Here is a 65408-nt window from a genome sequence, read left to right as displayed (position 1 = left end):
TTTATTTTTTTTATTGGCTTCAAAAATCTTATTTATCATTTATTTTTTCCATATAAATTTTTTAAAAATTCAAAATCCCCGAGTTTTTTAGAGCCATAGTTAATATACGGTATTTTAAAATTATACATTGCTTTCATTATTATTGCGTAGTATTTTTTTTATAAATAAAGTCCAACTGAGGAAAGGAAAATATTGCAGAAAAATATTACTATGTTTTTGAAAATATTTAGTGTTACTTACGGCACATCAATAAAGAGTAGGTGACGCTCTGATATAAGATAGTTATTTTTTCTAAATTTTAAAACACTTTTCAATTTAAAAAAAAACATAAATAACAAATGATTTTAAAAACCTCACTTTAATTACGAAAGTGGGGGGTTTTCTTTTCATTCTATAATTATTACTGACTTACTGTGCAATTTTTTTACACGCATTACGTTATACGTAAAAAAAGATTTTTCCTCAGTAAGATTGACGAGAATCGGCCATAACTTACCGAGGCGGGGCATCGATACATTGGTTAAGGCTTTTGTTGCCGTAGCAACAAGTGATGCGGTTCCCTCATAGCTTCCCCTTCACTGCAAAGTTAACCTGAAACGGACTATAGTTTCACAGACGGCTACTCATGTCCTTTCTTGGAGCGCATGCGCATTACAAAGATTATTTCTGTCTCTAATTAGCTTCTTTATACAGGGGTATCTGGGTGAAGTGCTCATGTGCGTAATGAAAGCGACTGAATGTTTGTTTAAAATGTCTTTTGCGATGAATTTTTAATCTTGCTTTCATTTTTTAATGACTTTTAATTTTTTTTTAATTCTCAATATTAATGTCGTATATTTTTATGAAAAATTTATCAAAGTAACATTTTAATTTTTTGTATATTTTAATAAATTTTAGGTAATTTTATAAATTATTATAAAATTACAGTATACTATAGGAAAGTATTATACATATACTGTAATTCCCTATAATATATTCAAAGCACAAGAAGGGACTCAGGAGCTGCCTCATCCTTTTCATGTGGAAGAAAAATACTTTTGCTATATGCACCATAACCCGCTACTTGAGCCTCTAATAAATTTTGCGAGAGGGCTGGTCTCCCTCCCCAATAATTAAAAACAATGCAACGCACCCCTTCCCCCTCCTGTAGAGAGTCCAGTATATACCCGACGACTGGCGACGACATTAAGAGGGGTGGCAGGCGTGGCACCCACCTGGAATCAGACCTCTTTGGCACTCGAATCGGGGATTATTCCGGTTTCGCCCTGCCAAGTATCATACTAGGCAGGACAACAGCGTCTCATTTACTAAAAAAACCTGTATACCTTCGGGTGGGTCAGGGTTGCACCAATGAGGTCATACAAATACAAATACAAAAACAACGCCAAAACCGGCAAAATGCCCAACGAGGTGGCTGAGAAAAAGATGCCCATAAAAATATGGATGTCATATATTTCAAAAATACAGCAACCCAATTAAAAATGCAATTAATAAAAATTATAAACAATATATACACGTGATAAAATATTATACAATGCCCATAAAGAATACTTATGGTTGTCTTATTCTAAGAATGGATAGCTTCTCGATTTACCCCAACATGTTTATCGTATTTCTTTTTAAACGTGTCAATTGTGTTACAATTTACTACCTCCGGGGGTAAGCTATTCCATTTATTAACAACGCTATTAGAGAAAAATTCCCTGCGACACCATAGCCTTGCATTGTCCCTCACCAATCGATACTGATGTCCCCTTGTAAAAGCAGTCGATTGGCGGTGTACTAAAAGTTCATGGTCCATCCTATCCATCCCATTCAAAATTTTGAACACTTCTATCATATCTCCTCGTCACCTGCGTTCATCCAATGTAAACATATTCAAAAAATGAAGTCTCTCTTCATAATTCAAGCCCTGTGTGCCAATAAGAACACGCGTAGCTCTTCTCTGCACCCCTTCAACCAAGTCTATGTCCCTCTGTAGCTATGGTCTCCAAAACCTTACAGGTTTTGTTGACTTTAAATTTTCTCCAAATTTTTATTTTGAAAGCAATATTTTTATTTGAAGGCACACAATATGTTGATATATCAGCATATATCTCTGATATATATCTTTGTCAAGTTCACGATATAGATCTGTGTATTTCAAACCATATTAAAATAATTTATTGTCATAAGTTGTTGTAGTTTAAAGTAAAGATTATTCACATGGAATCAAATACATATTCGACTGAAAAATTAAAGACTTGATCAATTAATATCAAAAATAATTTGCACCATATAGGCCAGATCGTTCTATGTATCATAGTTATGACTCTGACATTTCGATATGTAACGATATGGTCCAGATATTGTACTATGTCGTTGTGCTACTGGGGCAGTCACTCACAAATGGCTGGCTGCTCTCCGAAGGCAAAGCCGCCTGTTCTCCAAAGGCAAAGCCGCTTGAAAGTTAAAATGTTGTTACGCGCATGCACAATGCGCTCGAATATCCCTGTATAAAGAACCTAACTAGAAACAAATAATCTTTATAATGCGCATGTGCAGGAAAAAACAAAAGTTGTCGTCTGTGAAACTACACACTTGCGTTCTTACTCTTTTTCAGTTGCGACCCAAAATCACCAACGAGATCAACTTCACGACCATGGGATTGTTTGTTTTTCGAAGTTAATGAAACCAGTGACACAATAAGTGCATTTATAACAAGCATAGGCGGACGCAGTATTTTTTGGCGGGGGGTTTCAATTTTTTTTTTCTTCTGAAGAGGGGTTACGTTTTTTCCTGGAAAATAACACTATTATCCCGGCGCGAGGGCGGTTAGAACGCCAACCCCCCCCCCCCTCCCTTTGCGTACGCCAAGGATAACAAGAATGTAAGTGGATTTGTACGACTCATCTAAAAAACTCCTGCGCTTTTCGTCGTGTGACCTATAGCTCGAGAATTCCTAGCTGTAAGTGGATTTGTGTGACCCTTCTCAGAAGGCCCCTGACTGTAAGTGGCTTTCTTTTTTTTTTTCAAACCGAGCACAACTAGTGATCACTAGATACACACTTATCTAGTGAGTTGTGCCGGAAGTGTAACTGTGTGTGTACCTAACAAGTCTGAGTGCGTATGTAGTGTTGTGTTTGATTTTTCAGTGCTGCCATCTATATTTCAGAAGTGAAGTGAGTAATGTGTTATGATTGAATTACATTTGTACTGTTTGTAGGTCTGTAGCTAATGCTGGCGAGACTTTTTAAAGGGGGAGATCGGCTCGCATTCGCGATTTGGGGCCGTTCAAGTATGACGTCATCATCGATTGGGAGGGGAGGGAGGGGGTTTTCGATTTGCTGACTTTTGATAACAAGGGGGGAGGGGATTTAGATAATGCTTACGTCCTCAACCACCCTTTATTCAAATATGAAATATTTTTAATGGCATCTTATCCGGTGCGCCAAAAACGAGAAAAACCTTTCGAAAGTTTGTGGGCACTTGAAGTAACATCCCCTTTATTGATAAGTGCCCTATAAAATCACTTTGGTGATCTCTAAATGTTTCGCGGATCCAAGTGATCTGGAAATGTGTCCGTCTGCTTAAGTGTTCTGGAACTGTGCCACGCATCACTTAAATAATCTGAGAATGTGCCGCGGGTAATTTGAGTGATGTAGAGCCGCACTGGGGGCCACCTAAGTGCTCTAAAAGTACGTCACATGTCACTCGAAGGATCTCTAAATGTGTCACGGATAGCTTAAGTGTTCTGGAACTGTGTCCCGGGTCATTTAAATGATCTGAAAATAAGCCGCGGGCTGCTTAAATGTTCTGGAATTGTACCACGGAACACTTAAGTGATCTGTAAATGTGCCGCTTGGTTCATTTTTACAAAATTAGGTTTGAAGAGAGCAGGCCACATCAGGTAACCCCAGGTCCGTATTTGGTCCACGGGCCAAGGACCTTTATGTGATTTATCATTATATTGCTTAGAGGGTGGGTCGCAATGAATTTATTAAAGATAAATTTTGAGTTCATAGCCTTCAAATAACATTGAAATTAACAGAAATTGATAAAAATATTTTCTTAGATAATATATATGTTAAAGATATTTTAACATATAAAGATATTTTCTTCCGAAATTTCAATTAAAATTTTTTTTTCATTAAAAAAATAAATTTTTGATCGTGGGAAAGGGGCACGATCCCCCCCCCCCCCGTGTACGTCTCTGATCCCACCAATATGCGTTAGGTTTCAGAGGAGCAGAGCTGATGACGAAATTTTGCTGACAAGGGGGGGGGGAAGGGGGTCAGCATTTTGCTTACTTTTGCTGACAAGGAGAGGGGAGGGGGTCAAAAATGGGTAAAAATTTGCTTACCTAATACTTGAACGGCCCCTTTGAAGTTAGGAACCGCAGATGTAAGTGGCTGTAAAGTGAAATACTGGCTGCAAGTGAATTTTACTACCTATCTCGGAAGCTCCTGTGATCCAAGTTTAGATTGCGAACCTCACGGCTTCCATATCCTGCAGCAGGTTTCCTAGGATGGGGTTTTTGGAACAGCCCATGTCAGATTTTTCACGAGCCCCTGTATAGTAACTTTATAGGGTGAAAAAAAAAAAAGCATTGTTCAAGGCCCTGCGCTGGAACTGGAGCCTTGTCAGCCCCATTCTTGTGGGAAGGGCGAGCCATTACCTCCTAGAGATACAAGGCCAGTCAACGCGTATCTGTGACGTCACTATATTAGGTGGTTCTCGTAGGTGGTTCGTCAGTAGGAAAATCCCTGGAAGTTTTTTCCCCTTGTTTTCTTCATACAAGTGTTTGGGGAACATAGTTTCCTTTCCTTGTCAATTCGGATTCGTACTTGATACACTTGTCAGCGGATTATCACAACTGATTAGAATTTTTTAATTTATTTCATTACGAAATTTGGTCTGATTTTTTTACCTGGTAGCACTTCTATTTATGCGACTGCTGCTTTCACTGACAAGACAATTCCTCCAACTGCTTTTCTTGCTTCAACCCATTAAAGACGACTTTGATTTTTAAAAAGAAAAAGAACACTGAGTGTGGAACCACTCGCCCCATTTATTGGTAACGAAAAAAATTACAATTTGGAATGGCAAATTTTCTTGCCAACCGGCGTCAATGGGTTAATTTTTTCAGACTTCATTTTGATAGCATTCACCCAACCTTTATATTTTATCATGCGAGAATGATTCAGGTTCCAATCCCTCAAAAATCAAAAAAGATCTAAAACAAAAAAGTGAGAGTGAGTGCGAGAATGATCCAGGTTCGAATCCCTCAAAAATTAAAAAAGATCTAAAACAAAAACAAAAAAGTGAGAGCTGAGGCTTTTTTACATCTATGTTTTGATTCCAACTTTTGTGTTTTTCTTTCCATATCGATGGCAAATTGTCTTTTTCTGCGCTTCTCTTTTCATATAAATGGCACATAATATTTGAATAAATGACTAATTTCAAATCGAATTTTTTAAACTTCAGTGTATCTCTGGGAAGTAATGGGCAAGCGCGACCCACAGAACCCCTGCTTTAGACTGATACTGAGGGCTCTTTGGATCACGTGATATTTTCTCTTTCTTTGAGGGACATACAACCCGTAGACATGGTAACCTTTCCGACTCATGAAAGACACAAATTTAAATTTAAAAAAATGAATCGTTTTTTTTCTTTTTGATGAGAGCTAGATATTTCGAAAATTTTCTTAAAGTTCAAGTTATCGATCTGCCTGTATTTGCTTCAAAAAAAAAATGCTTGATTAAAGCGCGGAATTTCTTCAATGTAATTTATGGGCCCATAATTAATTTCAAAACATCCTAAACTATATGGATTGAGATGTAGTTGGATATTATAAGACAAACGGAGACCTTAATTTTCATTTTTGGGCTTGAGAAGATATAAATAAAAAGTTGAAATCATTGTTATTGCATGAATATCTAACTCAATAACAGGTCCGGCTAATTATTTTATATTTAATTTTCTGGGCTTCGTATCTCTAAGAGAACTCAATATTTCGAAAACCCAGAATTCAATTCAATTTTTCAAATTATTGATGTGGCGTAAAAACCCCCATTATAAATTTCCACATTTCTCTCTCTCTAGGGCAGTGTTTCCCAAAATGGGCAATATCGCCCCCTGGTGGGCGATGAAATGGTCCAAGGGGGCGATAGAAGTTACGAGTATAAGATAGGATCCTATGTATTCGATTGAGCTGGGGGGCGATGAGAAGGGTAAAGAAATTGGAAAAGGGGGCGATGGAACAAAAAGTTTGGGAAACTATGCTCTAGGGTAAAATCGGCAATTTAAACATTGATTGCTATGGGGATTATCCTGTGCCTGCCCCTCAAAGTGATGCTGATGATGATTATGACGTCTAATCAAAAAGCCTCATTGGATTTGACAGCAGCGCCATCTTAAAGAGCTTTCATCTTCTAATAATTTTTCGTCTTAAACATCATCATCATCAGTATTCGACCTGTGTGTTTAGGCTGTCCTCTGTCGGTTTCAGTTTCTCTGACATACCTCCAATGTTACTCTAATATTAAAGATTAAAGGAGAACATGCCTTTAGGAAAAACTTTTCGAGTCTATCATTTAACGAGCGAAGAACACTCCTACAGCATTCTACTTGAACAGAGAGGCAAAAACAATGCACTCTTAATTGACAATGGTGTCACCTTGTTGTTGAGTAAGTTTTCTTAAGCATAACTAAAATTCAATATTTGTATGCAAATAAGAATACATTGATCAAGTTCTTATTCAGATACATAAAGTTCCCAACAAAGTGACCAATTGTTAACTTCATTTATTCAAAACTTGTGATACACATGTAAATGTAATTATCTCTCTGAACAGTTATGAAATGAGACAAAGAAATCTAAGTACATATGTTTTGATGGGTTCAAAATTGGGAAAACGACTTTCATATAAGAGGTCTTGATTTCATAATATCATTTCTTCTCTTTTTCAATGATTTACTACCACGTAGCATCCATACAGATGGTGTTACAGTATTTCGTGTAACAGGTGAGAGCTCGAACACAAATGAGTTCGTTAAAGTTAAATCTAATACAAAATAAAGTTTTGTCTGTAATTAGCCATTGAGTATATAAGTCATATGTTATGTAACAAATTCAAAAAGATTTTCACTTCAATTTTTAAAATGAAACTCTTGTTTAAACCTTCAAAGATAACATGTTTGATTCTTGATCATATTTTTTGTCTGTTTATGCTGATTTTAAATATTGAGACTTTTATTTCTTGTAAGGATTAAAATTATCATAGGTTTTGAATATAAGAAGTATATAATATATATAATGAAGTATATATAATGTCATATTATGGCCCTATATAGGCCTATTATAATATAGTAGAGCAGAGATGTCATTGACGCGTTACAACACGTCAAATACCTGGAATTTCGAAAAAGGAAGCATAAAAATTTTGCTCACGCGCCCTCCGGAATGTGTTCTTTCCTACTTCTAAGAAGAAAAAAACGGAGAGGAAAAACCTCTCCAATTTTTTTCCTTTCTTTTTTCACTATATATCATGATCACGCAACCATGAAAAACTGGTTTTACTACTTTGTACACTGTACTGTATTGATATGCATGCAGGTTGTTGAAGAATAAGATGAGGGATAAAAGGCCATGTACAGAAGTTTCAAATTTCAAATTTTTTTTATTCCCTTTGCGGATTTTCTCCCTTCCGGTTACATATGGGAAATTATGATACTTTTGCGGCTATCTGCCGATATTCAAAGACAGCGTCTATACGGCATAAATTCATCTTGTTCCTACAATATTGCGAAATGCTCACTTTTTTTTAAATCGTAAAGGATTGGAACGCCCGTTCAAATTGTAAAACTTTCCAGATATTGTGGAAAAAACTTCTGATTGCCATGGCGATCACACAGACCTGCAACACAAATATGCATACATTAAACTAATTCAAATGCACGCATTACCAGTTTGGAAGATAGATGCAGAGCTGCAACTGGGAGGGACAGAAAGATCAGACACACCTCCACGTTAATAAACAACTGGGACGGACAGGGACAGGTGGGTCTAGTGTCCTGGGCCATGGACTAGAGGGGAGCACCAAATTCACCCTCGCGTTTGAGAAAGTATCTAGTTACGGCGCGAGATAGATGGCACCACCTACTGAACACAAAACACGCCAAATGCTGAGCACACACACATAAGCACACTGTGAAGTTTCTCCAACACAAATCTGACATAGCTCCCATATTCAGGTGTTAAAATATGTGGCAGTTGAATGGCGACAGAACAGAATGGTGAACCATCAGGGAGGGAAAATAAAATCATTTTACCAGGAAAACCAAAGTATGAATAGGGAATCAGAAGATAAGTGTCTGAGAGAGGAGAGAGAGAGAATCTAATTTGCTTTAAATTTGATCAGAAGATATTGAAAGTACTAAGATTTTTTTAACGAAATGTAAAATCAATCAGAAGGGAATTTATAGATTGATTTATTAGTAAATATATAAATGTGTGTCTCCAACTGTTAACTAAATTGGATTCTGCTTATAACATTTTTCAAAAATTGTCATAAAAAACGTAAATAAGAAAACACTTTAAACAGGAAATCTTAATGAGAATTGCTTATTGTTAGGACCACGAACATAAGTTGTACTGAATGGAAAAATGTTTTAAATGGGAAATGTTTTTGCCAAGAACAAGTTTTGTCTCATTTTTCCCAGTAATGTAATTTCAGTTTGCCGGAAATTTTGATCCCTAGACCAATCTCTGTTGGATCCTCATACCAGAATTTTTCATACACCCTCCTGGTAAATTTATAGTGTAAAAAAAGTAATGATAATAACATTCCTATCAGGTCTCGGGCTGGAGCCCCCTGTCAGCCTCCCTTATGTAGAGTCCATGGATCTTGGCAGTTGTGTAATGAATAAAGCCATTGTACTTAGGGCAAAATAATAAAAAAGAGTAGATAACCTATCCTTACTCGAAAAGTCATTTTTTATTAGTTTTCAGGTAATCTGAGTTTTCAGTAATTTGAGCTGGTCTCAATCCTGTTCAGCTCAGATGACCAAGTACCATATAGCTCTAGGTGCCAGGAGACTGGGTTTCGATCCATGTCAACATGGTATGGATAGATTGAAATTATTTTTAGTGGTCTCCCAACTTCAAAGCATTAATGTGAGTAGGCTTCTCTATTGAAAATGTCACACTGCATCTAGTGGCAAACCCACAACTTTCAAAAAATACATCCTTGGTACAGGGCATCCTTGGTAAGAGCATCATGGGCCCTCCCCCCCTCCAGGCCAAGTGATTTTTCTGAGGCCCTTACAAGGCAAATTCTTAAAATTTTCAACCAGATATCATTTTTGTGAGGCCCCTCTTATCTTGAGGCCCCTGGGCCTTGCCCGGGTGGACCCATGCCTTAAGACGACCCTGCCTTGGCAACATTACATCATATTTTGCTAATTCGATCTTTGTTGTTACACCACAGTAATTTTCTGCACACAAGAGCTAGTTGGACCAGCACCTACAATTTTTTATTGATTCTGAACAGCAATGTTCAACATTTTACTTTTTGTACTCACCCAGAGGTTGGTGTGTTAACCCCTCGGTGCGAGACTCCCTACAGTAGCAATATTTTTCTGTGGTCATGTTTTTTATATCGCGCAAGTGACAAAGCCAGGTCATGCTCAGTCCATTCTGTTCTGTTTTATTGTCATGTTGTTACCGTTTCTGTTGTACCTCTGCATCAGGAAAGTTTCTGACAAGGATGAATCTGGTATCAAACTCACAACACCTCTAAACATCTTTTGGTAGTTTAGGCAAGCATCTTATTGACCTGAACTACCGTGCCCACATTAATCTAATATGAAAAAAGATGGCAGCATCTACCAATAAACATGTATGCATATAATCACATGTGCATTTCTAGGCACACCTGGTTCTAGGTAGCAACATGCTGATCTAATTCTCTTCTTTCTGAAATTAAAACAGTATCAAATTGCATTATAGCAATATACTGAGGTTTGTTGGGTCAACATACACCAGATGATATTTTTTCCCCATCAAAGTTGTTTAAAAATAGCTACTACAGAATCTCAATATTCTGAAAAAAATTGGATTGACCCCTCCTCTGATTACTAAAAATGTTGACTATCTGAAAAAATGAAACTATGTAAGATGTTTGTTTTACAGTATTACCTTTACCCTTAAGTTACAAGTTTAATTTGTTCCTAAAAGAGTAAGTTATCAGGATGATTACCAATTGGGGATGGAAAAACCAGCAAAGCCATATTTGTTATTACTTTAACAGTTGAGGAAAGGTTGCAATGAAATCACAAGCATGAATAGGAATGTGTAGCTACACTGCAAAAAGTTTTCTAATTTCACCAATTTGATAAAGTACACCAATGGTGATTGTTCTGAAAAAAACAGAATACTGTGTTCTGCTGCCCCATAAGGAATCTCATATAGAGTATATGTATAAAAAAGAAGGCCCAAAATTTATGAGATGGTAGAACACATTGAGAGACAGCTATTTTATGTCCCAAAAAAATTTGTGAGCAAAAATAATATAAGCTTGATACCCCTTGGTTTCACCCTACAGCTGACTCCAGCATCTTTGTGTTATTTTTTGGTCATGCATTCTATCCAATATGTCCCGCCTTTACAGGCATACAGCCAGGTGGGTTAGACACAGCTATGGTAATTGAACAGCTGATATAAACAAAACAACACTCCTGACAATACACTGACTTTTAAAAGAAGTTAACAACAAAAACATATAAAACTGCAAAGAGTAAAGATATAAATATGAAGTAAATTGACAAATAAAAACACAAAAGCATTTTTCAGAGCTTGACAAATCGATAAAAAAATCTAGGTACCAACTAAATATTTTAGGAGCCAGACATATTTCTTTTATCAAAACTAGTAATCACACTTACAAAATTTCATAGAAGTGGGTGTCATTGTTCAAATTTTTCGAAATTTTTTCTCTGTGACCATAACCGCAAGAGCTGGGGTTTCATTTTTTTAACATCCTTGATCGCATGCTTTGAAACAACTATTTTTGCTGCCACTAGGGGCTTGTATAATGGCAAAGTTATTTTATGACCACCCTGTACATGTCAATAGTGTGTGTATATATATATTTTTTTGCTGAAAGGAATCTTTTATCTGGGTTGACCCATAAAACTTAAAGAAATTTTGGTTGCTTAATTTATCTGTACTGCACGGGTATTGAGAGTGTCTGCTAATAGTGAGTTTGATGAAGCTTTGTCCCATGTAACTGTTACAAAAATAACCATCTGTTATAGGAGGTTCCTTTACGTTTTGTTTGCCTTATATTTAATAAATTATTATAAATTTATGAATTACTGCATCCTTCATGCATTCTTTATTTCAGCCACACAACAAACTGAGATGTGGAAGAAAAAATTGACGAGACTACCTGATGTATATGGATGTCTTGGAATTCTTCATTTGAAATTAGGTGAGAAAAATAACTTGTAAAATAAGCTAGTTTCCATAAATTATGAAAAGTCAGAAAAATAGCAATAACTTTTCAAAAATAAGCCAATCTATTCAAAAGTTCTGTACATTGTTCGAAAAATAGCAATATGCAAAATTTGTTACAATATGTTAAAGTTCTGAATAGCATAAAAATACATGTTTGATGAAAAGGCTAGTTTTGTGCTGTGATTGTGAGGTAAAATCTAGTACATTCAGTCAATTTGTGATAAATCAAATATCTATTTACTCCAAAGTCTTTACTTGGCACTAGAACGTTTTTCACATTTTGGTGTTAAAGTTTTCCCATAACTCGAAGCTTTCTTCCTTTGAGTTAAAGTTTTTGGGAATGAGGGGAATTTAAAAAATAGCATTCAGCCTCCTAGTGATAAATCACTAGTTCATAATGCAAACTATTGTCAGTTGTTTCAAAATATATGAATTCTTTGGTGATCAAAATGTACAAAGTATAGATCATTTGGGAGCATTGGACGATTCCACTATAGATGAGTAAAATGTAGAGCTATGTAGAGGCAAATGTAGATATGTTCCTCAACATCGATGATATGGTACTGATTTGTGATGACATGTCTGATGTGGACATTTTTAATTTGCTGCACGAGAAAGATGATAATACAACGAAGTGACTTGGTACAGTGCAACGTTTCATGGACATTTTTGACAATGTGGATACAGTGAAAAATCATTGCAGTTTTTGCAGAAAATTATCTTGCATACACTTTATTTATAATTTGTTTCATTTATGGGTAATTCTCACAAAGTTCGACAAAAAATTAAAAAAATTTTATAAAAAAAAATTCCAACAAAAATAATTCTTAGTGGCACTTCTTTACCTGCTAATAAACAAAATATAGCCAGCGATGAGGTTAGTTAAAAATTCATGGTGAAGAATTTAATTTAAATTTAACCATGCTAAAAGATAGGCAAATCCAACGAGGCATTTTGCCTGTTTCAGCACTTGATATTCATGCTTGACGATCGCATCATGTTTCATCTATTTTGGTAGCTCATTTTCAACTTGCACAGCCACTGATATTCTGAATAATTTTTTTGTCAATTCCATTTCTATTTCTTTTTTTGTTTCTTGCTTCCTTTTCATCAAGTTTATGTAGGTTTTTAATTTTTCTTTGTTTTGCTAGAGCATGAGATGCTCTCAAAGCAGTCTTTAGATGAAACATTACAGCAGCTTGATGTTGCAACCGAGAAATCTGAATTTTTTTTATCCCCCCAACTTATGATTGTATAATTGAACCTTTTTTATGGTTACCTAATGCCAGGAGAAAGACATTTTTACATGTTTTACAACACTGATAAAAATTAAGCATGTTGAAACCATGTGCTTTTCATAAATAATGCACGTCTCTGAACTGAAACATGTGGTAAAGTTAAAGTAATTTACGATTATATATTTCTTTCCAAAAAAAAAAAAAGCCAGGGGAAGGACATTTAATAAAAACACTCACCTCTTTTTTCCTGAATACAATTAATTTGTGAATTAATTTACGATTCTTGTTGATTTAAAAGGAGGTTCAGGCGATGGCTACATTCTTTTCAACCTTCTCAATACAAAATTTGATAGAAGGCAACTAATTTGTGAATTAATTTACGATTCTTGTTGATTTAAAACGAGGTTCAGGCGATGGCTACATTCTTTTCAACCTTCTCAATACAAAATTTGATAGAAGGCAACCTAGAAGGCTCTGTAGGACTTGAACCAATGTTTTTCAAATGATGTTGCGAATGGAAAAAAAAGCTGGGGAAAATTTTCATTTGGCTATAAAGTATTGATAAAAAATATTTAAAATTATAAAAAATATGAACATATAATGGTTCTAAAAGTATATATTATTGAAAAAAAATTATATATTTTGGTTTTAGGATGGAAAGTTATAAATTTAAAATGTGAAAAATGGACTGCTGACAGTCAGGACAAGGACATTTCCTTAACAAATGAAAAAATTTTCAAGCAAAGTTTAAAATTCTAATGATGAAAAAATTAGAATGGAGTGGTGACATTTCAGAAACTGGAATATAAATGGAAAGTGATAAAAAAAAGTTCTGGGGACACAATTTAGGCCAATTTCATGAGAATCACCCTTATATGAGTATGATGTATGTGTCCCTTTCTATAATACAGTATATATATCTAGTTTTTTTCTGAATATTGTCATTCAATAATTAAATATAATTGCGTTGACATAATAGCTTTGCAAATTTCTCATCTCCAGTAATTTGATATGTTTTACTAAAAAAATAAAATTTAAATAGAAAAATGGCTGTAAGTATGCACATCCAACCTACAAGTGGAATGATGCAGTCCTGTCCAAAAAAAAAATTTTTTTTTGAGTGTGCTAATAAGTTAATATTAAGTTACATTATGTATTTTATTGGTAACATATATTTACTTCTATGTTATTTTTCAGCTGATGGTGATGTTGGCTATTTGCTACTAGTTAGCAGCTGCCTCTCTGTGGGAAAAATTGCACATACAGAAATTTTTCGTATAACTGAAACAACGATAATATCACTACGTAATAATCAAGTAGATGTTGAAAGGATCCAAGAGGTGAAGAAAGTCCTTAACTCTGGAACTTTCTATTTTTCATGGTCATCAATGCCAGAAGCACCACTGAATCTTACATTATGTGAACAACGATCTTCATTTTCATCTGAGCTTGATAATAGATTTTTTTGGTGAGCATACTGTACTTTTTTATGTAAAATTTAATAACTTTATTCTCTAGAGTGCAGAATACTATTACTTGTGGTTTGTGGATGGCATATACTTTCCAGAGTTTTCAGAAAATATTGAAAAGAATAGGCAATTACCATGTAGTTTGCTGTTTGGCTTTGAAAGAAAACACCACACCTATATATGAGTGGTCACCATGGGTGCAAACTGGTAAATATGCCATGATATATTTGGCTTCTCAAAGCACTAAGATTTTGAATCAGATTTCACTTATAACATAAGACATAGATTTAGACTTCACCAGGGTTGTGGCCTGGTTAAAGGGTGAAAAAGTACTCATTTTGACTAACTAACCACATGATGGCTCTGTCCATATCCTACGGGTTTTCTAACCGTATACTGCTTTTGACTAAAGTAGTTAGTTAGTATAGTTAGTTTCAAATATCTAAATGAATATTGCACTTAAAAACATGGATTTGTTTTTTGTTGGCCTCAGGAGGGACAAAGCCACAACTTTCTAATTGGGTGTTTTAGGACAGGGTGATGAAATAAAAAGTTGGCATAAATTTTTTCATTTGAATTACTATTATAGCCATTTGCAAAATGAATGACGTATCTTAGGTCTACACATTATTCAGATACTTTTTCCAATCAGAAGTGTGCTTCTAGGACCAACAGTTTGCGAATTATTTCAGGATAAAGGGACTTTCTTGTGCATTCTGTATAAAGAGTTTTCATAATTTTTAAATAAAGGTGACAATCATTTTTTAAAAAGTAACCAGCTCTGAATTGGCACTTTTGAGTGGTTGAAAGATGTAAAAATCAAAGGGATACTGGTGATTAAGTCAGTTTTGATTTCCCAAGGTTTAATTACTTATATTTTACTCTTTCTATACATTGATGTATCTATTTTCTAACTATTCATAGGAATCGTAGTCTGCATCTAAGCTTTATCAGGGATGGTATAAAGTCAGATGATTGGCTTCTTAAAGTGATGTGTGGTGGAGTAGAAATACGTACTGTATATGTTGGGCATCTCCAAGCTAAAAGTTGCATAATTTCACGACTTAGTTCTGAACGAGCTGGCACCAGATTCAATGTTAGAGGAACAAATGATGATGGAAATGTTGCTAATTTTGTTGAAACAGAACAGGTGACACATGCATTTTATATGAATATAATTTAATGTACATATCATATATTATATCGCCACTAGTTTTTTGGAGAGAGTTATATCTCTTGAAACATTAGAAATAGCAACCTTTTCTGATAGCCACACCAATGCACGTTTTGACAAATGATTTACTGCTGGGAGACACTTTTGAAATTTTTATGTGAAAAAGTTCTTTGTAGATTAATTATTTTACACAATTTTTTTTCCCATTTGTAGGTTATTTACATTGACAACAAAATATGTTCATATGTTCAAATTAGAGGATCAATTCCATTATTCTGGGAGCAACCCGGCTTGCAGGTATAGGTGTTGTATAAATTGTATTTGTAATGAAACTTATATGCCAAAAAATAACTCATTATTTTCTTTTTAGGTTGGCTCTCACAAAGTGAAACTTTCTAGAGGAAGTGAAGCATCTGCACCAGCATTTGATAGGTGATAGAAATTTTTGACTATGTTCTTTATTATTAGCATACCTATGAAACCCTGAAAAAAATTATATAAATTTTTCCCAGTTGTACTTTAATTTTCTGTGATGAAATTCATCACAGAAAATTACACAATGTTTTGAAAGAGAATTTTTTCCCTCTAATGATTTATTAAAAATCACTTTTCAGTAAATTTTTTATTCTTCCATTTTTTTCCCCACTGGGATTGATTTGCTTTTTGCGCTTAGTAAAAAAACAGAAGAATGTTATTTAGTCGACCAATATCTCCTACTTGAATCCTCATAACTTTATTTCACTATAATGGTTTTGGGAATGAAATTTATATTGACATTTTGTTTGTATTTGCAGAAGACACTATGAGTTGGGGGAGGAGGCTGTTTAAATAGCCAGGCAGATGAATGAGAAGTGTATTGCCTGTTTTCAGGCAATACACATTATACACATGTCACATCATGTTTGTTATTATTCGTGCATAGTTTACTCCACATGTGTAAAAACACATTCTGTCATTAACTTTCAGTCATGTGTGTATATTGTATAATATGGATCATAGTTTCCCAAACTTTTTGTTCCATCTTCCCTTCTTCAGAAAATTTTTTCTCTCATTGCCCCCCCCCCCCCCAATTCAAGCATCCCCATAGGATCCTATGTTATAATCATAGTTTCTATCACGCACGTGGACCATTCTATCGCCCACCAGGGGAGAGCAATATTGTCCACTTTGGGAAATACAGATATAGATAAATAAATAATTTTAAATATATTTAATTTTAAACTGTTTTAATTATAAATGTTATATGTTAATATGTTATAATAATGATAAATAATGTTTTCCTATATAAAATTTTACTTTTGTGTGATATAAGATCAATGAAATGGTCTATGTTTGTTGATATTATTCTCCTCCTGCATTGTCAGACATCTAACTCAAATCACAGAGAGATATGGAGACCAGGTACTCATAAATTTACTTGGATCAAAAGAAAGTGAAGCAATGTTGAGCAGAATGTTTCAGGTAAGTTTTTTAAGCGAAGTTCATTTAGATAAAAACAAATATGATAATGTTCAAAAAAACGTAAAATTATATCGATAATGATATAGAAAATTATTTAATGATTAATGTGCGGATGATTTTTTTATATAAAAAAAATCGATTTTTTTTTTATATAAAAAAAATCTATCCAAACAAACTAACTATTGGAAGAAATAATATTAATTTCTCTATCTTTCATTGATGAGCACTTTCTTTATTATCAGTCATAATTTTTCATGTATTGAATTGATGAGATAAACAGGGTGTGTATAATTTAAGTTCCCCTGTTCTGAGTTGTCTAAACCCTTGATATACCAAAACACTATGAAACTTTAAAAGCGTCTTGGAAAAAAAGATGGGAAAGAAATTAACAGCAAAAAAAAAAAAAAAATCAGTTCTAACTTTCATCACTTGGAGAGTTCTTTGTGCAAATTTTAGTGCACTTGCTAATTATATTCAAACATGTGACCAAATTGCTCAAATTTCATGGCTGGTTATCAAAACATCTCTCAGCAGAACCATTTATATTCTTATTTCTTCACTAAAAATATGACATTGAGTTTACAAAAGGTGCTTTTCTGGTGAATCTCTTTTTTGATTCAGCACCAAAAGCTATGTTGAGGTTTTTAGTTTTTAACACCAGAACTACCAGAATTTTTCATCTTTGTAGTTCTAAGAGAGCAGTTAAAATTACAGCTATTGTAAAAATACATGATACACATGGATTTATTTTTGGATTAAAACAAGTGTCATAAGAACCAGGGATGCCTGTCTTGAAATATACAAATACAAATACAACGCCACAACAGGCAAATTGCCCAACGAGGTGGCTGACTTAAGAACATCATGGATTCCCGAGCCCCTACCTACTACTGCTACACCACACATGCACCCCTCCCCCCCGCGGAACCCCCCTCCCCCAACGAATCGGTACATGCGGGAATGTGCGTGTACGTGTAGTGCAACCTGATGTAAAGTTTGTCTCTGTGTAATGCTTGTTATGTGTAGTGCTGTCATCTGCCCCCAGTTTTACTAACTATGAGTGAAGTGTTATGGTTGAATGATTTATCGTTGTAGGACTGTTGCTCTCTGTGGCGAGACTTTTTAACGGGGAGATCGGCTCGCATTTGCGCCTTGAAGTTGGGAACCACAGAAAACCAACCTCAGCCGACCACCACTGTGGGGTTCGAACCCGGATCCTCGCATCACGAGTCCGGCACTATAACCACTCGACCACCACAGCGGCTGTATGGGGTTGTATGGGCTTTTTTTGGGGACAAACACTGGAGCCCAACCCCATGAAAAGACTTTTTGCGGTTTACATTTTACAAAGAGTTTACATTTTTAGAATTTATATTGTGCATTATTAATTGATTTCAAAATTTCCATGACAACCTAGTGACACCCCACCTTCTTACTCTGGAGTTCAAATAAGGCAAAACAATAAAGGTTACTAGGGATGCCAGACATCTGGCATATAAAGGTATTCAATGAAATATGCTGGGGAGGGTATGTGCATTGTTTTATATATTCATGAACTATAGAGGGTATGATTCATAGAAATTCTTGGGGTTCAAGTGGCCTGAATCTTTAAGGCTGTGCTACTTATGGTCCTCATCACTTCGCCCCCATTCCAGCTGGAGCAGTTTTATATTTCCAGCTGAAATATAAAATTTCATGTTTGAAGCTAATACTCAATTTACTAATAGAAAGACAGTGAAGTGTTGTAGTGCATTTTTTTATTACTTTTGTTTTCAAATTGTTGCAACAGGCAAACCATTTTGTCACTTACCATATAATTGTATAATGCGCCCAAATAATGGTTCTGTTCAATAATATGGTATCTAAGGTAACTGTGCAACTGTTACTTTCACTTAGTCAACCCTTTGACGTATCGAACTGGGTCTGCTGCTGCAAAATGCATGATCGAAAATAAAATGTCATTCACCTCCTTGGCTGTACTCAAGGGTACTCTTGCCTCTGTCCTCTGTGTCCTATTTTCCACCAAATATTAGTTATTTTAAGACAAAAGAAAAAAAAATTTAAATGCATTCTATCATCTTTTAGAAATTAGCTAATCATTTTTTTTATTTATATAAACTAAGCACAAAAACACAGACATAAATACAAACATACACATAGATCATACACACAAACATTATTTTTGAAAAAACTGGAAGTATACTTGTCAGTCTGTAATTCATAAAATCATTTGTATCTCCTGCTTTATATATGGGATGGACAAGAGAGTATTCTAATTCCTGATAAAAAATACCATTCTAAATAGAATGACCAATTAGTTTTTCTGTTGTATTTAGGTGGTATTTTGAAATTATTTTAATCATTTTAGGGGTTAGTCCATCATAGCCACTTACTTTATTTTCCTTTAGGTCCCTTATTACTTATTTCAATTCTTCTTGATCTATATCAGTACAATACATAGAGTTGGTTGAACTAGTTATTGTATTATTTTCTTCCATACAGTAGCTGTAAAACCTATTTTATTGGTTAGTGTCTAAATTCCTAGTAATGAAGCCATCATTGAAGTTATTGGCCAAGTCCATAGGATCCTGACATTTTGGCAGTGTCTTATGTCCAATGTTGTTGTTCAATATATTTTCATTAATGTATTTCCATTGTAGTTGTTTATTTTCCAGTTTTTTTAAAGTTATCTTTAATATACTCCTGTTTAATTTTTTTAATATATTCTTTTAAATTTGTATCATATTCTTTGTGTTCTGATTTGTATGAGATTATAAGAGGATTTTTTTTGTGTTTTCTGTAGAGTTTTTCTTTATAATTCTTTTTAATATGTCTTCATTGATACAGTTTTTTAATTCTTTTTTGGGTTATGTTTCAGAGTCTTAGTCCATAAGTTTGAGTTCTGTGTTAAAATATCCATTAAGTGTTTGTATTTGTTTTGGTCACAATTATCTTCTACAATATTTTTGAGATTCAATGTCGAGATAAAAGTTTCGAACTTTTTGTAATTAATAATTTACTTTCCTCTCCAATACTGTTCCTTTTTTTTACAGAAAGTCTATGTATCCTAATACCGGATAGTGATCAGTAATCTTGGTTTTGAAAACTGTAAATTCCTGTGCAGAGTTTTGTTTTGATCTATAAAAAACCATGATCAATACATGTTTGCATTGTGTTTGTTTCTCTTGTAATTTTTTCATGTAACGGAAGTGATAAATTTTTTGCCAATATATCACGATACTCTGATGTTGTACTATTTCTGGTATATCCTGTATGTTTGCTTATGCTTGAAATGTAACAAAACATTAACAATTCTGTACTCTAGTTTTAGAAGAGAAAATGCATTCATAGTATATTTAAAATCTGGTTATATATAAGCAACAAAATTTTCAACAGCGATCAAAATGACTGCTCGGTAGTTATAGGTAGAAGTAGTTTTTATATAAAAATCAATGAAATGACTTAAAATTTTGTTTTTGCTCCAAAAGGTCATTCTTCTTGCAAATGGTGATCAAAATCTGAAAAGTGGTCTAGTGTTAAAAGTTATTCAAAATTCTCCCCATTTACTCATTAAGATGTTCTTATAGTTTCATAATCTTCTGGCGAATAGTTTAAGCTGAACAGAGGAACTTCCTGTATTTTACTCTAATCAATGCTATCTAGATATTAATATTTTCTAATTGCATAAAAAAAAAAGCTTCAGTAAAAAAAAGGAAAAATAATAAAGCAAAACATGTTTTACTTTGAAAAAATTTGTTTTTTAATTTTGTTATTTATTAGCTTTTCATTCTTTAGAATCATCACAAGGTGTCAAGGTATAACAAACAGATTTCTTATATTGCATTTGATTACCATGCAATGTGTAGGGGCGGTCGGCAAGAGAACTTGAGTATTTTGAAAGACAAAATTATGAAACAGCTTGAAAGCTTTGGTTTTTTCCATTCAGAATCTGGGAAAGTGTTTCAGTAAGTTTTTTTTCATTTTTGTATTTTTATTATTTTATGCTTATCGCATATTGAACAAAAAATTAGTAGGACTAGAAAAAATCTCTTGCTATCATTAGATTTTTCTTAAAGTTTAAGAAGATAATATAGATAAATTTATGTGGTATTTTTCGCATCAAACTTTCTGAAAAACTTTATTGTGGTTTGGGAAAAAAAAATTTCTGAAAGTTACCTCTCTCTCTATTGAATAAAAAAGTACTGGAATAAAAAGTTTTCTGTAAAATAAGCACACAATTTTTTTTCATAAACTACACCTAATTTTCCATTTAGGATCTGAAACTGTATCTAACCTGAAATTAAATTAATTAGTCAATAACTTATAGTTGTGAGAGTGTTCAAAATCTTTTTGGCCCCAGGATTCCAACCATTAAAATGATTGTTATGGCACCTAGGCTAACTTAGCAAGTTTCAAGGAAGTGAAGTTCAACTGATTAGGTTACAAAGTACATTAACCTTTTATTATATATTATATTGTGCATGTCTAGAGAAAAGGAGAAAGTACAATCTAACTGACTCTTATTTAGGTTGTAATGTTGATTAGTTTTTAACAGCAGTTCTAATAAAAAGCACACAACACATTATAGCAAGGTATGATGCAACGAAAAGCTGCTGTAGTAGAGTTTCTTAAAAGTGTTGAATAAGCTTTTCCAATTAGATAAAATGTCAGTTTTCAATTAATGAATGTTTTAAGTTGCATTGGTTTTTTTTTTTTAAATCTATGAAAACCATTTTTCATCTGACTTATCCCTATTGCTGTTTTATGCATGGGCCACTCAGGCATGGCCAGGGGCTTCACAGAAGTGAGATCTGATTGAAAATTTTGAGAGTAAGCATGTAACTTTGCTGGGTAGAGCATCAGAAAAATCACTTGCCCGGGTTCCCATGATGCTCTTAAGCCAGCCCGGTCTGTCAGTAGTATCTCAAGTTATGAATTTAATTTGCTCTTGTATGTTATAATATTTGTACGTTTATCCCGAAAAGGAAGCTTTCCCATTTAAAATAATGGAAATCTCTTCAATTTATTCCACATCTCTACAGTATTGATGTTTATATCAAAATCAAATAGAATGATGCAGTGCAGTGTATTCTATGCAGAATAAAAGTATTTTTTGCTTAAAATATAGATACAGTATAAAACTAAAATTTCTTTAAGCTAAAATTTCTTTCATGTGCCAAATGAACTTTTTCTATGTACTTTTCAAGCTTGTGTGGCAAATTATTTGCTTGCAGGTTGAATCCTTTTATTGAATACATTTTGTTTATAACTTTTATTACAAACAAGTCCAGACACTTGTAATGTGAAGTGTCATTTTATATATTTAGACAAGCAATAAAATCTACTTTTTTCTTGCCAAATATTACAGATATCAGAAAGGCACATTCAGAACTAATTGCTTGGATTGTTTAGATAGGACAAATGCTGTGCAAACTTTTATTGGATTAGAAGTATGCAGTTTTCATATGATATTGTGATTTTTTTTTCTTTTTTCGTTTTGAATGAAAACATTTATTCAGTGATCTTGTTGCTATTTTGATTGAATAATTATATAGTATAACTCATCTCATAAATACTAAAAATTCATTTGGAAGAACCTCATTAAAATTTTAGGCCATGTTTCTGTGTTACACAAAGATGCAGATAAAACCTCAAACAATACTTCTGTTGGAGACACCAAAATGTTACTAATACATGTATTTTCTCTGAATATTATACAGTAGAACCTTGTAAGCCTCTTTAAGATAGAGCAGATGAACCCACTTCTATTTTAATAAAAAAACTAAAATCTATGTTAGAAGCAGCAGAGGAAGGAAATCATCAGCAAGCAGGTGAAATGTTTGAGCAAGCACCTGCAAGGATGTGTAAGGGAGACATGCCCGTCTCTGCTGTTGGATGTGATCCGTCATTAGCTTCTATATGCATTTCTTAAGACACAGTGGGTTGCCTGCTTCACTTTTTTCTATGATTTTTTGTGGGCATCATATCAATTTTTTGTGATACTATTGCTTTTTATTTTATTTATTTTTTGCTTTTAATCAATTTTTGACTGATTTTGTGTTTACACATTTTTTTGTTTAAAAAAAAAATTCAAGCAATTTTTGCTTGTGCAGTCAAATCTCAGTAAGTCGAATGTGTAGTTGCAGACAAAAACGTTGAGTTATCGTTAGTTCAACTTATTAGAAATTCTGATTTCAAAGTGGGATAAAGAAAGATTTATCGAAATAACAGTGCTATTTACATAGGGTGGTAGAGTTAAACAAGATATTCATAGTAAGTAATCAGCATAGATATGATTACAACAAAAAATATATGTATTTAATCATAGAAAAGATAAAAAGATATATGCTCAGTCACAACCACATCACAATATAATCATGTATGACATGAAAAAAGGTTGGAAAAACAATCTTGCAGAAAAAGAAAAAGTAATGTAAAATATATTTTTTTCTTTATTTCATGGTAATGATTTAAATCTTGTTTACTTATGCTACGTTTTATAACATGCTCCTGTATAATGTTATAATAATTTTACAGGTGCTTAAAAAGCAACTTGAAAGTCTTGGATATGGAGACAACTTACAGATTTCGTCAAGATTTGCTGAAGTGTTTAAACAAATGTGGATTCAGAATGGTGATCAAGTGAGCAAAATGTATGCTGGGACAGGAGCTCTTGAAGGAAAATCAAAGGTAATATTTCAGACTCTAATGTACTGGTGATCGAAGAGTAGTCTGCCATATTTTTAAAGATCACACTGATTGCAAGAGCAATGTTCTCTTGTATCCATGGCCTCCGCATTCTGCAGCAAGGTCTCCTAGGCTGGGATCTTATGTGGGCCCCCCAGACCAGATATTTCATAGGCCCCTCCATAGTGAATTTATAGTGTGAAAAAACAAAAAATGATAAGAATTGCCTGGGCCTCTGGACTAGAGCCCTGCCAGCTCCACGCTTGTGGGGGCCATGCTTTGTCTATTGGGTTGAACATAGACGATTCTTTAGATATATTGACCATACTAGACAGCATTAACCACTACTTTTCCTACTCTGTGCATGACCTCTTAGTGGTCATAGTAGTAGTATCAACATAGGTATGTTACCATCATTTGCATCAGTGAGCTTTTATATACAGTTGGAGCACCACTGAACATTTGCTGCCTGAGTTTGATCCACACTATTACACAGTAATGGTTGGCTGCAGGTGGTTTTCTGTGCTCTTCCAACTATGCTTCTCCTTTCTGTGCTCTTCTTGGAGATGCAAGTGGTTTTCAGTTTACAAAAGTCTTGCCAAGGTAAAAACAAGCCCACTACCAGGGTTCTTGCTGTCAATGGCCATAGGCAGTGCCATAAAGAACTGGATTGGGAGAGAAATTCAGGATGAAATAAGTTCTATGCCAGGGGTTTTGGGCATTAGACCCAATCACCATTGCACCAAATTCCAATGAAATGTTTCATTTGCCAAATAAATAGAGGATAAAATTTGAGAAAAATAATAACCATTTTCAAGTGCTTATAAGTGCTTGATTTTTTTTTGTGAATTTCTTCAATCAATTTTTTTTTCTTTTTTCTTTCCCACCCAACTAAATCCTCCCCTAAACCATATTCTACTGAGGCAAAAATGAGTGAAGCAACAACGATGGGTTAGGAGACAATGTTCAAAACAGGACATATACATGGTCACTTATTCCTCGATAAAAAGATGTTGCATAAAATCTGGCTGCAAAACACTGTGCTTGAGATATTGTTTAAAAATATTTTAAACTATTGAATTAATGAATGTCAGTTGCGTATAGGTAGGCTGACCATATTTCCTCGATAAAAATATGGCGAAATCGCTAATGGTCACCAAAAATGATGCCAAAGGTAAGCAAAGTTGCCAGTTATTGCTAAAATTCCCAAAAATCACCTAAGGCAGAAAATGAAGCACCAATGCATCGAAGCAGTATAGATTTAAATTAATTCTGTGGAAAAAAAAACTTTAACATGACAAATATGTGATATAAAAATACAAATTTAAAGTCATAATTATCATGATATAATTCATTGAGTTGGAAAACAGTTTCAATATTTAAATTTCAGTAAAGAATACAAATTCAAATTGCTATGTTGAAAATTCGGGGAAAAACAATACATTTTCATGAACAAGTCATTCTCAACTTGTTATTGGTAGGCTACGGCATTGCTTATCATTATTATCCATTATCATTAATCATTGTGAATGTGTTTTTTTTGTAATATCCTAAAACAGTTCATCTAATTAAAGGGTTTTTTTTTCAGCTAAAAGATGGTTCCCGTTCTGTTGTAAGGACCATCCAAAATAATCTTCTTGATAGCAGTAAACAAGGAGCTATTGATGTGTTATTGTTCCCAAATGTATTTAATACTGAAGTGACAGAAATCGGAAGAAATTTGCTCCCAACAAATATGTTAAATAGTAGGTCTAGCTATATATTTTTTGAACTATGATAATACATGTTTCTTTTTGGTATTTCAATTTGATTTTTAGGTCATTTCAAAAAAATTAAATCACTACCACTTTGGTGAATACAGTAGGACATACCTACAGCAAAGAAGAAAGGAAGAATAAAAATATTCATCATAGTGATACTTATGCTAACCTGAGTTGAGCAATGTCAGAGTTGCACGATTGTCTGTGAAAAACGCACATTTTTGAATTTTGCTCATGATCACAGGATTATTGCTAAAATGGTAGAGATTAGTAAGTGATAATTGAGTAAGAAACTGTTTTATTCTATCAGAATATCATATGTAATGAAACTACACTGATTTTTCAGGGGCTAAAGTATATAAAGATGAACATCTCACTGTCATTCAGCAATGGAGTCTCAAGGATTGTGTGATATCTGATATTATTGCCAAGAAGGTCACAATATCATGCCTGAAGTCCAACATTGTTGCCAGAAATTTGAAAAGGAACTTTTAGTTAGGTGCCCATTGATAACAATTCTTCTGGTCTGAAACTCTCAATTAATTCGAACCCATGGGAGAAAGTTGTTTTCTTGCCTCTGAATACAAGGAACTTATTTCTTTTGGTAGTGTTATCAAAGCATTCAACACATGACCTTCATTAGCATAGATTTTAGGGAATACAATTTAAAAAAAAAAAAAAACGAATAGCAGTTAAAAAGCAACTTAAACTTTATGAAGTCATAAAAAAGTGTCGTAGTTGAATCGTACACCCATACTAAAAAAGAAAATTCATGTGTTTGTCTTGAATTTTGGTTCGAATCAACTAAAGTTTATTTGCATTGGTAAGCAAAATCATACCTCGACTTTATGGAGATAATGATATTCGATATACGGGTGTTGCATGGGGTAATAAAACCCTCAACGATATTCAAGTAGAAGACGTGGAGGTCCTAAATCTTCTAAGAAATGTATGTGCAAGCAAAGCACCAGGACCAGATGATATCTATCCCAGGGTTCTCAGGGAAGGTGCTAATGAATTGTTGGGGCCAGTCGCACAGATATACAGGAGTAGTGTTGCTGAGGGTATCGTCCCGAGAGATTGGAAACTGGCTAACGTTGTTCCGATATTTAAGAAGGGTAGTAGAGAAGTGGTGTCTAATTATCGTCCAGTTAGTTTGACGAGCTCCCTCTCGAAAATTTTGGAAATTATCATCAAAAGGCAGTTTGTGAAGTGGATAGACGAGAATAATGTATTGTCGGATAATCAGCATGGGTTCACGAAGGGGAAGTCATGTGTAACTAACCTCCTTTGCTTCTATGATTACGTGACTAAGGCTTTGGGTAAGAGCAAAAATGTCGACGTTGTTTACCTTGATTTCCAGAAGGCATTCGATCGGGTCCAACATGGCAAACTCTTGAAGCGTTTACACGAGATTGGAATAGGGGACAACTTGCTGAATTGGATAGAATCGTGGTTAAGAGATAGGTCGCAACGAGTTATGGTGAACGGAAAATTCTCTGGTTGGACAGACGTCACAAGTGGAGTTCCTCAGGGAAGTGCCCTTGGCCCCATACTTTTTTCACTTTTTATCGACAAATTCGATCAGGGTATTGATGGAATTACTAGCAAATTCGCAGATGATGTGAAGCTAATGGGGGTAATCGGAAATGAAAGCAATAGGGAGTTGCTCCAGACCAACTTAAACAAGATTGCAGCATGGGCAAATGAATGTAGCATGACGTTTAGCGTAGATAAGTGCATGGTCGCTCATTTTGGTTCGAACAACCCACGGTTCTCTTACGAGTTGAATGGTGTCACTATCCCGGATGCAACTAGAGTCACCGATTTGGGAATTCTCATTGACGAGCGACTTAAGTTTTCTGAACATTGTTCAGCGGTTGTCAAAAAAGCGAATAGAATGCTTGGTCTCATTTTCAAAAAGGTCTCTTCGCGTTCTCCTAAAATCATTCTTCCGCTTTTTCGAGGCTTAGTTCGTACTGGACTGGAGTATGCTGTAAGGTTTTGGAGACCATACCTACAGAGGGACATAGACTTGATTGAAGGGGTGCAGAGAAGAGCTATACGTGCCCTTATTGGCACACAGGGCTTGAGTTATGAAGAGAGACTTCATTTTTTGAATATGTTTACATTGGATGAATGCAGGTGTCGAGGAGATATGATCGAAGTGTTCAAAATTTTGAATGTAATGGATAGGATGGACCATGAACTTTTAGTACTCCGCCAATCGACTGCTTTTACAAGGGGACACCAGTATCGATTGGTGAGGGACAATGCAAGGTTATGGTGTCGTAGGGAATTTTTCTCTAATAGGGTTGTTAATAAATGGAATAGCTTACCCCCGGAGGTAGTAAATTGTAACACAATTGACACGTTTAAAAAAAAATACGATAAACATGTTGGGGTAAATCGAGAAGCTATCCATATTTAGAATAAGACAACCATAAGTATTCTTTATGGGCATTGTGTAATATTTTATCATGTGTATATATTGTTTATAATTTGTGTTAATTTGCATTTTTAATTGGGTTGCTGTATTTTTGAAACATATGACATCCATATTTTTATGGGCATCTTTTTATCAGCTACCTCGGTGGGCATTTTGCCTGTTGTGGCGTTGTATTTGTATTTGCATTTGTGCAGTTATTTGATCCCACCTATTGCGTAACTTCTGGGTATTACTGTATATGCAAATATTTTTTACATTTAAAATCCTTTGTAAAGCACGGGAAATCTGAATAAATAATAAGTAAGGGCTATGTTGAAACTCTCTGATGCTGAACTTTTGAAAGCGAATAATAAAGAGATAATATGCATCACAATTGAAAAATAAGTAAAAAATGTTCCAGAATTGATATTAGATTTTTTTTCATGGTTTTGGGAAGTGGAAAAACTTGTTATTTTTGTGATGATTTAAAAAAAATAATTCCACATCATTCCAGCTAATGCAAATTTTAATGAGTTTAATTTCTTTTCATGTTTAGTGTATGTTTATATACAGGGTGTCTCAACACCAAGTTTACAAACTTTTAGGAGAGGTAGGGTGCATCCAGATGATTTGGAATCACATGTAATGCAAGGTCAGAAATGCTTTCCTGACACGTTAGATGGTGTTATATGGGAGCGGTGGTTCCGGGCATTTGGTGCATTGGCCTGCTCGATCACCAGATCTATCATAACTTGATAACTCCTTGCGGACTGGAGACATTGAAACATTGGTATATGACATCATGACATCTCTGTTGACAACACTTAGAAACATGTTGCCTGCATTGCAAGGGAGTCCAAGACATGCCCCTAATCTTCCAGAATGTTCAAAATTCAATGCACCTGAGATGTGAGACTTGCATTACAGCTCGTGGATGACACTTTGAATACCTTTGACCTCTGTTACTTTTTCAATGCATATTTTTTATTAAAACACTTGTTCACTTACGTGGTGCCATGTATTGCTATGAGATTTTGAGTTGTCTAGACGTACCCTACCCCTCCTAGAAGTTTGTAAACCTGATGCTGAGACACCCTGTATATATATATTACGTATATAATTTTTTGCTTTTAGTTTCACCTGATTTGATGAGAAGTGTTTGTGGAAGAAGAAAAGATTTTTGTGACAAACAGAAGATCAGAATTTCTGTTGCGACTTGGAATGTAAATGGTGGAAAACATTTCAACAGCATAGTTTTCAAACATCAGTCTTTAAGTGAATGGTTATTGGATAGTGCCGAACTAAATGGAGGAGACTGTAATAATTTTTTACATCTATTTATCTACAATAATGCTCAAAAGTCTTTTGAGAACTATAAATGTGTCTAAACAATTGTATTTAAATTTTTCAATTAAATTCATCCTATGAGATGCAAACACTGAATATCATTACAAACTAGTATTGAAGAAACACTATGTACCTAAATTTTGAAAAAATCAGAAAACATTTAATTATTTGTATGTTGGGTCAAAAGTCTTGACACAAGCAAATAACTAATAAACAATCAAATCAATCATGCAATGAACATTTCAACAAAATAAGTCAATATAGTTTATTTTAAAATCTTTTTGTTATGTAGAACTATTTGTGGCATGTCTTTAATGAGCTTGACGCATGGTCTTTTTCTTTGGATATTGTGAGATCCGTGATGACCCTCCACGACGAAAGCATGGGAAGGGTCAAGGGTCAGATAGGGGGACTGGACAGCTGCATACCAGGAGCCGAGGGATGGAGGAGAGAGAGAGGTGGACAAGGAGAGGAGGTGACAAAAAAGAGAGACATTCTAGGAGGGAACGTACAAACGAGAGGATGTGAGCAGCTCATATGAAGAGCTGGCTAACCAAATTATACATACGATGTAATAAGTGCACATAATTAACATATATACATTAACTAAAAAGAAAATGCACCTATCAGAAAAAATGTGGTTCTTCCCGTGTTTCGGCTGAGTCGTTGTTATATTGGTGGCAGCGCGTGTGTGATGAAAGAATCCAGTATCTTGGATGGAGGAGTGACGATGTCAACAGTAGGAGAATCAGCACGGAGGAATCAACAGAACATCGAAAGGATGAACTGATGTGAAATAGTGTGAAAGAGTTTTCAACAAGGGACTGGCACATTGGAACAAGAAGGCTGTATGGAGATCCTGGAAATAAGGGGTGAGTGGCATGTTTGTCTGAAACCTTAAGATTGCTGGATCTGATGAGATAAATTCAAGTTGTTTGGTTAATTTTAAAATCTTTTTGATAGAGTATAATTAACATTAATAGTATTTCATCATGTCATTTCTAATGAAAGAAACAAAATGTGATTTAAGGGTACTTTCCAAAGAATTGGGTGAAGATCCCGGTAATGCCATAGTATTTAAATTGAGAAACATAATACTTAAAAGTAAAAATTTTGAGGAAGAAGCAGTAGAGGAACGGTTAAAAACTATAGTTGAGGAAAGAAAACAAGAAGAAGAGCGATCACAACAACCTGAATTAGAAAAACTAAGACTCGCTAATGAGTTGGAGCTAGAAAAAATCAGACCAGGCTATGGATCCCATAGAACGGAAGAAAGCGGTTCGGTAGAAACATACCTGAAAAGTATTCGGGCGTTGACGGTGGTGGTACCGCGGAAGTCCGAAGGCTGGAATTTGTTCTTCTTTAGCTTAGAAAGAGCTTTTAGAACGAAAAATGTGCCGGAGTCATTGAAGGCCGAAATTTTAATAACGTTGCTAGGCAGTAAAGCGGCAAATATTTTGACTCATTTGTCAGAGGAATCGATAGTCTCTTATGAAGATGTGAAGATGTTGATTCTCAGAGAATATGAGCCGTCTGCGCAGGCATGCGTAGAAAATTTCCGGAAAGCAAAATGGTACCAGGAAGAAAACCATGTACAGTTCGCATCCAGGTTAATCACAGAGTGGGAACATTATTGTAAACTCAGGGGGGGGGGGGGCCAACACGATTGAAAAGGTTAATAAATTAATCGTTGTCGATGCTCTAATCAACACCCTACATCGGGAGACTGGCGCACATATCCAGCTGAATACGAGCAAAGAGAAATGGTTGGAACCCATTGGAATAGCCCAGGAGTGCGACAAGTACTTCTTGGCTAAGAATAAATCATTTTTGGTTTCTGGATTCAATAAAGAGAAACCTAGGCACAATGGAGGAATGAACAGGTATGAGGAAAAAGAGAAAGGCCCTCATATCATAGAAAACTCCCAAATTGGGAACCAAGCTTCACCAGTAAGGGGTGGCAGGAGCTGTTTTTCCTGCGGATTGAAGGGACACTTCAAAAAGACTTGCCCACAGTTGAAGGGACAAGGGGGAAGTGGAGGACATCCGAGATCAGGAAAAACAGGGGTGCACCAAGCCTTATTGGGGAGAGACAAGGATCCGGAGGGGGCAGTTCTGGCCAGAATGTCTGGGGAAAGGTATCTAAGGAGCTGCAATAGCCAGTTTAATGAACTCGAAAGGTGTGCTTTGAGCATTAACGGGAAACTGGTGCAGGCGTTAGTTGAGGAAGCGAAATGTCTGTCGTGAGGGCTGATGTGGTTCCCGGGATAACTTTGGAGGAGGCGGCAACCATTTATCTTGAAGGTGCTTTGGGAAATGCTGTTCAGGTTCCGTTGGTACAATTGCCAGTAGCTCTCGCTTCAGGGAAGAACACTAATGTGTTACACTAAGAAACAATGTCTGCTGTAGCCCTGGAGTTGATTGAGGAAATGATCATACACCCCAATACACTAAAAGAACTGAAAGGGACAAAATGTGGATTATCCGACCTTAGGAGATACCAGCAAAGAATGAATAACAACTGGAGAGGAAAAGGATTCAAATTTGTTAGGGTTGTGTGTCATTGAAGAGGCAGATATCAGTAATTTCCCTCAGGATTTAGAGAACACTCTGTCAAATTTAGAAAGATTCTCAAAAGAGCAATGGGATTGCCCAGATTTAGTGAAATTTTGGGAAGCGGCAAGAAATAAGAAATTGGGCTGCTATGTGGTAGATGGTTTGTTATTTCACAAAGATAATATTTTAGGGGAAGCTGTTGGGCAACTAGTAGTGCCTAAGTGTAAGCGCAAAGAAGTTTTGAATTTAGCCCATTCTGTTCAGTGTTCGGAGGGCACAATGGGGCACGAAAAACAAGCCAAAGAATCAACTATTCATTTTTTTGGGATGGTTTGTCAACAGAGGCCAAAAAATTCTGCGAATTGTGTAATGCATGCCAGCTAACGAGAAGAGAAAAGGCTAAAGATAGAGCGCCTATTACACCAGTGGCAAGACCCGATCTGCCATTCCAAGTGCTAAATGTGGATATAATTGGTCCCATAGATCCACCGAGTTCGAAGGGACATAAATATATTTTATGTTTAGTGGACCAGCATACACGTTGGGCGGAAGCCATTCCATTGGGTAGTTTTTCAGCAAAAAGTACTTGTGAGGCGTTGTGGCAAATCTTTTCTAAAACTGGGATACCCAATGTGATAGTGTCGGATAATGGAACGCATTTCAATTCGTCCTTGACCAAAGAGTTCGAAAAAGTACTTGGGATAAGTCCAAGATTTTCAACCCCTCAGTATCCGCAATCCAATGGATTGGTGGAACGGTTTAATCAAACATTGAAGCGTATGTTGCATCATAAGTGAAATGGGTAGGAAATGGCATGAACACGTACCCTACATTTTATGGGCTTATAGAGAAGTACCTAATAGTACAACGGGGGTGGCACCGTTTCAACTACTGTATGATAGACCCCCAGAAGGTCCGTTATCGATTTTGAAATCTTCCTGGACCGAAAAATATCACAACGCTCAACTGAACACTATGCCCACTTTGCTAAGTGGGCATAAAGAAACTCAAGAACAGACTACATAATGTAGCAGATTTAGCTAAGCTAAGTTCGGAGGTGATGCAAGAATGTATGGGTAAATATTACAACCTGAGGTCAACGGATAGAACTTTTAATGTGGGAGATACGGTTATACTGTTGATTCCCGATTCCACTAATAAGTTATACTCACGATGGCAAGGGCCAGGTACAATTGTGGAACAAAAGAACCAACATTCATTCATAGTTGAACTAGAAGACGGTAGTCGCAAACATGTGCATCAGAACAAAATTTGGAAATATATAATTAGGGCAAATGCAGTGAATGTAATTTTCGAGGGGGAGGAGGATTTCGGACAGATTTGATTGAACCACCCACAGCCGAAATAGCACATCCGGTCGGTTGTGTGGCTAAAAAGGATTCATCAATAAGGTTATGCGTTGATTTCAGGGTGCTTAACGCAATTACACAAGTGCTTAATTACCCAATGAAGGATGCACAAGAATTGCTATATATGGCTGGAGCGGCAAACTAGTTAACAAGTTTAGATATGTTGCATGGTTATTGGCAAATTAAGATGGATGAGGGCAGTAAACGTTTGACCTCCTTTGCCACTCATAACGACACATATCAGTGGAAAACAATGCCATTCGGATTATCCGGTGCGGCAGGGACATTTCAAAGGGAAATGAATAACGTTCTGAGAAACCACCAAGTGTATGCACAAGCATATATGTAGACGATATCATAATTTTTTCTAACAGCTGGGAAGAACATAAACACCACCTCATTTCAGTTTTTCAGGAATTAAGGAAATCAGGTTTCACAGTTAAATTAGAGAAATGTAAGTTTGCTCAGAAGGAACTGAAATACTTGGGACATAAGATAGGTGGGGGGAATGACGCTCCAGATGAAGAAAAAATTGCTGCTATAAGAGAACTAAAGATGCCAGTCACTAAGAAGGACGTTAGATCAGTGCTTGGGCTTATGGGGTTCTATAGAAATTACATACAAAATTTTGCAGAGTTATCGAGTCCCCTGACAAATCTGACAAAATCAATCATTTCAAATCCCATCCCGTGGGATGAAGAGGCAGATGCGGCTTTCGAGAAACTTAAAGAGCGGCTGTGCAACGTGACCAAGCTGGCAACACCAAATTTAGAATTGCCGTTTCAGTTACACACTAACGCATCTAACTTAGCAGTAGGTTGTTGCTTAACTCAAGGGGTTGAAGGCAGATACCAGCCTATCGCTTTCGTGAGCCAGAAGCTGAACAACACACAAAAGAGATGGGCAAGTATAGAGAAAGAAGCTTGGGCTGTATTATTTGGGCTGAGAAAGTTTGAAAAATGGATCCATGGCCTGAATGTGGAGATTATAACGGATCACAACCCTTTGAAGTACTTGACCAAAATGACTCCAAACAGTCCAAAATTGTTACGGTGGTCGTTAGCCCTACAAAGATGGAATTTAAAGATCACTCACAAGGCAGGAGCGCAGCATTTGGTAGCCGATGCTCTATCGAGGTTAAGTAGAGAAAATTGGGATTAAATCATAAAAAAGAGTAAATCTTTTTTTTTGTAAATAAGGCTAGTTATAAGATTTTTTTTGGTTATTAATTATAAGCAGATCAAGAGAATATGGTAAATGTTTCTTTTATTAGTATTATTATTTAACATATACACAGTATCCAGCTTTCTTGGGGTGAAGGAAACTGTTCACTTTACTCTGTTATTACTCCAAGAAAAGGGTCCAGTGCTGTGTGCGCGTGTGAAAAAAAAAAACCACCCATTCCCAGCTGGTTGGGAAACTGTTGCATTTGAAGAAAAAGAAAATGAGGAGAGTCCGTTAATGAGAAGGCTATCTCCCGTTATAAACGGGGGTGAAGAAGCATAATCACCAGGGCTCTTTCTCCCTCTCTACACCATCTCAACGTGAGAAATACGTATGCCAACATAAACAAAGAGGGTCCGAGTCATGGCAAGTCCGTTGCATACTACGGTGCCAACAACAGCGCAAGGAGGAGAAAGAAAAACTCAACCATGAAGGCAGAGTTTTTAATTGTGTTCGGGCGTGTGAGATCCGTGATGACCCTCCACGACGAAAGCGTGGGAATTGTCAAGAGTCAGATAGGGGGACTGAACAGCTGCATACCAGGAGCCGAGGGACGGAGGAGAGAGAGAGGTGGACAAGGAGAGGAGGTGACAAAAAAGAGAGACATTCTAGGAGGGAACGTACAAACGAGAGGATGTAAGCAGCTCATATGAAGAGCTGGCTAACCAAATTATACATACGATGTAATAAGTGTACATAATTAACATATATACATTAATTAAAAAGAAAATGTACCTAGCAGAAAAAGTGTGGTTCTTCCAGTGTTTCAGCTGCATCGTTTTTATAGATATTTTAATGAACATAGATTTATTTTGGACCAAAATTTATTTATTTTATTTTGTGTCTTTTTTTTTTGTAATAATTTAAAATTCAGCAATGATGATAACAAAGAAAGTTTATGCAACAATGACTACAATGTGTTTATAATGTTTCAACTATGTTTTCAGCATTGATTAATATCACTGATGATGAAAAAGGCATTCCTGTAGATATTTTTGCAATAGGATTTGAAGAGATCGTAGATCTGAGTGCAAGCAACATAGTGGCTGCCAGGTATTATTTTCATTCAATGAAATAAATATCATTGTCTCATGCCCGATGACTAAACCCGTGCTAATCAAATTCTACGTTCGTACGTTTCGATGGAATCTCCTGAAAATTTAATAATTCTAGCCACGTATGTCGTCAAGTTTTACGCTCCAACTTGGTTTGCTATGAAAACTCACCCTTCCTGTGTTTATTCTATTCTAGTGTTCATTTAGAGGAACATTTTTTTTATTGAATTTTAACAATTAGCGAATGAAATATGAAATTTCAAATGTATAGCTATTTGAAAAAACAAACATAAAAAAATTCAAAATAATAATATGCATGTCTCTGTTTAATACTCATTTTTGGTTCATAGTGTTAGGGTGATGTTCTCAAAATTTAAGTTTTACAAAACGATAGAAAAAAATTACTGCATATATGTTTTTGTGTGCACCTTTATAAAAGGAAAACCTGTCTAAAATGGGCAATAATTTCAGTCTCTTGATGTTTCATTTTATACAGGTTTCACTGTATTACAAAATATTTTAACTCCCTTTCTCATTATTAGCACTCAGAATCAAAGAGAATGGATGACAGAACTTCAGAAAACAATATCACGAGACAACAAATATATCTATATTGCATCTACACAGCTTGTTGGAGTATGCTTATTTTTGTTTTCTTTGGCAAAGCATGCTCCACATATAAGGTGAGTTGGCATTTTTGTTCAGTTTTATGAATTTTCTTAGTTAATCTCTCACAATAAGTATTTTAAAACTGAAAATTGTTCATTTGCATTTCCTAATGTATCAGCATTATTAAATACCCCATTAATAAAGTTGTTATTATAAATTCAGACATACATTACAAGGGGTGGGGGTGAAAAAGTTTTGTTTCAAAACAAATGGCTGAAAAAATATATATGTATATAATAATTAATATAGCAAAAAAAAAAAAAAAAAACATTGAAAAAATGTATATTAATGAATAGTTGAAGTGCCAAATTAAAAGCTTTGCCAAGTAGCTTTTTTTCACCTTTAATAGTAGAATTAAAGTAAGAAGTAAAGTAGAATTAATAGTAAGAAGTGCTATTTTTTCTTTTCTTATTACTTTTTATTATTAAATTTAATCTCTGTTCACTATTTTCATGTATATGGGTGGTCGTATATTTATCTATTAATGTATGTATTGTGTGTAATTTTTTTTTCTTTTTTAATATTTGAATTGATACCTTGTGGCATCCACTGGTGCCATATTGTTCTTTCAATTGCATCCATATGCTGTTATTGTACATATTGATTTGATTTTTTTTTTGTATTAGATGTATTGTAACTTTACGATTCAGAGTTTCCCTAAATCATATGTTTGTTAGTTGTTACTTACGTTTGTAAGCCTTGTGGCATGCCTTGTGGGACACAAGAAGTTGTTTCTGTAGGACCCAAATAAAAAAATAAAAAAATAAAAAGTAGAAAACCACTACTTCTGTCTTTCTAGCTTTGATAGCTGCCATTTCATACATTGCTGCATCACTTATTCTTTTTACTTCAGTCATAGCAGTTTACCTCTTCTCTTGACCTATTTTATGGCCACACTTCACCAAAACACCATGTGGCCAGCTGCCTCAGGGGGTTTTACTTTATTCCCCTAAAGCAAAACATGCATCAAACTGGGAGATATTTTTCTTTTGAGGTAGTGTCCTATCGTACAAAATCATTTTTCCCTTTTGGTAACTTGTGCTGAGAACAGTTATAGTTTCATGGGTGGCGCTAATATGCAGAGTAATATGGTAGCTCATCTCTTCATTGCTAGTGATGTGTGGTTTCGTCATTTCCATTTTTACTTAAAGCCTTACACAGTAACTTTCAGTTTTGGTTGCTTTGTTCTAACTAGAATGTTTGTGCACCTTTGTGAAACAGCATATAAAATTGGTTCACCCATTTACTCTTTATCAATGTTACTTTAAAGTACTAAGTTAGATATTTTGTTATGTACTAACTAATTGTATGAAAACAGCTTTTAATTTTTTTCTAATTAGAACTAAAATCACACCCACTAAATGATTTACATGAAAAATATATATATATACGGTGTCCCCTGTAAATGCTAATGCATCCTTTATCTTATCACCCATCTGTGGTAGAGGTATAATTCCAATTTGAAAAAATTCTCAAAAGGCACTTAAAAATTACCTTGTACCCATTTCGAGTGTGAAAATACACTGTCACAAAATAAAATTAAATTTTTATATTGTCCCCCTGTCCTCTAATAGAATCCAATAGAAAGTTGTGACCCTGTCTCTGCTTAGGCAAACATAAAAAGTTCCAAGTTTATAAGTGCAATATTCGCTAAGATATTTGAATTCAGAAATCGGAGAAAAGTTTTGAAAGAACAGCAAAAACAAACATTTATGATGTCCTTTCCACATTTTTTCTCTGATTTTTGAATGTGAATATCTCTGCCAATATTGGACTTAGAAAATTTGATTTTTTGTTGGTCTCAGGTGAGACAGGACAACAACTTTCTAATCAAAAGTTGGAAGACAGGGGAACCGTCTGAAGATTTAGATTTTTTATTTTCTTACACACTGTATTTTCACTCTCGAAACTGGTACAAGGTAATTTTTGAATGCCTTTTGAGCATTTTTTAAATTGAAACTACACCTCTACAATGGACGGTTGATTAGATAAAGCCCGCATTAGCACTTACAGGGCACCCTGTATCTTTATATATATTAAAACCTCAGTAAGTCATCACCCTAATAAGTCATCACTCCAGTTAAATCATCTTTTATTTCAGTCTCGTCCAGCTTCCATATATAACAATGTTATTGAACCCTCAGAGTTACTTTCAACTAATTAGAGGGCCCCCAGAATATTACTTTCCCTCTGTGCCCATGACGCTGTCAGGGCGATTGTGGCAGCTGGCTTAGTCAAATGACTTATTTACAAGACATAACCGTTAATTTTTGGGTTGTTGTTCTGCATTGATTAATATCAATCAGTGGTAAAACTGAATCAATAAATTGAGTAAAATGTTATATCAGTATTTTCATTAATCACATTAATTATGCTAAGCACCATTGTATTTAAGTAAGATTAATGAGGTTGATTAATTTGGGATTTGCCAAGTTCAAAATATTACACTTACCAATACAATACAGTAGAACTTCGGTTAATGAGTGGTTCGGTTAATGAGCAATTCACATAACGAACAAAACTTTTGAAAAATTTTGATTCGATTAGTGAGCGACGATTCGCATTACGAGCAAAAATTTTGCACTTTGTTTATTTATTGTCACGTTTTCACAACTGAGCTGATTTTTCGCTTTTGTCCACACATGTACTATGGAATTGCGGGTGATATTCTCCCTTACAGTCTCCAGTCAGCATGCCTTACTCGAAAAATGAACACCCGTGTACGGGCTTGACTGCTTACGATACCAAACTAGATGTTGCATCGTAACCACATGTATGAGCACTTGAAGTTTTTTTTATAAAATTTTTTTATAAATTATGCTTGGGTAAAAGGTGACTGTAGACAAACTGATGGACCTACATTGCCTGCAACAGCCAGCAAGATCTTATGAAGGGTATGTTTTCTGAGGAAGAGAGAAATGCCTCACTTCAAATAAGGTTAGAGAGATGTGTAATATGTGTGAGAATCTCTGCAAAATTCTGTAGAAAAGAACCAGTCAAATAAAGCTGTAGCAGTGTGCGAGAAATGAATCTGTCCAAGAAAAATGCAAATTCCCCATTTTTGAGAAATCCTAAAAAGGAGGAAAAAACAAGTGTCATTAGATACATTCTTTTTCAAAGCCGGACAAAAAGAATGTGTTTATTATTGTGTTGCATTATTGAATGAAGCCATTTTTTTAGTCACTTTTATGTGAATGAATAATTATGAAACGAATTATACAAATTTCCATTATTTCCTATGGAGAAGTTTGATTCGAATAACGAGCGATTCATATAACTAGCACATTGGTAGAATGAATTGAACTCTCACCGAAGTTGCACTATATTTGACAATGTCCTTTTATTTACTTATCAAAACATTTTCATGTGTTTTTCAACTAAATTTATTATTTCAGGGACGTTTGTACAGATATTGTCAAGACAGGATTGGGTGGTACAGCAGGAAACAAAGGAGCCACTGCTATTCGCATGATGTTCTATAATTCTTCATTGTGTTTTGTATGTTCACATTTTGCCGCTGGTCAGTCACAGGTCAATGAAAGAAATTCTGATTTTCATGAGATAAGGAAAAAACTGTGTTTCCCTATGGTATGATTTTTTTTATTAGACTGGTCATAAAACATAAAACATACATTCAAAACAAGTGAGATAAAGAAGAAAAGACAAAAAAAAAAACAGAAAACACAAAATAACAGACATGACAATGACACTTTGCAACCCCGAGGGACTAAAAATTAATTCATATTGACTCCTTCCAGTGAGTCCATTATTGTTTTTAATATTTAATCTGGATAAGGTTCTATTTTGTTTTGTTTTATGAATTTATTTAGAAAAATATATAATCAACTATGTGTATGATGTTTATTGGTAAAAAGAAAATGACGTGGCTGAGACTAAAATATTATGAAGTGAATTATGAGATATAAGGCATTTTAAATTCATGACTTATTAAAATATCATGATTTTCCAGGGGAGAAACATGGACACACATGACTATATATTCTGGTGTGGAGATTTTAATTATCGTATTGATCTTCCAAATGAGACTGTAAAAGATTTTGTGAAGCAGAAGAACTGGCCAGCATTATTGAGAGCTGATCAACTTAAACAACAGCAGTCTACTGGTCAGGTAAATTCAAATTTATTTCATCTACACATATTGCCAGGCTTAGGAATTTCATGGCCCGGTGCAAAAACATTTTTGCAGGCTTCCTCCAAAAAATGTTTATACAGTCGCTAAATTTTTTGACTTACAAACATAAATCTTGAAGAGGAAAAAATTGTTCAGAAAGAAGTCATTTTATTACACTCATTTTTTAATTATTTCAGGAACGTGTCGATAGTTGAGATCATAATCAATAGAGCCCAGAACTTTGGGGACTAAAAATGGTTGAAATAGACAGGCAAAAAATCACTAATAGTGATTTCTCTCTATCGTTGAAATAGGAACTAAAAAAGGAATTAATAATTTATGGAAGAAATTGTGCAGACCAAAAAAAAAAAAAATTTTTTTATGCAATAAATTCATTACTTCAGGGCCCGCCAAACATCCCAGCCTGAGGGCCCTGCTGCAGGATGTGGGGGGCCATGCTAACATCATCCGCATCCGGTTAACCCATGGCAACACCAAGTTCCCTATCTCTCAGATCACTTATTCATGTTTAAATGGAGCTCGAAACAGGGAAAGGGAACTTTCTGATGTGAAAATTAATACTGAGAGTTGGAAAAATTGAAAAAAAACATTTCTTTTGTTTCTCAATGCTCAAAATATTCAAGTTTTGCATATTATAACCTCTGAAATGCACCAATAGACTTAAAACTATGTATGTTAAAATATACATTTATGGCAGAAAAGTTCAAAAAAGACATTTTTACAGAAAAGCTAGAAAATAGGCAAAAAAAGGCATTTATGGCATTTTGCCTGAACTTCTGGACTCTAGTAATTAAACACAATATATTGAAAGGGAATTCATTTTAATTAATTTGACGAAATTTATAAATGATTAATAATAATTAGCATGGTCCATCTCCTTACACTTCATTGTGGCTCAAATCATATTGAACAGACATACATTTCTGATATACTTTTGAAGCGTTTCATCATATTTATCAAATATATGTTGCAATTCAATAACTTTGATAATTTGTTGAACCTTTTATTTCTGTTTTTGCTTCATGTAAATAATAGAAGTAAAGGAATCAAATACTGGGATTCTCAAAGATAAAAGAAAACATTCTGAAACACTTTGGAACTGTATTTGAAAATGTAGATTAATTTAAATTTAAAATATAGACATTGCTCAAAAAGGTACTCAAGATAATTGTTATGCCGCATAAAGTTTATTCTTAAATTTTCATATTTACTTGTATATTATTATGTATCAACATCATATTCTCACTCACCCTCAAAGACAATATATAATGAATATATATTAATCACTCACCAGACACCACCTGGAGCGATAACCTTTTACACCATTTATCAAGCATCTCTCTTTATGGCACCTCACATATTTGTTTCCCTCATGATCTCGCTTCACATACTAAGTGGCTTGCTTGAGAAATTAAAGATGCATAGACACAAAGGATCCTGAAGTGCATAGCACTTCAACACTAAGGACTACACCCTCATGGAACTCAAGAGAAGGAGTTTGTGTGTATTGTTAAAGGAGTTGTTTTCAGTTTCAGTTTCTTTGTTCAGATGAACAACTGATGTGATTGGTTAATAAGGTGCTTTTGCACTAGTCACATATTAAGAAACCGAAGAATGAAAAGGAAAAGGTGTTTTGGATTCCAAATGGTAAAATCCGGATTGTGGCAATAGCAATGATTCATAAGATGAAACGTCACATCTTTTCTAATGCCAGAGATATTTTGAAAAACAAGGATGTTATGGCGTGACAACTTTTATGTGTCATGATTATACTTTCATATATTGACATCAATGTTGTTGATGGATCCCAACAAATTATATCTAATTAAATGAATGCGCAGCGATTCTCAGCGTGGGAAAGAATGTATGAAGATTTTAACTTCTAATTAATATTTGAAATGAGATTTTGGACTTTTAGAATGAATAAATACTTTAAAGGGGAAATTGCGATCATGACATAATCCTTATGACGAGTTTTATGAAAACGCTATAAGTGGAACTCGCTGTATATGAGCTCTTCAATGTTATTGTTTAAAACCAAGGGTTTCTTGCCACAAATAAAATCCAAGATTGCAATCTTAATATTTGAATATTCAAATTCAAAATGGCACCCTGGTATATATAGCTTGTCAAATATTAACAACGCTAGCTGCAATTAGCCTAAACCTCAGGCATAATTTATTTAATAATAGGCAAACACATTGTCTTATCAGAGAATGAACTACCAAGCAATGTAACCTATTTCCTAAATTTTCATACCTTTTTGCTCTTAAATGCTTTTATTCATGAACTCTCTGTTCATGAAACAAAATGTCTCTAATGTCGGTGCTGTACTAAATGAGTAATTAAATTGAGGGAAAAAATCAGAGAGAGACGTTTTACCTTTTTTTTTTGGAAGTTTAGTAGTAGAAATTGCCAAAATTTAGAATATATACATTGTATATTCATCTTCCGGAACATATGAGAGAATAATTCCCAGATGATGGTGTTAGAAAATTTCGAAGAAGTTCTCAAGCCTCCTGTCCTTATGGAAACATGACAGTTCAGAGGTTCCCAGGAAGACATGCAATTAACACGTTGCAGGACAGTTGAAGTTGCCTCGCTCTGGGGCAGTCATCATCTAGAGATGCCTATGTCACAGGCTACTATTGCCAGTGGAAGCACCGCCAGATGAAACTACAAGCATTTACCTTGTGCACACTATTGGTACCTCCAGACCAGATGTTAACTCCAACAAGAAGGGAGGTTTTCAAGGGAAAAAATTACTAGATTTCTTTTGTGTTGTCCCTTTTCATTTGATGCCCTAAGCATGTTTTTTTCCCTTGGTTAATGTAGCCCTGTTATTTTTTTAATAGCAAAAAGAGAGGTCAGACTTTTTTCAGGAGTAAAGAATGTCACCACCTGCATACTCTTTTCCTTTTCAAAATAAGCTAATGCCATACCTAATAACACTAAAAATGATATTATAGGGGCTTCAAACTGAAAGCCTCCTTTCACAATCAATAATAGTTTAATGGGAAAAAAAAGTTAAATTGTAATCAAAAATGTAAAAACTTCTGCTGAGAAAGAAAAGGGTTTCTTTTGGAAGAATTGCGGTCCCTGAAATTTTGCGGCCCGGTGTGACAGCACCGTTTGCACCCCCTAAGTCCAGCCCTGCATATTACACAGGTACATGAATTGATAATAATCTCATGGATATATACATGGGATGGGATGAGGAACAAAAGATCATAGTATGACCAGATGAGCTCTTTTACAAAGCCCTCTTTTACAAAGTGACTTGACAGATGGAACGACTTTCTCTAACTTGGTAACATCACAATGCAATTTGACTGCATGTATGTAAGAGAGTTCAGAAATTTGTACTCTTTTGTCTCTTACTAAGCCATTCAATGGAAGAGCTATTTTTATTGACTATCTTCTTTCAAGAAATTATGGAGTAATGAATTTTTTTTGATATGGTGTGTGATAAATACAATGAATGAAATTATTCAGTGGTTTTATATCCGCTCCAGTTTTTGTTGTGAATGTGCAGCTTTATGTTTGCAGAAATATGACTTTTTTTGTACTTGTAATAAATATTTTATTCTGAATTTCATAGGTTTTTACAGATTTTGTTGAAGGTCATATCAATTTTGCACCAACTTATAAATATGACATTTTTTCCGATGATTATGATACAAGTGAAAAAAACCGTATACCTTCATATACTGACCGTGTACTCTACAGGAAAAAAAGCTTATCTGGAGAAGGTTGGTGAAATTTGTATCTCTAATTAAGATTTTAATTGCACATATTGAATAGTTCTTGATATCTTTAAGGTATAACCAATCATTCTGACATCAAGTTTTATTTAGACAAGAGAAGAGATTAGTCTATGAACATATCTCGTAAAACTTTCAACTATCAATTATGCGAATGTTTTTACACATTCTTTCCACTGATATAGAACTAAATAGTATAATTTATTTCCAGATGATATGTGGTTATCTTCAAAAATTGTATATTATGGCAGAGCTGAACTCAAAACATCTGATCATCGGTAAGTTATTAATTTTTTTTTGTTTAAAAATATGAGTATTTACCAGGTGAGTACTATACAGCATTTGTTAATAGACTGGATAAGTTTAAATTTGACAAATTTCTTTTGAAATATCTGCAGTGTAGTTACAGCATAAATAAAGTTTATAATATTAAAAAGAAAAATATATGAAACGATGAAGCGATTGCTTTCTATAAGAATGGCCATTCTTATTATTATCTTCAGTAGATTCAAGGTCAGTAGATGTAAAAAGTAGGATACATTAGAAACGATTTCATCAAAATCTACACTAACTTCATGAAAGCAGCATTGACTTCTTTTTCTGTTAGATTGAAGATTATGACATATAATTCTTCAGCAATATTGTGTTTAAATTGTTTATTTATTGTTGTATTGTTTTTACTTCAACAGCATAATTGGTGTGTCACTTTGTTCTTACCCTCGTTTCCTGTAACAGTATCATCTTCCAAATTTTTGAAAATACTTGACCAACGTAATTTTGTGATAGGTAGAAAAATAAGAGACACAATACGTAATACATACACCTGATATGAAATAAACATTCCCTAATTTTCACACAGTTAATTTTTTTTTCTGAATTTTTTTTAGAAATTATCATTATGTGAAACAGATTCACAATATTTATTTGTATACTTATATTTTTGCAGCCCTGTGATTGCTACTTTTGATATAGACATATTGAAAGTTGATAAATCAAAAAGATTAGAAATATTCCAAGAGATATTATCAGTTGGACCTCCGGATGGAACAATTATTGTTGAAAATGAAAATAAAGATGTGTGTGTAGATATTGACGAAGTGCTGCCAATGATTATGAGTTTTGAGCCCTCATTCAAAGATACAGATAAAAATGTTTGTATGAGGTAAAACAATTTTCTATTACTTATATCTTTTTGAGTGGGAGCCCTGTATTTTGGAAAAATAATTGAGGTGCCACATTTTCCTAAATCATCAAATCAAATTGCATCGAATTTCCCCATTTTTATAAGGTTTGGAGGAATATTACTGAATTTGATGAATGTAAAAAAATATGTTTCTCTAATTTTTGCTAAAGTTTAGAATGTGATCTAATCATTTTTTAAAAATCCATTGTAAGTTTAGTTGCTTTGATAAAAATAATTCAGTATTTAAAATAATCTCTACATACTAGATGCATCAACAATGCAATTATAGTTTTTAGTTTTTTTTTACTTGATAATACTGTTCTCATTCATTTGAAATTAAATTGAAAGAATTGAAGCAATTTTTTTTCACAAAACAATATCAAGTTTATTTAATTTCTATGTTAAAGTTATTCAACTTAAGTTTATTTAATGCGGTATAGTCAATACATATATGTATAATGCAGCATTTTGACACAACCCAATCAAGTTCATGGGTGTCCCCTTCCATTTGTGATTTGGTCAGCTCATTTCTGCATCTGATACATGTGGATGGAAAAAAACAAAAACCTTACTCTATCAAGTTGAATTATCGTAGGTTAAAAGCTAAGGAATAAAATCCAAAAAGGACAAAATTCAAATAAATCAACCAGAACACAAGTAAATGTAAATGAAATAATGCCATGGGGTCTAAACATGTATCCTTTAGATGAATCTTATGAAGCCTGGAACAAAGTTCATATCTGAAGTCAATTTTGACACACAAAATCAGCATTTTTGTTAGTAATCACTGCTGAACAGGCAAGAGATTTTGTGCAGAGTGTTCGGTAAAAGCTTGTTCTAAGATATTAAAAATGTGTATAAAAAATAATGGATGGTAAAAAATTAATTACATGGTTATGCTTATCACCATTGATACAATTTTGTTTCTGTCATTTGTTATTTTTTTTGTAACCAATTGGCTTTCATTTTTTAAATATACCTCTCACAATCTGCAGATTATAGACAGGAAATATGGTATTTATGACTAAAAGAATTATGTATTGACTAAATCCATGTATATTTATTTTACAATACAGCAGTTATCTCCTTGTTGTCTTGTTTTGTTCTTTGTTGTTATTGGACTAGTTGACAAATATTAATTTTCCTTTAGGGTCATGGGAAATGCGGTTTGGGCCAAATTCAGCTGTGGGAAAATTGCTTTAGATGTTGTGGAGCAAAGCAAGCTGGTATCTTGACAAATATTCAATTACATATTTATCCTTGCATGTGCATGGAATACTAATTTTTCATATTTTTATCAGTGTTTCTAATTTTAAAATACTATAGTGGAATTAAAATGAATAAAGTAAACTTTAATAAAAAGGGTGGATACTATTGACCACCCAATAATTACATTATATCTTGTGAAAAATTAAGATACATCGGCAAGAATAATGTCACAGCCAAAAAACCCTTGAATTTGAGTTAATTCCATATTCAAAACAACAATTTTTTTCTCTACAAGTCAGTAATATCAACATTCCTGTAGCTACAAAACTAAGCAGCAAAAGTTTCACTTTAGTAGACAGTCTTTTGTATTAAAAAAGTGAAGTTTTTCTTTTCGTTATTCTGCAATTTGAAGTTTTTTGAGTTGTGATGTTATTCTTGCCAGTGTTCGATATGGAAAAGTTTCTTCACAGTTTTTTATTTGACGAATAATTAAGGAGTTACAATGATTTAAAAATTTATTACATCACTTCATAAGCACTGAATGTACATCAAACGTATAATTTGCCATTTTTGAAGCTGTAAAAATGCTATTAACCCTAACAGAAATAGAGAAAGGTGTAAAAATGTGCAAATCAGTTTTTTCCTTGCAGTTTTCAAATTTCTATGCAGTTGCTATACCCAAAAATAAGAATAGTTTTGCTCTGATCAAGTTGTACAATGTCTGCGTTCATTTTATTTATTTTGCTTGAATTAATAAAGTATCACTAACTAGCTAACTACTTTGAGATGATATTTTTGTCCAGTTCCGATTTAGAAGTTTTTGAAGATTTACATGTTGCATCATGGGTTTTGATTGTAATTCTGCAACACAAATAACTTGATTAACGCAATAAGCTTGTTGAATGATATCAATTGCAGTTACAAATTGTCAGAAGTAAAATATTTGAGAAATGTAAGTAAATAAAATATGGGGAAAAAGTAAGTAAATAAAATATGGGGAAAAAGTAAGTAAATAAAATATGGAGAAAAAGTAAGTAAAAAAATTTTGATAAAACCACATATCATTTTAATGTATACACGTTATTAATGTTCAAATTTACTGGTTGGGGGAGCATAAAATGACTTAAGATTTTATATATTTATTATATATATATATATATATTATATATATATATAATATAAAAGCTCCCTGGTGAGTAATGCATTGGACAAAATGTAACAAAGTTTGGTGAACGTACGCAGTGGAACATATGGTTTTGATTTCTGAAGAAAACAAATTAGCTATTATAGTGTGTTATACTTATATATGCCATACTATGCCCTTTTCCTATTTCATGCTATTTTTTGCATTTTGCATAGGATAACACCACTGCTGAAATAAAGCTTAAGACACCAGAGTGGACATCTGTAATTTACAAAGAACTGAAGCTATGTGGAAATAATACAGTCTCTTTGTATGGAAATATTACAGAGATGCAACGGATAAATAATTGTCCTTTTAACGAGCTTAGTTGCAATAAGGAGGATATAATGAACAGTGAAATACTGAAGTGTCTAACTTCAACAAATGTGTGTGGTATAGATGAGGGTATGTTAAGTTTACTTAAAATTACTCTAAGGAAAAAGTATTTATGTGTTGTATATTATTTGATGCAAATAATTTCCAGTATATGTTTTCAGAGAGTTAGACAGATTTTTCTCATCCCAATACATCAAGAAAAAATATTTTTTTTCGGGATATTATGGCGAGGTGAACACAGACAGAAAAGTCACCTGGTCTCTGGAAATTGAACCCAGGTCATCCTGCAAACCAACTTTACTTTCCAAGTTCACCTCAGCTTAATATCCAGAAAAAGGTATATTTCCTTGATGTATTGGGCTAATAAAAAGCTGTCTCACTCTCTCTACCATCCCATTTAGATGTTATTTGATGTAGTTAAGGGAAGTTACTAATGATTTAATAAATGTTAGCGTCAAATTTTTAAAACTTTTTCCTAGTTATAATAGATGACTAATTAATCTTAATTCACTTATTTTATTTAGTAATTTTGTTCTCCAGTATCAAATGTGTTCTTTTAAATCGAATTTTGGTTTCATAAATTCAGATATAATAGATATTGAAGATGAAGATATTCCAAAGTCACAAAATTCATCAGGAAGAAGTTCTCCAATACTGGAAGATTTTAGATCTAGTAAAACTGGGGCAGTCTCTAAAATTCCACCACGTCCACCTCCACCAAAGCAAGGAGCAAGTCATTCATCACAGCGTGCTCAACCACCTCAGGTGCTTTCTATTCCAAATTTGTACCCTGCTACAATTAGTCTATACATTTGCATTCACACATGCTATTTGCCATTATACTTAGAATAGCAAAAAGTTTTTTCAGTGTTTGTCTTGAAGCATTACTCATACATCTTCATTGGATCTACACACAAAGTTTTTGTTCGAACAAAAGTGTCATTTTAAGACTAATTGCTGTTATTTCATTTCCCACCCACTTCATCAGGCCCTATTGATACAATGTATGCTTGATGCCATAATAGCAACCACACACTAGAGAGACAGAAGACTTCTATACTTGGTTGTCTCACATCTATAATCACTAAGTTCATGTATATGATGTAGGCCTATACAACTCTGGAAGGTCTGCAAATATGCAAGGTTTATTTTCCGAAAAAGAATGTCACACAAACTAACAAATGACTTGAAAAGATAGAATGAAATGATGATTTATTCCAATTTAACTTAAATACAGTAGCCCTTCATAACACAATTTCCATACCTTATTATAATGGGCATTTTGATATTTCTTGCCTTTCACTATAACCACTGTTAAAAATCTAACTATCATGTTCTAATGATTTTCGGCACTGCCTGGCCAAAAGAAGTCGTATACCTGTAAACTATTTGAAAGATTTCATTAACGTACATGTGCGTGACATTTTTCAATTTGATCTTTCAATAAAATAAGGAAAAAGAGCCCCAACAAAAATGCTGAAGTCTTGTCTCTTAACTCATTGAGACGGTGTAGCCCACAGTGACAGAAAGCAAACCATTGGATTTTTAGTAGTGATCATATGACATTCAACAGGCAAGACGAAAATGCAAACCTTATGTAGACTAGTGCTCATCTATTAGTCTTAAAAAAATCATACTACTTGTATTGCAAGAAATATCTAGTTTATCAAGTCAAAATCAGTTGAAAAACTTCAAAATTTTTCCTTGTCTTACAAGACATCACATGTTAATTGAGTCAAAATTTGTCAAAAATTTTTGCTCAACTTGAAAAATACTCATTATACATATTGTTATATATATATAAAACAATAAGAAGCAAATGATCCAAGACTACTGTGTTCTCAACAAATTCAATACAGGAAGTGATCATCGACTGGTGAGATGTAGAATAAGGCTCAACACTAGAATGGAAAGAGCAAAACTTATCAAAACTACAAAAATTGTCATCAATATGGTAAAGCTTCAAGAACATTGATATAAATTCCAGTTAGAGCTGAAGAATCGATTTGATTTGCTATATAACACCGCTGAGGATGGACAAGATGTCACCACGATGAACAAAACTTTAACCACTACCCTAAAAGAAGTAGCAAAAGAAGTCGCTGGAGAAAAAGAAACCAAACCGGTGAAGAAAATAACAGAGGAAACAAAGAAATTCATGAAAGACTAGAGAGAATTTCAGATTAAGAAGAATGATCCTAAGTCAAAAGTGGAATATGCAGAACTTTGTAAGACATTACGAAAGCGGATTGCAGAAGATGCCAGGAAGTTTAATTCATAGGCGGAGATAGACTTGGAAGTCTGGGGGGCATGATGATGATGTCAATTAACATATACATATATATATTAGATCAGTTGACTCCACCTTTGATGCTGGGGGGCAATGCCCCCACGCCCCCCATATCTCCGCCCATGCTTTAATTGCGATATTGTAAAGAAAGCATTGGAAGATAATAGGAGCTTAAAATCAGCAAAATGAAAACTGTGTGTTCGGAGAAAGGAAATTTTTGCACTAAAAAGGAAAGATGAAACCATTGCAAAAGATGGAAATGAAATTATTAATACTGTTGAGGAATTTTTATAATACTCTATACAAACATGAAGAACAAGATCGGTACAGAGGAAAGGGAGCAGGAAGAAAAGAAAATGGAGCAGAATTTGTACAAGTAGCACCTGTTCTGAAAGAAGAAGTCTACAAGGCTATTAGATGTATGAAAAAAGGGAAATGCCCAGGTAAAAATGGGATTTCAATAGACATTATTAAAGAAGCAGGAGATGAATTTGCCAGTATGCTAGCTGCTTTATTCATAAATTGTCTCACAAAATCGAATGTGCCTAAAGATTGTAATTTACAAAAAGGGTAAAAAAGAGGATATCCAAAACTATCGACCAATCAGTCTCTTATCAATAATTTATAAAATCTTCACCAAAGTGCTGACATGTAGGCTTGAATCCAAATTGGACGAAGCGCAACCAAAAGAAGAAGCAGGATTTCAAAGTGGATTCAGTGCAATGGATCACATCCAAACAATAAGAGAGATGCAAGGAATACGAATTACCATTGTGTATGGCATTCATTGATTTTCAGAAAGCGTTTGACTCTGTCTTCACATCTGCTGTTGTTAAAGCTTAGATGTAATTGGGGTAGAGAAGACCTACATCAATATCATCAAAAAAATATATGACAAAGCAACTGCAACGATTCATTTGGATAAAGGAAAAGCGAAGATTAAACTTGGGAAAGGAGTCAGACAGGGTGATACTATCTCACCAAAACTCTTTACCGCTATTTTAGAAGAAATATTCAGAAAACTGGATTGGGATGAGAAAGGAATTAAAATGAATGGAGAATTTTTATCAACCATTTGCCTTTTTCAGACGACATTGTTGTTATCAGCAGTAATCCAAAGGAACTAGAAGAAATGGTACAAGAACTGGTAAAGGCACATTATTCAGGTGGGCTTGAAAATGAATCTGCAAAAGACTAAAGTTATGTTCAACCGCTTTGCATTCAAGAGGACAATCTTGCTCAACAACACAGAGATAGAAGAAGTAGAAAGCTATGTATACCTGGGACAAGAAATTACCATGGACAATGGAATAATTAATGAAATGAACAGAAGGATCAGGACTAGATGGAGCACTTTTGGCAAACACTGAGTAATTCTGAAGAGTCACATGCCATTATGCCTGAAAAGAAAAGTGTTCAACCTGTGTGTGCTACCAGCACTGACTTATGGAGCTGAAACATGGACACTCACAAGCAAGATGCTACAAAGGCTACATACTACACAAAGGAGCATGGAAACATGTATTCTAGGCATCACAAGGAGAGACAGAAAATGAATCACTTGGATAAGGAACCACACAAAGGTATGTGATATTATGGAAAGAATTGAACATTTAAAATGGAAATGGGCTGGATGTATTGCAAGAAGGGACAACAGATGGACCACAAGTATTCCAGATTGGCACCCCCATGGTATTAAACGTCTGAGAAGGCTTCCCCACGCAAGATGAATTGACAAGATCAGGAAAGTGGCGGAGTCAACTGGATGGCTAAAGCATCAGACAGAGCAAAATGGAAAAATTTAAAGACCGTCATCCAGCAGTGGATTGAAAATGGTTGTTGTTGTTGTTGATGATGATGATATATTTTGAAAAAATGTAGACCCTGAATCAATGTAAACCCTATTACCAGATCCCTACTACCGTCATCCAGCAGTGGATTGAAAATGGTTGTTGTTGTTGTTGATGATGATGATATATTTTGAACCAATGTAGACCCTGAATCAATGTAAACCCTATTACCAGATTCAAAAACTGGGAAAGGAGGATACTTGCATGTGCACCCTTGATAACGTCACTTTTACCAATGTCTACAGCAGATGGTGTCACTGTACTATAGCTGCCAAGTCTCCCGAATTTTTCGGGAATCTCCCGAATTTTAGCTTCATCGCTCGACCTCCCGAAAAGTTCTTAAATCTCCCGAATTTTTACGAAAATCACAAAAATCCCTAATTGTCCCTAAAAATTTCCTACTTCATTAAAAAAATCCCCACTTATGAAAACAATCCCTAAGGAATTTCTTGTGGGGCATGAAGCAGGGCCGTCTTTGCACGAAGCTTCTTTTTTTTCCCCTTTCGAAATGATGTCACACGTCGTAAATGGGGAAATACCCTTTTTAAGGAAGTTTTACAAACCCTCTGATGGTAACAAGAAAGTTGTTTGTCTTATCGTGCAGGGGAATGGCTTAGCAGCCAATAGTCCTGGATAATAATTGAAGATTGTAGTGACGCTCATATGGTCAAAAATTCTTTTGTTGAAGTTACGTACGTGCGATATAACAAAGCATGAATACTGATAAGCAAAAATATATTTAATCAATTTTAAAGATACTTATTCCAATGAATTTCCTTTCATCAAATGTTCCAGAAGAGGGTCGACTTTCCCTTTTTGTACAAGTTGTGTTACGGACATAAACATCGGTCATGGTGGAAAGAGTGACATCATCACTCATGTGAAATGAAAAAAAAAACAAGCAAGTGTCACAAAAAGTCAGTGTTCTTCAAAAATTGACGGTGTTTTCCTTCATCTTCCAATGATTTTGGGGTCATTCGCGCAGAATGTTTGTTCACAGCGTTTCTGATTGAACACAATATTTATTTTTACATCATTGAAGTTTTGACCTCCAATTTCACTTGTTTTTTGCATAGGAATTTTATTCCCAAGGGTTTAACTTCCATGTGTGTAAAATCCCTATTTTAATTTGACTTCAGTTTTTGAGTAGGGATTTTATTCCCTACACTTTAACTTTTATGTTTGGAAAATCCCTATTTTATTTGGAAAAATCGCTATTGTATTTATTAGGGAGTGGTTTTAGGATAAAATATGGGTTTGCGCGAAAATCTCCCGAATTTTCATTTTCAAAAGTTGGCAGCTATGCTGTACTGACAAAAAATTGCCACAACAATAATTTTTCACAACTAAAACGGAATCGCTAAAAAAAGCAAAAAAAAAAAAAAAAAAAAATAATAATAATACTGATCTGTCTCTGTTTGCTGATAATAAATTGTTCTTACCGTCTGGCCAGTTTTATTGCTATGCTTCCTTTTTTATGGAGCATGGGGAGGCTTTCTTTCTCTGCAAAACTTGTCTTTGCTTTGATAGCCTTGTTGGGGGGGGGGGGGGGCTGTTCCACAAAGCGCAGATTGCTGAAGCTCAGCAGTACTTCCAGCTGGCTTGCGGTAGTTGTGCCAGAGGCACTTTGTAGTTTGTGTCAAAGAAAGAAATTTTATTACTTTTCTCTGAGCTGTGTCAGTCCATTCCAATCTAAACTGTTTAAAAGCCTCATTCAGAGCTGTTTTTCACTGTCTTTTTCATATTATCATGGGACATGCTGGTTTATGGTCAGAATATCATCTGTCCTGATTGGACGCAACTTGTGTTCTTGTATTCTGTGAATTTTGATGGTGATTGGTCAAAGTGTGTAAACGTGTAGGAAAAAAACCCACAAAAACTGTCATGTGAATGAACAAATATATATATATATGTTTCAGAGTAAAAAAAAATTTCCCCAGAAAAAAGAAAAGTCAGGAAGTCTTAAAAGGAGGACAAAAGGGCAAATTTTAGGAAATGTAGGAGGACAAAAGGGCAAATTTTAGGAAATGTAGGAGGACATTTGAAATGACATCAAAAAGGAGGATGTCTAATAACCCTAACCCAATGAAAAAGTCGTCATCAGGGGAAACTCCAGGCATGGTTTGATTAAAAAAAAATGGATGTTCCTGATAGGTACTAAGCTTAATAGCACAAAAGTACCAAACCATGTTTCCCAACCCATGCCTTATCAAACCTCTCTTTAAACTGTTTCCTCTTACTCAGATATGTTTGATTTTTTTTTTTTTTTTTTTGTAATTTTGTGTATAACCTGGAAACATTTTAATAATTTCATTTTTTGTATCTTGCCTTGACCTGATAATCCAGATCTTTAAAAATTGTATTAACGTTTATTTTTCTCCATAGATACTTTGCTTCTTTCTGTATTTTTAGCTATTAAGCCTAGCACGACATTAGAAATGCCTACTTTTTTTAGAACGATACTGAATTTTTTCCTGATGATGAATTTCATCAGTTCAAAATATTGTTCACTTACTCATATACAGGTTGTCCCATAAATAGAGGTGCAAACTTTAAGGGGATGTAGAGAACATATCAAAAGACTTGAGAATTGCATAGGAACCCATGACTGGAAACGTCATCATATACTACTAGGAAGCATTGTTTATGACAGCACTGGAGGGGAACTATATGGTTTCTCTTCATTCGAGCTGTAATTGCCATAAGAGGAGCATGGAATGGTATACGAACAGAAAGCTGGCTAAAAAAAAGGGGGGGCGGAATCACATATTTCCCTTCCAGCACTGTCTGAACAGCACTACTTAGCTGGGAATGATGACATTTCCTGTCATTGGGTTTCTATGCAATTCTCAATCCTTTTGATGTTCCTTATCTGCCCTTAAAGTTTGCACCTCTGTTTACAGGAAACCATTGTATATTCATATTCTTTTGTTTTTTTCTTTGAAATTTCTTATAAATTCTGTCACTATGCATACTTTTTTTGAACTAACAAGTGACCGCATGAGCATTTTTTTTCATTCAAAAAGCTATTTTTCCTATGCTGTTGTTTCATAATAACTTTTTTTACTTCCTGTTTCTCACATAAGATGCATATTTTTCTACTATAGATAAATATATATGTTACTGCCAAAGCCCTAAATTAGCCAGTTTGAAAATTGGTTCACATTATCTATGGCAACCCATCATATCACTGCAACAATGCAGTAATATTTTTCTTCAAAATTTGACAGAAAAAACTATATGCCTATATTATTATATAAATAGTTTTTCTTTCAGATATATCTTTCTTCATGGAGCTAACCCAATACAGCTACTACATATAGCCATGTATCACACATTGGTGATGAAAAAAATGGATTTGGTTCCTACTGAACCATTTTACATCAGCACATTGAACATTGGCCAGGGATCTCCAGCCACTTTGCAAATTGGCTGGCTAAAGCCCGAATCATTTCTGCAAATCAAACTCTCAGCCAATTCACAAGTTGCCCACACTTCAGGCTTTAACAGTAACATATACATGCTTTAGCATATAATATTACTTTGAACTTGAAAGCATTTTATTATTGGTGTTTCATATATTATATGAATTTCTTACATAATATTAATTATTTATTTTCTTACTCTGGTGTGTTTTATTTATACCTTTTTTATATGTTTTCAGCGTCCTCCTCCTCCTCGTCCGGCAAGTGAACCATCAGTTCAATCTGTAAAGCATGAAACTGCTACTACTGTTCATTCTTCGCACGACAACACAGCACAAGAAAGCCACATATCCCATCCTCCTCCCTCTGTACCCCCTCCTCCTCCTCCTTCACTTACACACCATGCCAGTGGCAGCAAAGCTTCATCTTGTGTTGAAAAGCTGCCACCAAGTCCAAATCATCCTCCTCAGGTTCCATCTCGGCCAAAATCAATGTCTTCTGTTCCTGTGCCATCCCAACCACCACCTATACCTGCTCGTACAAATATATGTAGCTCACATCCTGCTGAAAAATAAAATATTAGTTAAGGTTGAGCAACATAAATATTAATTTATTAATGCTTGGTTAGTCATGTGTATAGATTCACATAATGGTGAATTTAACAGTTCATGAAATGATTAAACTTGTAACACAAACACACTGATGTTTAGAAATTTATTTTGCTACATATAATTTAAATAACCCACTCAATTTTTATGGTTCTTATAAAATGTAAATTTGAATTGTCAAAAAAATGCAGCTGAATCAGAGAATATGAGTACATGGATGTGCACAGCCTTTCAGTGAGTGTACTAGAAAATAGTTGTCTTTACACCTAATTTATTTTTGTATTTTTCTTAGTTTTGTATTTATAATTTTTTACATGTATTCATTTTCAGAAATAACATTTCTGATTATTTGCTTGAACAAGTTTTATATTTAATTGCATATTCTAATGATCTAGTGCAATGTCTAAAACACTGATCTCAGGTTAAATTATGTATATTTGTTGGTCTCCATGTGTTTGAGGAATTGTTTACAGTGAAATGTCTCTCAAAGCACATAAGAGTGCAATCATTTCTTCATGTTTAATGGATTTGCATTTGTTTTGTGTGTGTGTGTGTATATATATATATATATAAATGGATAGTTATCATAAATATCTGCGTCTATTAAGTGTTCTTCTAAGCATTTGTGGTGTATGATAATGAATATAAATGTGTGAAATACTTGTATAGTTACTAAGTAATGTCCAAAATTATGATAGAATTTTGAAAGCTGTTTTGTACATGAATGCAACTCTGTATAGGGTGCATGGATAATAGCACACGCAGCATTTTACTCACTAACCGCTGATCCTAGAAGCATACTTCTAATTAGGAAAATTGTCCAAATAATGTGCAGAACCCAAATAAACCCAAATAAAAAATTGTTGTCAAGTCTCTCTGAATGCCAAAAAAAAAAAAATTGTAAGTACAATATTCACTGAAATATTAAAATTGGAAAAATGGAGGAAAGTTGGGAAAAAACAGCATTAAATGCAGATAAACCAATTTACCCTCATTTAATTCAGTTTTTTTCAACTTTCCTCCATTTATCAAATTTGAATATCTCAGTGAATATTGCATTTAGAAACATGAATTTTCTTTTTGTTGACATCAAGAGACACAGGACAACAACTTTTTAATTGGGTTTTTTGGTACACAGGGATTGTATAAAAAGTTAGTTTTTTTATTTTAATAACTACACAACCCCTTGAAACATGAATGATGTATCTGAGTTCTACACATTATTTGGACATTTTCTCTAATTGAGAGTTTGCTTCTAGGATCAATGGTTCGCCAGTAAAATGCTGTACGTGCTGCTACCTATGCACTCTGTATATATACTGTGTAAAGTGTAGATTCATGTTTCAAAATTAATTTATGTTGAAAGATGTGGAATTCCAAAAAAGAAGAAAGAAAGAAACAAGTGCATGATAGTGAATTGTAAAGATTTGATGTGTGAGCAACTTTGCATAGTAATTTATGTCTATGCTTGATTGTATTCTTATTGTGTGTAATATTTTTTCTGCTGTATAGTGTGCTTAAATTGTGCATATAGAACTACCAGGCAAAGAAAACTCTTATTCTCAAAGAAACAGTGTGTTGAGTGGACTTGATGTAATAACTTGATATATTGTTGTTTTTTTGGGGTTTTTTTTTGGGCCCTACGATAGGTAGCATATGATATTTTCATCTTTATCCCCTACCCAATATAAAAGAATGATATTGTTTGATTGCAAACGTTCTAAAAATTTAAGTTCATGATGCTTTTGCATTAAATGAATTATTCACATGTTGTTTATAACTTGTAAATAAGCAGCATATTCAAGTTGTAATTTAGAATTGTTACATAATTAAACCCACTGTGCTATTATTTATTTATTTATTATATATTTTTTTCGAGCTTCTGCTTACTCAAGGGGGAATTGTAGTTATAGATTATAGAGCTAAGAAAAAATATTCAAAATTGTTTGTTTGATTTTGGAAGGTAAAGTTAATTTAATGTTTGATTAAAATTAAATAAGAAATAAATTAAATTAAGAGGCTTTCACTTTTTTATGCCAATAAAATGCATATTCTCTACCAGGTATTGTTGAATGAGCTGTTCTAATAAATGTTACCTTTTGATTTGATCAACTAAATCTGTTTTAATCAATTTTTTTTCTATTCCAAATAAAATGTATTTTTAATTATATTCACTTTTATTTTTATGGATTTGTACATGGCTGAATCAAATAACTCCTGATTTTATACAGTAAAATAATTTGATTGTGCATCTTGCACACATTTAATGTTTAATATACTTGGTGAAATGATCTGTTCTGCCAAACAATAGGGGGATAATATTAATAAAAATTTAATCCCCGATTCCACAAACACCCTTCAAGCTATAATCAGTCGAATTTACCAAAAATTTGTCCATTGCATCAGCTTTCGAAAGAGCCATATGAGTGTTCTGATTGAGGAGAAATTTAGCTTTTTTTGTTTGCAATACATCACTGAAATCAGCGTTTGTCAAAGTAGATATTAGACGAAAATTCGGAATTGGTGGTTACAGATTTTGCAGAAAAAAATCCTATAAGGTGACACCGCCACTATCAGGATATCTGGATTTAAAGATTGGCAAAGTGTGAAATTGAATTCCCGCAAAAATCTGTAAGGTGTCTGCTTCGACAAATGATGATTTCAGTGATGTATTGCAAACAAAAGACTAAATTGCTCATGAACCAGAAAACCAATGTGGTTTATTGTAAGCTCTTTCAAAAGCTGGTGTGATGGGCAAGTTTTTGGTAAATTCGACGTAGAATTGATTAGAAAGGTGTTTGAGGAATCGGTGATTAAAAATTTTGGCGACAAATCAATTTTGAACTTCGCGAATCTTTCAATGCTTGTAGCTTGCCATTAAATTAAGATATTTTGATGAGAAATAGTGTCACAGTATAGGATTTTTCTCTCCTTTCCAAATTTGTGCTTTGTGTGTAGGTCTTTCAAAAACTTAACAAATTTGGATTTTTTCAGACTTAACATATTTTTTTTCCATGGTCGATATCCACCGTAACTCAAAAACAGTTCTAGATAGGACAAGGTTGGTAGGGTATTTCATGTTCCACATTAGCTTGTCTATCACTCCCAAAGCCGCTTGAAAGTTAAGCGTACCCACTCAATGTTAAGGAAAGGCAGTGGAATTGATAGCAGCGCCATCTGAAGTTTGATGTGTCAAACTTGCCGATTGATGGCGTGGCTCCCACGCTTCTCTTCCCCCCTTCCCTTGATCGCGTTATTCCGATTTCAACCTTGACTTATTTTTCAAAGTCTATTGCTACGGAACCTAAAAATCTTAATTCCCACTAAAGCGTACATTTTTTACTTCTTTATAGAAGACGTACTTGTGCGTAAAAATATAAATCACTCAGTAACAATAACAATGTTATTGACACTTCAACAGCTAAATCTATACTTGTGAACACCTGTCTTCGTGTTCATTTTACACCCTTTAAATGCACGTGGACTTATTCAATAAATATAATTTTAGTTGGCCCTCAGAAGGTCCGTTTTTTAATTTTAAAGATGAACAATTTGCCAAAATAACCATGAGCAATAGCTAACCAACCTAACCAAGAGTCTCCATGTGAGTAAGTAAACAAAAAGGTGCCGTGATGGGGAAATGCATTATGGGAAATGATGCTTTCCTACCTGATGCCAATCACGTGCCAGCAGGCACACATCTAAACAGAGAGGGCGCTGATGCCGTTTGAATACCAGTTTAACGATAGGACTGTTTATGCTTACTCTTAATGCAGCTTTGATCACTCCCGTTCATTTGGCAGAACAGGCCATGTTCACTCTGTATATAGAAATAAGAATGAGATTCAAATTATTGGGAAAATTGATAAATTAAAACTGGATCAGTGGTGCCTGAGCCAGGAGTTTTGTGGGAGCTGAGCACCCACTGTGATTTCTGGCATGGGTCTGAGCACTCCCAGAAAGAAACACTTCTGACGCCACTGAACTGAAGAATGAATCTTTTCATTTCACACTAAAACACATCATTGGGATAATGAGTTGAAAGTTAATTACATTCATTATACTGTGGCTTGTTACTCTGAAACTACATGAAAAATCATTCATTATGAAAAAATGTTCCTAATAGTTGATGGTGTGTTAATTTTCTTTTAATTAAGATCTTAATGGGCTTTGTTCCGCAACAAAGCATTGCCATTAGTTTTTCGTTTTAACAAGTTTAATAATAGTTTCTATTAGCTGATGAATGAATTATGTAAGATATCTTTTATTGGAACTTGTTGCGAAGTGTGATACATCTAGTCATAGTAAGCAAATTTAATCACAAGATTAATCCAAAACTTTTCATAAAGCCAACAGGGTTTATTATTGTTATTTTTAGTATTATAATTGTACTATATTAGTTATATTTTGTAAAAAATCTAACATTTCATATATAAATCCTATAAGGATTGAGCTTTACATGCAATCCGATAGTTACAATTGTTTGAAAATTTTCTAATTTTAATAACTTACTTTTTTACTGTCATATTTTGCTGTGCTAATTTTGTTGCTTACATTTTGAAATTTTTATTTTAAAGTTATCGCCATAAAGCAAACTAAAATCTTATCGCTTGCTCACTAATTCTTACTTTCTATATTTCATTGGATATCAGCATTTGTGTGATTTATTTTATACAGCTGCTTACTTTTTTTTATTACAGTTTCTTTGGCTTTTGGTTTAACCCATTTGCATCTTCAAGCCGAATTTCGCTAATGGTGAGTGTGTCTTATCACAAAGTGGGAAATAATCTGCTTGCACAGTACATACAAACCTGTTTTCTTAATGATGGACTGTGGTATAGCATAGATAGCAAATTAGGAAGGAGGGCGCAAATGGGTTAAATATGATCATAATCTTTTTCACGCAACTTTCATGCTCTTACAGGTATATGAGAGATTTTTTCAGAGATTTTCTAGTAATTTTTTTATTTGTATTTTTTTTATTTTTGCATTGAGTTTTCTGATGTGTTGATATCAGTATGATGTTAATTTTATAGCCTTGATTGATTGACATATCATGAAGCTGACACATTCTATATGGTGCATAAAAAAATGTTGTAATTAACAGCATTTCATGAAATAGGGTTGCAATTTCCTCTCAAGTTTTTGTAAACTTATATTTAACATTCCAAGTGACCCAGATATTGCAATGTTCCATTATGTTTTTGTCTGTATTTGTTATATGAACCAAAGGTTTTGTTGCTTTTATATGGTAGAAATAATAAAAGTGCAATTTGGATAATTTATTGCTTTATACTTATTTTGTTTGCAGCATGTCCTTAAAACATATGTCTTTTGCAGCAATTATCAGTACCATGTTGATACTTTGTCTATCTCTTGGTTACATAATTTTCGCAGCAGATTAGTTGGTCATAAAAATGGAGGTGTTGATGGTATGAGTTAGCTGTAAAAAATGTTTTTTCAAAAATAAACTGAAAAATAGAATTTAATGCTCAATAATTGGAGAAGAATATTTTAATTCAAAAATTTAATGATATAAATTTTGGTTTTAATTTTGCTAAAAGGTTCAACTCTTTTACTTCTACACCCTACTGTTAACATATTTTTAGTGTGAGCACTAAGCTAATTTTAGGTTATATTAATGAACAGAAATATTCATGATGTGATTTTTCTGATTTCTGTATGCATTCTATATGTAAGTTAAATGAAATTTATGAAAGTTAACAAAAACCCTCTAGATGAGAGAAAATAACCAGGGCTCCCACTCGTCCTACTTTTCCTACTTTTTGGTAAAATGTCCTACTTTTGTCCTACTTTCTAGTTTTTGTCCTACTTTTCCTACTTTTTGGTAAAATGTCCTACTTTCTAGTTTTTGTCCTACTTTTCCTACTTTTTTACCAAATCCTATCGACAAAATTTGTGTAATTGATTTTAATTGAGCAGGAAATTATTGATATATTGCCAAATATTACAAATGTTGGAGAATGCAATTAATGATTCTACCAAGCAGAAATTGTATCATTTTTAAGGTAATTTAGAGGGGGGGGGGTATGTGGATCATTTGATTGATTAATTTTTCATTTGCTTAGTTTGAGGGTTCAACAAGTATAGTAGTCATTAAAAACTTCTGTCTGGATGGAAAAATAATTTTGTATTTATTACTTCGTGGTCTTGGACAGTAACTTTCATCAAAATTATGGTGCAAATAGGTGAAACAACAGTTTGCATTTCAAAGCAGTTGGATACATAGGCCTATTCTAGGTTTGGTGATTCTGATGCTACCCAATAGCATTCAGTTGTCTTCTGTATTTTTAAGGCATGAACAGACATAAACAATATTTACAATGCTCAGCAAAAAGCTAGAAATGGAAGTGCTTCATTTGTCAAAAATGATTACACTGGCATTGAACAGTAAAATGTGAACAAAACAGAAAAATTTAAAAAATGATGACCAACGCAGTAAAACTATCTGGTTCACCTTGCCTTATATATGTCGGATCTTGTAATTTACACATTTTTTGCATTGTGCTTTCGAAAGTGGTCTCGAAGGTGCATCATTCTTAAAAAATGTATGTCTTCGAAATTTGCCGTGCCTTGTCGAAGAGAGTTGACAAGCTCGTCACTTTGGAAGACAACAAAAAAGAATGTAATATATATGAGGAGAGACAGCAAAGAATTATCTGTGTTTGCTAGTGCACTGTTTTGGCCAAAAAAAACCAAGTCATTTGTAATTTTGTTTTGGCTTGATTGAAATAGTGCTGGGGGAAAAGAAGTTAATATATATTTTTTTTAATTATTTAAAATTTTTTTTTTTTTTGCAAAAAAAAAATTTTTTTTAGGGATTCTTTTCCATTATGCTATGATTATGTTGTCTAGGGTCTCCCACCCCCTTGTCAGCAAATTTCCGTCAGCACTTCCCCCACCTCCTAACGCATATTGGGATCAGATACGTACGCGGGGGAGGGAGTGACACGAGCCCCGCTATGCCTCCCCTCCGATGATAAAAAAAAATTTTTTGATGCAAAAAATATTTAAAAACAAAATTTTGGAAAAAAATACCGTTATATATGTCATTATAATCAATTTCTGTTCATTTCAATGCTATTTGAAGGCTAAGGACATAAAATTTCTCTTTAAGAAATTTATTACGACCCTGATCACACATCCCTAGTTGTCGTCTAAAAAAGTTGTTGGAAATATTGCAAATTTATTGCTAAAATTTCTGAAAATTGCAGATAGGCAGACAATGAAAAGCCACCGTGAATCAATTGATTTCATATTTATTTTATTATATAAATGTTAATTTACTAGTGAATTGATATTGTATTACGTACAGGCGTACGCAGGATTTTCTCGGGGGGGGGGGGATTTAAGTTTTTCCCTGCAAAATAACACTATAATCTCGGCTCGGGTTGGAGCATTCTAACCCCCTCCCCTCGCGTACGCCAATGATTACATAAAACGTTGAACATGACATGAAAATGAGTCATGGTGATAAATATGTGAGATGAATATCAACCCATAGTTATCATAAGTTACGAAAATCATCTTAACCAGCGATTTCAGTGAAAACATGTTACAAATAGTGCCGTCTTAACGCATGAACCCTCACAAAAATGAGATCCGGTTGAAATTTTCTAGGATTAACCAAGTAGGGCCTCCGAAAAACCACTTGGCATGGAAGCCCATGTTACTCTTAAGACGGCCCTAGTTGCAAATTAATCTTCGTCGAAAAAAAAAAAATGTTGGCCAAAAATAAGGGAGAATACGGAAATGTCCGGTAAAATGTGGGTTATATGGTCAGTGCAGGTAGAAATTCATTAAATCGAAGCCTTTCCCATGAATTTGGAAGCGAAAACAAACTAAATCAGTAACTGCCGATAGACAAATCTGATATGCGAAGGTTTTCTAGCTGGCTGATGCGAGGATGAATTTTCTCTCTCCTAAATTCGTCTTCGCATCAGCCAGCTGTTGAAAATCTTCGTTTGGTAGTGAAGAGTGACATCATCCTTGGATGAGTCACCATCTGGTGGCTGTGTCAGAAATTATGAGCTTTGGCCTGAGTTAGGTCAATAGCTCAACACCATCTATAGCAGAAGGCCTCCGTGCGAAGCTCGTGATGTCACTGAAGAAGGTCATCTCATCATTCGATATCTAGCCAGTCACCTTAGGTGAGATGACCTTCTTCGGTGATGTCACGAGCTTCGCGCGGAGGCCTGCTATAGATGGTGTTGGTTAGGTCCGACCAAAGCCGCTTGAAAGGTCTTATGCAAACTCTTAATGCAGCTTTGGGTCCGACCGTCCATGAACGACCCCGTTCAGTGCACACGAGCTCTAAGGAAAAGGAGAGGTATTCGTTACCTTTGTAGTCAAGTGCACTCAACCGACAAGTTAGAGGACGTAGGTTCGATTCCCCGCAAGGGCAGTTGAATTTTTCTCTCGTTCCTAAATTCATCTTCGCATCAGCCAGCTGTTGAAAACCTTCACATGGATATAGTGAAGAGGGAATATCATCCTTTTATAAATCCAATATGACATTATATTTCAGTTCGGTAGTAGGTCTAACGGCCCTGACATGATCAAAAGCAGACTGAAAAATTCGCCTGTCTAGAAACTGCTATGAAAAAAAAATCTGTTCTCAATTAGTTAAAATTCATTGAAGCTACGGACCAGCCAGTATGAGAATTTCTTGTTCATCTGTTCATATTTATAAAAATCGAATTTAAACCCCCCTACCCCTCCCCCCCCCCCCCCAGAAGTGGGTTGATAAAAAAAAATTTACTCTGTTAGACATTCCATTTTGCACTAGTGTGAAAAGCACTTGTGTGTAGGTCTATTGCTCTGCACATAAAAGCGTTTCCATACACCTTTTTGTGTATTTTTTTAATAACGAAAATAACACATGAAATATATTTTATCCTTTTATTCATTGGGAAGGCTGGTTTCATCTTTATGATGTCATATTTGCAGATCAAAAACAGAAGAAAGACAAGAGCTCTCTCTCGAGTCATCCCTTAGAAAAGTTTTATCGCTATTTTTTTTCTGTTCTTGCAAAAAGAGTCACTCATGAACCATGGCGCCGTGGCTTAGTTGGTTAAAGCGCCTGTCTAGTAAACAGGAGATCTTGGGTTCGAATCCCAACGGTGCCTCAGGCGTTGTTTTTCGCGTCCACTCGTGTCAATCGATAGAATTAATGTTTTCATGTTCAATTTCGTAACGGGTCTATTTCGTTAAATGAACACTTATATTTAAATTAAAGAAATTGGATATATAATCTACCATATAAAAGAATAATTCTGCAACGCACGCGTAAACTTTTAAACTGATTGTAGTTATTTACTGAATTTTTTCAAAATATCGGAAACACGCTCGACTTAAAAATTCCAGAGGCAAAATTTTAATTGATGTTATTTATTGAGTCAATTTCAAAATAGAGAGGAAAGAGAGACAGAGAGTGAGAGAGAGAAAA

The 65408-nt window shown here is 34.3% G+C and overlaps 1 protein-coding gene and 1 non-coding gene across 2 annotated transcripts; both read left to right on the top strand.

Annotated features, from left to right (window-relative positions):
- Nucleotides 1–6459: 6459 nt before the first annotated feature.
- On the top strand, nucleotides 6460–56824 carry Synj (synaptojanin). The gene is made up of 23 exons (XM_089232921.1): nucleotides 6460–6669; nucleotides 11388–11474; nucleotides 13936–14206; nucleotides 15132–15357; nucleotides 15595–15678; nucleotides 15752–15813; nucleotides 16746–16842; nucleotides 20638–20807; nucleotides 22211–22292; nucleotides 23380–23532; nucleotides 25118–25274; nucleotides 28852–29034; nucleotides 35162–35267; nucleotides 35812–35952; nucleotides 39334–39526; nucleotides 39909–40067; nucleotides 43693–43843; nucleotides 44067–44133; nucleotides 44802–45017; nucleotides 46189–46264; nucleotides 47607–47835; nucleotides 48353–48531; nucleotides 55571–56824. The coding sequence occupies exons 1-23, from the start codon at nucleotides 6543–6545 to the stop codon at nucleotides 55904–55906; spliced, it is 3552 nt and encodes a 1183-aa protein (XP_089089047.1). The 5' UTR covers nucleotides 6460–6542; the 3' UTR covers nucleotides 55907–56824.
- Nucleotides 56825–65014: 8190 nt separating this feature from the next.
- TRNAT-AGU (transfer RNA threonine (anticodon AGU)) lies at nucleotides 65015–65088 on the top strand. The gene has a single exon. It is a non-coding gene; the product is annotated as a tRNA-Thr (tRNA).
- The last annotated feature ends 320 nt before the right edge of the window (nucleotides 65089–65408 follow it).

This window comes from Pholcus phalangioides, unplaced genomic scaffold, assembly GCF_987345545.1.
Source record: "Pholcus phalangioides strain wild (caught in Gottingen) unplaced genomic scaffold, Ppha-v1.0 ptg000007l_1, whole genome shotgun sequence".
NCBI lineage: Eukaryota > Metazoa > Arthropoda > Arachnida > Araneae > Pholcidae > Pholcus > Pholcus phalangioides.
This window is presented reverse-complemented; position numbering and strand designations above follow the sequence as displayed.

Excerpts from the sequence above, each read along its gene's own strand:
- Synj (XM_089232921.1), top strand. The coding sequence starts at position 6,543 with ATGCCTTTAGGAAAAACTTTTCGAGTCTATCATTTAACGAGCGAAGAA. Across the intron at positions 11,475-13,935 it reads AATTCTTCATTTGAAATTAG|CTGATGGTGATGTTGGCTAT; the intron begins GTGAGAAAAATA and ends GTTATTTTTCAG. Across the intron at positions 14,207-15,131 it reads CTTGATAATAGATTTTTTTG|GAATCGTAGTCTGCATCTAA; the intron begins GTGAGCATACTG and ends AACTATTCATAG.